This window comes from Lynx canadensis, chromosome A3, assembly GCF_007474595.2.
Source record: "Lynx canadensis isolate LIC74 chromosome A3, mLynCan4.pri.v2, whole genome shotgun sequence".
Lineage (NCBI taxonomy): Eukaryota > Metazoa > Chordata > Mammalia > Carnivora > Felidae > Lynx > Lynx canadensis.
Genome location: NC_044305.1, coordinates 52407889 through 52479977, shown reverse-complemented (window position 1 = coordinate 52479977; position 72089 = coordinate 52407889).

Sequence of the window (72089 nt, the reverse complement as noted above, 5' to 3'; positions counted from 1 at the left end):
CTACTGGGAAGGCCTAGATGCAATGATATTCTAATACAGCAAAAAAATATATCTATCACTCAAGTCTTAGTTTCTAACTATGATTCTCTGATCAAAGAAACCAGAGCTCCTTGTAGAAATGACTGGGTCTGGAACTGGGAAAAGTAAAATACAAAATGAGCCCAAACATTATGTGTACTTTAAAGTAAGGAAATGCTCAACAAAGATCAGAGCATATTGAAAGGATACAGAAACAACTTGAAGAAATTCTCATTGGCAAAATCTGGAATAATCTGAGCCACAAAATAAATAGTGAGAGTATTGTGTTATATCTATAGATAGAATAAATATCCTTGACTGTATTACTGATATAAGTCAACATTCAAATACATACTTAAGGAAGAAGGAGAGCTCTGCCTAACAGTAGAATGATAACACATAAATGTAAAAGGATTAAAAAAAAAACAGGAAAACCACCATTACACCAGTACACAGTAATAACTACTGTAGGCAAAAGTCATCAATGAATACTAACATAAGTAGGTAAATATATGATGAGAAAAAGACTATTTGACTAGCCTCAGAGTGTTACCTCCAGAGTATTGATTCATTGCAAAGGGAAAGATGGTAACTTTATAGTGGAGAAACCCTGAAAATATTACCTTAACCAAGTGATGAAAATTAATATCATCAGTAAAGGCACATATCTACATCCTGCCCCCTTGATGATGCGCTGAGAAGAGAACATCTTTTCTGATATATTCTTGCTAAAAATGTATAACTTGAACCTAATCATGAGAAAACATCAGACATAGTCAAATTGAGTGACATTCTACAAAATAGCTTATCAGTACACTACAAAAGTAGATTATCATAAAGAAAAACATGAAAACAAACACAGATTTTTGGAGATCAAGGAATTGTGGCAATTATATACAATGTGAAATCATCCTTAATTGGGTCCTAGCCCAGAAAAAAGGACACTACTGGAACAACTAGTAACTTATGAGGTTCTGTAGATTACTTAGTAGTATCAATGTTAATTCCTTCCTAGTTTCCATATTTGTGCTATGGTTATCCAAGATGTTAACATTAGGGGAAGCTGGAGGAAAGTTATATGGAAATTCTCCACTATTTCTGCAAGTCTAAAATTATTATTTTAAAGGAGTACATTAAAAACAAATAATTGAGGGGCAGCTGAGTGGCTCAGCCAGTTAAGCATCCAACTTTGGCTCAGGTCATGATCTCGCTTGTGAGACCATGTTTGTGACCTTGAGTCCCACGACAGGCTCTGTGTGCTGACAGCTCAGAGCCTGGAGCTTGCTTTGAATTCTGCGTCTCCCTCTTTCTCTGCCCCTCCACTCCTCATTCTCTGTCTCTGTCTCTCAAACTAAATAAACATTAAAATAAATTAAAAAAATAAAAATAAAAACAAATAATTTGAATGAAAATGGCTCATTAAACAATCCCAGCTAGATAAAATAACCCAGGGCAAGTATTAGATTAAGTTTGTGGCCTTCCCATTCAAGCCCTATTCTTAAAGGATTTAATAAGTAATTTAAATAATTTAATTTATAATTTAAAGTAAGGTAGGGGGAAACACACAAGTAATTATATATTTAAATATATATATGTTTATAAAATGAATAGAAATTATATTATAAATATAAATATAAAGATGTGATTGTTGACATATAGAACTGACAGGATGCAGGGGCTCCTGGGTGGCTCAGTCGGTTAAGCGTCTGACTTTGGCTCAGGTCATGATCTCATGGTTCATGGGTTTGAGCCCCATGTCGGATTCTGTGCTGACAGCTTGCTTAGAGCCTGGAGCTTGCTTTGCATTCTGTGTCTCCTTCTCTCTCTCTTCTGCCCCTCCCCCACTCACGCTGTGTTTCTCTCTGCTTCTCAAAAATAAATAAATGTAAAAAAAATTTTTAAAAAGAACTGACAGGATGCAATTACACTGTACACCTTCTAAATTTTTTAGGGAAATGTGTTGCCAGAGAAAGCATAAGTCTGAACTAAAAAAAGCCTATTATTACAGGTTACAGAAATCTATGTGAACTAACAGAGGGGCCGATAATGCTATGCAAGACCCAAGGAAACCATAGACCCACTTCAGATGTAGCCAAAGAAGGTGATAGAAAACAAAATCAAAGGCAGAGCCAAAACCTATGTGGAACATTCTTCCCAGAGAGAAGAATCAGGGCTTATCTGTCCTCCTTTGTGCCCACCCTTTCTCCAAATTGTTCATCAATGCCCTGAACATTCATGGTGGCTCCTTGAGAAGTGACTTAGAAACAGTTTTATAATAAACACACCGAACATGCCAGAAGAATCAATAATCATAAAATATCAGTGGCTTCACACAATAAAGGTTTGCTTCTTGCCCATCTCACACAACAGTGTGCATGTTACAGGTGCATGTTACAGGTGGGCTCCCCTCCACCACATATCCTAGGGCTGCAGAATCTTCTACTGGATCCTCTGCATCTGTCTAGGAGTGGGAGAGAATGTGTGGAGGGTCCCAAAAGAGGTTTGAATGAATCAAGTCAGAAAATGGTAAAGGAGACCTCTCCAGTATAACACTGAGCAGAACTCATGGATATACCTACCTGTAAGAAAAACTGAAAGGGCCATCTAAATGCCCTGGTTGGTGAGCTTCTACCTGTCTCTCTCTTACACACAGATGAAAGGGGTTTCCCATCCAGTCTTCCTTTCCTGATATTATTTACTTAAAAACTAAAATGCAACTTTTTTTCACTCAAAATTATATTTTTGAAATATATTTCTGGGGCGCCTGGGTGGCGCAGTCGGTTAAGCGTCCGACTTCAGCCAGGTCACGATCTCGCGGTCCGTGAGTTCGAGCCCCGCGTCGGGCTCTGGGCTGATGGCTCAGAGCCTGGAGCCTGTTTCCAATTCTGTGTCTCCCTCTCTCTCTCTGCCCCTCCCCCGTTCATGCTCTGTCTCTCTCTGTCCCAAAAATAAATAAATGTTGAAAAAAAAATTAAAAAAAAAAAAAGAAATATATTTCTATTAGTACACACATCTGGTTCATTCATGTAAACTATTAGAAAACATTTCATGGTATGAATACACTACAGTTTAAGTTACCAATGCTTTATAGGTGAGTATACTGGTTATTTTCAGTGTGTAGCTATTACAGCAAGGCTGTGATGAACATCTTCTCTATGTCTCTGTGCGCCCACATAGGAGCATTTCATTTATATAAGTGAATGTATACACAAGAACACACTACATAATGTGCATGATTGCATACATATATATTTCAAACATGCATGCTAATCTCATATATTTATTTCTTAATAGCACTTTGAGTAGAAAGAAAGTGATAAAGGACAGAAATAAGGTGGAAGCTTAAGCTAGAATTTTTTAATTGCATTTCTTTAAAAATACTAAACAAAAAATGCCATAATGTTAGCATACGTTCAATGAGTGGTGGGTAACTGAGTATCTATTATTGCCGTCATGTTAAAAACATTTGCTCATTAGAAACCAATGCTGCTATCTGAATTTTAATCATTGCTAACCCTTTGCAATCTCATGATTTCCTCTCAGCCCCAGCCACCATCCCTGTCTTCACCAAACTTCAAGGTGCATATTTCATATTTCATTTGCAAATTCACATTGCAGCCTCTTGCTTGACCTTCAAAGCCAGCAAGACAGGCCAGAAGGAGTTCAGAGAGCTATTAACCAGCCAGGTCTTTAAATCTTGTGCCAGAAAACAAGCTTATAGGAGACATTTCCTAGCTCCTTTTTGATGCACACAGCTGGAACACACAAATTGAAATGTGCCAGGATTTGGTTAATTGGGGGCACAACAGGTATAATTTAATTGTGTACTCAATTTTACAGCTTCTATTTTTAGAAGGCAAAAAAATAAATAAATATGAGCAAAGATGCAGAGTAAACGTCCTGTGATAATTTTATCCTATCATTTAATTATGAGCCTTTCAGTACAGCTTTCTCTTTGTCAGCCTTGAAACCCTGAATTTCATTATGGCAGCAACAAGAGTTTTCTTTTCTTTTTAATTAAGTTTACTTTTCGATTTGGAGCTGATCACACTGACAGATGCTTTAATTCACTTGGAGGTCCACATTTCACTTTGCATTTATCTCCTTGCTTCTGAGAACTCGTACATAAGAAAATTGTCAAGGGATAGATGGGCCCTACAAAAATGCTTAGGAGAATACCAATGAATTAGATTTGATTGGAAAATATTTGCCTGCAGGCCCCAGCCTCTCTTCCCCCATAGGCCAACAGTAGATTATCCTTAACAGGCTAACTCATCACTGTCACCGATTTTTTCTAGTGCCATATATTATATTAGGATACCTATATACATTTCCAGAAATCCTTATAACAACCCTGCCTAGTGGATATTAATGTTTCCATTTTACAGATGAGGACATGGAGGCTAATGAATACATAAGCTGCCCACCTAGTATGCAGCAGAAACAGTATGGAAACACAGGTCTGTCTGACTCTAAACCTGTCATGCCCACTCCACACATAATATAGCCTGTTTTAGAGGAAGTAGAAATAAACTTATTGTACAACTAAGACAAGATAACTAATGAATACAGCAAATACAGGATTAAATCTGTTCCAACCTATGTTGAGCTTCCCAAAATTAATATGTAATCACCTTCACGCTAGGTGATTTCAGCATACCAAGTTAACAAGCGATTTTTAAATATGTCCTGTGGCATATAAAAATTGGTTATTTCCTACAAAGTAGAATTTCAGGGGTACAAACCTTATCTTATCCCTCCTTATCTTTGCAGAACTGATTCATTATAACAAGGAAGAAAGCCCTTCTTTCTACAATGACAGACATGTGCAAACAATTTGGGGAGAAGTAATGCAAATCATCTAACAACTGATCTCACAACCAGGTTTTAGCACAGGTGGTTGCGAGAGCAAAATAGTGCCCTCTCTTTTTGGAAGGAAGAAAACAAAATGTAGCATCCTGACACTTCATCCTCCATCTAAGAAGACTTTCAGATTTTTCTTTTACATTAAGGTAAACATCTCAAAGATAAGCACAGATTTATCATTTAGTGTCTCCAAATTCCACCATAAAAGTCCGTACAAAGAGTTGAAAGAACTTTGATATCTGATGGAAGGACACAGAGAGAATGTGCATATGTGTGCATGTGTGTGCGTGTGTGTGCATCTGTATATATGTACAGTCTTTTTTTAATATTTATTTATTTTGAGAGAGAGAGAGAGAACATGAGCAGAGGAGGGGCAGAGAGAGATGGAGAGAGAGAATCCTAAGAAGGTCCGCTGCTGTCAGCACAGTACCTGATGCAGGGTTCAATTTCACGAATGGGGAGATCATGACCTGAGCCAAAATCAAGAGTCAGACACTTAACAATCTGAGCCACCCAAATTCTCCAAGTCTTTATTGAACCTTTGAAGTCAGTAAATGTCAACAATCTTACCTCTGTGGAGAGAAGTCTGCAGACTCCAGGTGTCTTTTCACTAGAATATGGCATCAACCCATCTGGTTCAATATCCATCTCCATTCTCCTTCTGTCTTTATCCACGTACATAGAGGCACGATAACACCAATCACTGAAATGCTCCACAGGTCACCAAATGAGGAAAAACTAGATCCCTCACACCTTCTTTGCTGAAAGAATATACAAATATACAGGGTGAGCCTCTATCTTACAGAGAAAACATGCAAAAAAACATGATGAAATGCTTCTATCTGGTCCAGTCCATGATAGGTAGCGTGAGAAATCTCTCCTTTCCATCCTACTACTAAGACCTGTTTTTCAAATAACAAAATGTATAAAATAACATGTCCTGAGGATCCTCCCACAGTGTATCTCAGATTCCTTTCTTGCCCCACGAACAACACCTCTGTCTGTCTATCTTCTTGTCATTGAACCACACAGGTGTAACCCTACAGCATCTCCCCTTGGGGTACTGTGCCTCTCCTGCTTTTTGCCCACAGAATTTTCTGCCTTTATGTGCATTTCCTCCAAGAACCCCCTCAGTTGTAATGACAAAGTTCAAACTGGAAGGCCCAGGGTGCTAACAACCCATGCACTTACCCTTCACCAAAGGAAGATGGAAGCTAGTACATGAGTGCTCCCCTCTTCTATCCCTGTTGTTTTCTGACAGATGCAGTATTCATAGCTCTCCAGAAAGACCCCAGAGAAATAAAACCCCCATTGCTGACAGACCACAGTGATCAGTTCCACAATGTGTACTTGCAGCAACTTTCTCTCTTCTCCTGTTTCACATCCCAGTACCCCATTCCTGTGCTTTCTGGATCAAGTTCAAGCATGGAAACAAAGCACCAGCATAGAAATTGTCATGTTGGGCTCTGCTTTTTCTGGAAAACTAATCAAAGACACCTCTGATATTGGACATTTCATGAGTTCTCATTGCTCATGTTTTTCAGTTTTGTTTTGTTTTGTTTTGAAAGTTGAAGTGAGTGTCTTTTACAATAAGATCCAGTGGTCATAACTGGCCAATTCTAATCTACTGAAAAGTTGGTGATTGCAACGACTTGAAGCTTCTTGCCTCCTAACCTGAAGGTAATTGTAAACATTTAACAATTCCCAGTTGAACTTTGCCATATGTTTAATGCCTTTGAACTGATGCCAGAAGAAAGCTTTTCAAGGTGAATTTTCTCCTCTATGTGCACCTACATTTGCAACTCTAGTATTGTGTTGCTGGGATTTTCTCTCCACTATAAATTCAAAAATGAAGTAACCATATGCCCACCCAGGCTCCAAATGCACAACTTCACATTAGAAACTCAGATGTTTGGGTTGCATGTGTACACATTTTTCCTTGTGCCAGGCCATAGAATGCCCACTGGCAAACCCATCCCCTGGTGGCACCAGAGAAGTGATTAATATGTGTTATTTCTACAATTAGGATTTAATGTTCCCTTAAGTAATTTACTCTGTTAGTTCTGGATGAGTTACTTTTGTTTTTATACTTTCTCATTACTGATTTGTATTTTTGCCAGCCTCCTTTAAAGGAATGTAAAACAGAGCTGCCATACAGAAAATTATTGGTAGACATTATTCAAATAATATCGTGGTGTGTATATGTTAATTTACAGATGGGAGGACAAAGATTCATGAGGTAATTTTCATTGCATCACCAAAATATCCTTGAATATTTGCAAAGCCAAATTCCTTTACTTAGCTAGAGAGCCCTCCTAAAGAAGAGGCTTCAACACTTGTGTGTATTCCCTTTGAGTTTTGTTGGGTACTTCTTGACTTTTTAAATGATCCATTATGGCGTATGCATAGGATACATTATTCCTAAAAGTAAAATGGGTACATTGTCACCTATCTCTTTAATGCTTCACCATAGAGATGAAAAGTTTGCCTAACTGAGTTCAACATGTTGCCTCTGTCCTTGGAATCATCATTTCTAACGCAAAACTTTGCACTTGCATCATTATACTTTATAAAAATGAAAGAAATGGATTTTAATACAACTACCTTCTATAATAGATAGATAAAGAGTTTTTGCCAGCCTTGAAATGTGTGCCTTATCTATATTTACAGATTAATTTAAGCAAGTCAATCCTTACTCTGCTTTGGAGGGTCACCAACTCTCTGCTCTTCAGAGTCTATAAAATAAAGGATAACTTGAGAAAAATATGCCAATCTGAAATTCAACACAAAATGATTCATAAATGTCATGGCTTTTCTTATCATCTGGAATTAGGTATTCCTGACTATACATGGCAGGGAATCCCAGGACTTGTTATCATATTCAAAAGTCCCAGGATAAGGTATGCCAAAATATTATTTATATAGAAATTCACTAATGGCTGTGATGTGAAGATGGATCTTCTAGTTATTGATCAATGTGCTTTATCTCAAGGCAATTGCCACCATATTGGACTAGTAGACAAGAATAAACAGTATGGATAAGATAGACTGTTACCTAGAAATACAATTTTAACAATAGGACTTGCTTCAAGCCAGAAGTTCCTATGACACTGTACAAAGAAGGCAAGGAGAACCTAAACTCTTAAACAGAACCAGCACCCATACCCAGAGGATTAAGATCTGGTATACAACAGCAGGAGACTTTAGGAAGAGCTTCTATAAAGTGGTCATGTTCAATGTCAGTGTCATGTCAGGCTAGTGTTTCCCATATAAAATGACAGGAAAAGAATCCAGTTTATACAAGAACTGTAGATGCAAAAGCCAAGTACAATGTCTACATCTTAGCCAATTGAGTCAAAAAAAGTTCCAAATCTAGAGATAGATAAGAGTTTAATCAGAAAACCAGGAGAGAAGTCAAGTAACAGCAAGAGTAGGGCCATCAGAAGACTGAAGCTTGCTGCATAGACACATCAGAACGCAACAAGAAGGTAAAACAATCAGGTTCAGAGCCCACATATACATTGGTCCAACATTTCTCAAACACTGTCACCCTTTGCAAGTAATATCAGGAAATCAACTTGGGACTGAGTTTGCTTGGGAGAATCTTTCCATGAGCTCTAGAGGTGAGTTTATAAAGAAGTCAATAAAATTTAAGCTTCAATTGCATGAGCTACTTCCAAGGCCCTATACATATTTTTTAATGTATATTTTTTTTCATAAAAAGTCCCTAAATAAGGGACTTATTCAGGCCTTGCAAAACCTTGATCCACCTCTGCTGAGACCTTATGTAAAGCTTGAGTCTGCAGTTTTCAGGATTATCAGACCATTCACGACCCTCCATGAGATCGATTTTGCACATAAGACTTTCATATGGAAGCCTTAACTTTTACAGCATACAGGGACTCTAAAGCCTGACAGGAGAAGAGATGGTTTATAGTACTCATAATCATAGCCCTAGATATTTATCTCAGTTGGTCAATCCAACATAAAGAAGTTATGAAGACATTTGCAAGGTATTTTCCAAATGAGAGACACTTTTTAAAAGGAAGACAGTGCAATGTTATATGTAAATCGGTGTTGAAATGTGTCACTCAAAGCCTAAAAAGTAACCAACTGCTATAACTTAAAACAAGGTAAATATTCCTTAACATCCCATCAAGTACACTGCCTTAGAACTGTTGCATATGCCTTAAAGATTTAGTTAAGTGTGTCAATCCTACTAAAGACTAATAGGCACATAATATGATGGAGTAAACATAGATTGACAAATTATCTGTCCTTAATATCCAATGGGGTGATCAGTAAAAAACAAGAAGAAAGCAAAACAGTAAAAGTATTAACAAAAGCAAAAAACTCATTAGCAGCAACAAGAAAGGAAGTTAGATATAACCCCATACTATCATTTTTAAAAGTTGTAACCAAAGCTGTGCCTGGGTGGCTCAGTTGGTTGAGTGTCCGACTTCAGCTCAGGTCATGATCTCACAGTTCCTGGGTTCAAGCCCTGTGTCAGGCTCTGGGCTGACAGCTCAGAGCCTGGAGCCTGCTTCGGATTCTGTGTCTCCCTCTCTCTCTGCCCCTCCCCCACTCATTCTCTCTCTCTCTCTCTCTCTCTCTCTCTGCCACTCAAAAATAAAGAAACATGATTTAAAAAGAATTAAATAAAAAGTTGTAATCAAAGAAGATTCCAGAATGACTCTGGGAAGACTGGAGATTCTCCCTTTCCCTCCCAAAACCTCCCAGAAGCAGAATAAGGAAAGAAACTGATATGACAAAAACACACTGGGAAGCTGCATTAATATCCCTCAATCCAGGAAAAAAAAATGGACTAAACTGGTAAGTAGAATTACAGGTAAATTATCAGTGAAACCCTTGAAAATAGACGTCTCTGTAATCTCAATCCTGTCAGAAAAACATTATCCCATCTCAGGGAAAGAAGAGCAAGAACATCCAAGAAAAAAGGTGCATACAGCCCAGTTGAGCTCTCCTGGGCTCCTACCCTATCACGTTATAGAGGAGCAAATAGAGCCCAAGGAAACAATCTCCAAGTTACAATGTGGAGTGGAAGGAAAACAAGCTTGGACAGAGTGTGAAGAGAAGTCACCAATCCTGTATGTATCAAAGTAAATATTGTCTGAAAGAACATTATTGTCTAAAAGTATGAGCTAAAGAACCAAAAAAAACACATACCAACTATGCAAAAGCACTATAGAGGAAGGAAGGAAGGGAGAGAGGAAGGAAGGAAGGAGAGAGGGTGGGAACAGAGGGAGGGAGGAAGGAAGGGAGGGGAGAAGAAAGGAAAAAAGAAGAAAGAACAGAACATAAGACACAAAAGACACAGGTAAAGAACCTCTGGAAGAGAAAATGTGTTGAAGAATACACGTAAAATTTACCATGAGTAAGTTACCACAGAAAATAACTTAGAATATAATTCAGTAAAATGTGATCTCAAAGACAAAAATGATAAAACCATCCCCCAAAAAAGAAAGATTTCAGAGATAAGGGTTCAAACTGAGGATGCAAGTGACATAAATATTGAGCTAACACATACATGAGAAATAACAAGATACAGAAAAGACATCTGAAAAATTGAATTTCTGATATAGGTGAAAGTCTTGAGATAATCATGGTAGATGCAGTGGGAAAAAGACAGCAATTACTGCAATTAGAGAGAAGATAATATAAACAGACAGTAAAGATGACCCAACTTGTATGTGGTAATTTTCCTGAAGGGAAGCCAACACATAAAACAAAAAAATTATTTAAATATGTAATAGCAGAAAATTTCCAGTCACTTAAATATCCGATTGAAGTGATTTAATGTCAAGAACAATGAAAGAAGTTTTATGTATATTAATGCAAAATAAGGAGATGACAGTAATTTTGAGTAAGTATAAGGAAAATGAATGCAAGAGGTGTAGAAAAAAATGAATACAGGCAAAATTTGTTTTGAAAGTAATGGTCCCATAAAATGTTGGAGAAATGCCAATAAAGTTCCAAAGAAAAGGAACTTTACTAAGGAGACAGGAGTAATGGTCTTAGGCCAGTAGTTCTCAAAGAGTGGTCCATGGTCTTCTTGAAGGATCCCCAAAACTATTTCAGGGCGTCCTCAAGGCCCAAATCCTTTGTGTAATAGTACTGAGACAGGATTTTTCTCCCTTTCTCTGATGGTGCAAATTATGACATTTGTTTCCAGATAGAAAATAATGAGGGGGGGTTCTACTTTAAAAAAGAAGAAGGAGGAGGCAGAAGAGGAGAAGAAGAAGGATAGGAAGAGGAAAAAGAGGAGGATGAAGTAGAAGGGAGGAGAAGGAGAATGATCTAGATAGAGTTTCTGGAGACAATTGCAACATTAAAGAAAATAAATAAAACAGAGATATGGGGGGAAGGGAGGGGGTGGTATGACTTCCATAAAGGGGATGAAATTCTCCTATCCTCCAATGGATATTCTGAATACTGGATGAGGAGATGATAAAAAAGAAGGAAAGAAGCAGAGACAGGAAGAGATGAAGGGAGTGGACTATAAGGTAACCTGCCCTCCATCTTATAGTTACTTGAATCCAGACCCCACTGTCCTCAGAGACCTCTTTTGATCACATTTGCACCAGTTTATAGCATATTACATTTTCTACCCATCAGCACTAAAGTTTCTAAATTTCACTTTTGGATCCAATACTTACGTGGTAAATTCATGGTATTTCTTTTATTCTGACAAGCCCACTGATGTTGTTCTACCTAACACTGAAACTCTAATTATCTTTATGTATAGTTGGGATGTCAGAAAATCAGGAATGCAAAGCAAATTTTTCAAGTCACACAGCTAGTATGTAAGGAAAACCTTTCGAACACAGATATGTATGGCTCCAAAAACTCGCACCCTACAAATTATCTTCTTTTAATAAAAGAGCTGAATGTTTTCACAATCACATCTATTTTCTTGATGTAATCATCCTTGGTCCTCACATGATTTGAAGATTTCCTTTATCTGAATAAGTCTATAACTTTAATTCCATTGACCTATGGATACAGCTGGACTCTTGTGTTCAGTGGCAAAATCAAAACCTCCCTGTGAATCTAGAGAAGAAATACAAAATGCTTATTCATGGTGCTATTTGCCTCTGCTAATTCTACACTGGACATTTTAATTTAGAACAACCTCTTGATTCGCTTCTTCAGATAATCAAATTAAGTTGTGTGAATTTTCATATATATATTTTCACACTTGCATATTTTGCATTGTTTGTGGAAGAGGTGCCTGACATTCAAACCATTCAGAAGTCAACAGTATCCATCCACAGACAATGTCTTATTTCATTTTCAAAATATTGTTATTTCAGAAAGTATTTATCATGCAAATTTTGTATTTTGTATATTGGTCCATCCTAGAATTATTTCCATGAATTCTCTAAATAATAAAAACTAATTTTTTCAATTGAAAATTAATTCTAGAATTGAAAATCATATCCACAATTGTACTATATACCCAGTTAACTGGCATAATCTGTCGTCATTTCTTTCAAGATAAATAATTACGAAAACTTAACTAAGATTCCATATTGATTTTTTCAGGATTCTTTAAGGGGAATTTTTTTTCTTTTTCCTTTTTGATAAACACAAACATGTTTATTAAATGAGATGCATCTTTTAAAAATACAAAAGTGAAGCCTATATGAAGTTGTACATTCAATTAGTCAGAATTTGTTCTGATTTCTACCAAACCACACAAAATCTATTGAAGTTAATTAGGGTAGTCTAAATGGACATTCCAGAATATTTATGATTCCATTGCAAGATCTCTACTTTCTACTTTCAGAAGGAAGTGGGGAGGGATCAGGATGAGGGTGTCACACAAGCTAATTTTCAATAGTCTCAAGTCTTGTTCAGTCTAGGAAAAACACTGCCAAGGGTTACTGTTTAAGTACCATTTAAGTACTGTTTAAGTTTATTTTTCCTCTATCTCTCACGTCACCTTGCCCAGGCATTCAGGTGGGGTAGGCTATTCATCCCTCAATTGATGATGCCTGGCTCCTCACCTCCCACTTGAATAGACATCTCCTCAAACAGTTACCAAGTCCATCTTGAAGTTCTGTGGCAAAGTCATAGTTTTGTAGGAGTTAATTAAAATAAAAGACTCACTAGGCTTCATTATTCCAAACAGTGGACCTTTATCTACTGTAGCTCATTCTAAGGAAACTGTGACTAAGTCTCATCACCATTCTGCCCCAATGTTTTCAAGAAAACAACCAAAATGAAAAGATCATGCAGACCTCTCAGAACTCCCTTCATCACATTGACAGAAGAGATGGGCCAGTTGGCTTTTATAGGTTTCTAATTATTCAAGATGTCACTCCATATTTGCCAACCAGATACTCCTATTGGCTTATTAATGGAGTAATTTCTAAAAACTTGTCTTTAGATTTATGAAGTAGCCAAAGACTTGAGGAAAATTGAATCATATTCTTAATGTTCATTTACCTGTATCTACTCACCTCACCTTTTCCAGCACACGATTTAGTAGTTTCTAAATATTGAATCACCACTGTCTTACCCTCAAATGTCTAGAGTATCAGTGGGCTATAGTGGTGTCTCCATAGTGGAGTTATTTCTCCACCAAGAGAACTAGAGAACAGAAAAAAAAATCACAAGTTCTTACCTAAAGCCATCCAGCATAAAGATTTTCTCAAAACGTTCCAGGAATTCATGAAAACTGAAAGATAAGAGAAACAATGACTTTTTGGGTGTGGGCTACAATAGTTTAAGAGAGGTGTGTTAGCCGTGTCCATAGTGAGAAACATGATGCACTCAGATTAGGATAATTTGAGGTAGGTTTAATAAGGCACTATTTACAATAGTGGGAGCAGAATTGGGCAGTGATGTTCACCAAAGGATTCAACAACCCAAAGCAACCCTACAGGAATGAGCCTAGGGGAATATGTATCCTAGCCTCACTCTCTTTTTTTCTCTGATCGGCTGACTCCATTGTTTGAGTAGACCAGAAACTGGAAGACAAGGGATCCCAGTGATGTATCCATCCAGTGAGGCTTCCAGAGAAAAATGGAGGGCTAGAAGTCTGGAGGATGGATATGGAGAGGCTAAAAAATGTGATTTCACTAGTAGAACCTACAGGCAACCTTACAAATGGACAGTTTTTGATTGAGCAAGAAGTGAAAAAGATGTGTGAGATTAATATCTGGTCTCAGTCCTTTGGAGTTCCTGCCATTACCTGTGTTTGGGGTAGAGTTATTCTCAGATAATAGTGTAATTATTATTGAAAAAATCCAGACAGGCATTTGGAAGTTAGCTTGGTGCTGTCTCCAGCCAAGAACAAAACGCAGGGGTCAGAATATGACTGATTATGTTCTTTTATTTTTAAAAATTTTTTAATGTTTATTTTTTAGAGAGAGACAGACAGACAGAATGTGAGCGGGGAGTGGCAAAAAGAGAGGGAGACACAGAATCCGAAGCAGGCTCCAGGCTCTGAGCTTCCAGCACAGAGCCCAATGCAGGGCTTGAACTCACAAACTGCAAGATCATGACCTGAGCCGAAGTCAGATGCTTAACCGACTGAGACACCCAGGTGCCCCCTGACAAGACAGGGTGAAATGCAGAGTGATTAGGGCCCAGGTCTAGGTCAAAACAGGGTCAAAAGGATGTCAGTGATGACAGGTCTATATGTAAATGTTTACTTACACATCTATAATATGTATACCTTAGATATATTAAATATTTTGTCATTGTGTTTCTTTAATATTTCCTTATGTAATTTAAATGGAAGAGCTTGGTTTTGTTAAGAAATAAGTTATCACACCTCACACATATTTAGTCACATCCATTACATTTTTAAGCCTGTATATGCATGTGCTTTTTTGTCCTTTTGGATATCAAATTGATGTAATTAACACTTGGGCTCTTTTTGGACTTTAAGCTCATGGAAGACAAAACCATAGAAAATGCATCATATCTAGCAGTTCTGTACTTTCTGCACTGAGCTACTGTCTCATAGCCGCACAATAAATTTCTACAGATTGACTCGTTTACTGAAACACAGATTGACTCGTTTACTGAAACTCTCAGCACACATTTAACGTATCCTGCCTATTCTGGTTCCTAAATCCATCACTTACTTGATCTCTGACTTCTATTTGAGATGGGTGAGACAAAGTGTAGAAACCTGTTTATTTTTACTCTAAATACAGTTCATAGGAAATGAAAAGATCAGAGTAAATCTTCTGAATACAAAACAAATTCCCAGAGATTTAATACCCAGATTTTGTGTTGTTGTTGTTTGTATTGTTAAAGGAATATATGCAGGTACAATAAATCAAACTCTGAAAGAAATGAAAAAATCCTACATTCGAAAGGTGTTTTTCTCTTGGAGAAAATCTTCTCTAGAGTAGGTTCCAGTTTTGTATTTTTCAATGATTAACTGTCTTACATTGGGAAAATATTCAACTAATGTGAGACTCAGTTTTTCTGATACTAATTCAGGGGAGTAAATGGATGGGTCAGTTGATGAGCTTTAATGATGTTTCAACTCTACAGTTGTACTTGTAACATAAAAAAAAAAACAAATTGAATGACAATAAGAGAAATGCATGCCTGCAAAAATAAAAGGGCGCCAAAAAAGCATTAAAGGATAGCAAAAATTACTTTGTCACCAAATGTTGATAATGATAGGATGCCATCTGGAGTCCTAGAATAAGAAGGCAGTAATGGTGAGAGCTTAGGAAATAACTGCCTGAGGGAGTGAATGAATAAGATCCTTCCTGATGGACGTCAAAAATCAAGCAATGAAAAAAAGCACTGAGTGATGGACGAGAGTGAAATTAAACCAAAGGTGATGCTGGAGGAGATGAATAATGATGTGAATTTCTTCAGTTTGTGTCAGCTAAATGTCAGGGCATCATTGCTAAATAGGTAGTGCAAGCATGGCATTTGGAGCCCATGGACTGCTCTGGAAAACAGGCCTGCTGTGGCACCACCCCATTAATTCAGAAAGGGTTACTATGAGGAAGTGTAAGTTTCTGTAATAGCAATCAAAGTATGCTCTTTTCTTGGGAGCAGGGAGATAAAGAATGGAATGGGGGGAGGGATTTAAGAAACCTAACTTTGTTGAGGAAAAAGCTTCACTTTTGAGAGAGAGAGAAAGATGCAATTCCATAAACACCTCCAAATCTGTTTGATTTACTCAGGGATCAGAGTTTTAGACAAAGAAACAGATCAACAGCCAAGATACGTAGAGATTTAGTATGGTTTTCTAAGAATCTGTGGAGGGTATCTAGCTTCAGAGTCTATAACAAGTCCCCCAAAATGTCCTTTCCTTTCCCACCCCCTCCTACCACATTACTATTTTGTCCTACAAATTAAAATCCAGGAAAACATTTCTCCTCTCTCCCTCTCTTTTCTTTAGCTACCTGGCTCAGAGTAACCTTTCTTAGGCATGAAAGGATATCTTCCATTTAGGAGGTGGGGAAGAAGGAACATTTCAGGGTTCTCTTTGATGGGTTGGTAGAGGATGGAGGATGAAGTCTGTGAACACTGGCCCTTTAACCATTAGATTATGAGTGGCGCCAGCAGGAAACATATGTTAACCTAAATGGTTCAAATGAAGAGATGCTAATGAAATGACTAGACACTAGATACGGAATTGTGAGTAGGTTCAAGGAAAAAATAATGGATGGGACATCCAGTGACCAGCAGTTACCATTCCTTATGCAGTAGCACAATGGGAGGAAATAGTTTGACTGGAGAGCAGGGGTGGTTGGAGTGGGGACTGCCCAGCAGGAGCTATAATCAAGAAAAGACCTAGCCACTGGTAGGCACCCAGAATCCATACACACAACAGTGTGGAGGAAAGAGCCTCAACTTCTTCCACTGCTCACTGCTCTGCCCATGCTTCTCAGTAGCCAACTGGCAACACAGCCTGGGTAACACAGTGGGCAGAGGTCAGCCTCCCAGGGCACAGAGCAGGGACAGAGGAGTAAGGAATGAGTGGAGGTGCAAACAAACAGAATTTTTCACACAAACGTTTCCCTTCTCACAGTAATATTTCTACTTGGCCAGAAATGGTTTCTTCAGTAATTACCAATGTTATTCTGTGTAGTAGAATCCCTTGTTGTTGCTGTTTTCTCTTTTATTGCCCTTCCTAGACTATACCTGGGCCCAGAGCTCCAACTGATCTTGAAAATGAACAGCACAAGAATTCTTCTGAAGGAAAATACAGAGGGCACTGGATATGCACTCTGGACTATGAACAACATCTCTGATGGTGACCACCCCCTTGCTCCCAGCAGCTGCTGGCTCCTGGTTAAGTGATAGAATTACTGCAGCCAGAGTCCTGATAAGCCCCCCTGGTATAGGATATATCTGCTTTTTTATAAGATTTCATCTTAGAACTCTACTTTGTTGCAGTGGGAGTTTTGTATGGCCCTGAATCAACTCCTTTGTCTTCTAGTATTTAGGGGGACAGAGCTTCGTGCTCAGACTGTGGAATTTCCATCAAGGATCAAGAGGAGCTCAAGGGTGTTCAGAGCTCCCAGGGACCCCCAGCTCTGGGCTATACTACATATTCTCACTTTCATCTTACTATATGTGTGCTAAGATTTGAGGGTGCTGGCCTGGGTACCCCAACAATTATTCATAGTAAGATTTCTGTAGAAAAAGATGAATTCTTAGCCCAAGCCAAATGGCATATAAATGATGTTTTTGTTTTGGTATCACCTCCAGCTGGATGTAATGTTGGCTATCACATGTTCTAAAATAAATAGGGTGAAATAGAAATAATCTGAAATAGAAAAGAAATGAGGGAAAACGTTTAGCCTTCTTTAACCTGTTTTACTTGCCGAACCTGATTTTAAAAACCTCAAAGTGGGCTCAAATTCACTAAAATCTTATTCCTGAAAAGCATGGATTTTACTTAAAGATTCAATTTGAATTTTAAAAATGCCTCTTGTTTTACTGTATCAAATATTCTGCTTATTTTATGGATAAAAAGAACCAACTATGTGCTATCACTTGCAAGATCCCTCTGAAATACCAGAGGCAACAGCAATTCTGTCCTAGTTCTTATGTTCCAACAGCAGATGTTCTCCTTAGCTTCAGCTACTTTGAATGGATATTGTGTGAATTCTCTCTAGGAATGCCCATCAGCTTTCCATGCAGCTACATCTTCCAAAAATTTTTAAAGATCTTTCCTCTTTGTTTTGGTTTTTCTTTAAACCTTGGTAATCTGATCCTTCATGAAACTCTCACCCACATTGGCTTTCTTCATCAGTCTTCAACATCTACTTCTAGTGTCCCTTGCTAGCCCCCTTCTCCTCCCACTGAGCCCTCATGTGGACACCTCCTAAAGCTTGCTTCTTTCCCCTTCTCCTCTCTTTCATTCCTGCACACATACCATTAACTCCCCAGACCTTTGCTTGTTTCCTAGACCCTAGTCTTTCCTCTGTGATCCAGCACTGCCTTTCCAACATTCTGAGAGTGTCTTCTAAGGCACCATAAACTAAGTGGCTTAAAAATACAAATTTATTTTGTTACAGTTTTGGAGGCCAGAAGTCTGGTATCAGTGTCACTGGGTAAAAATTATCCCCAGAGACACTATGGAAAAATCCACCATCTTGTCTTTCCCAGCATCTAGAGCTGCATGTCTTGTATCTAGGGACCCAGATTTGAGCTCATGGCCCCTTCTTCCATCTTCATGGCCCACAGAGAGCATGTTTAAATCTCTCTGTTAAGCTGGTCTCATTACCTTCTTTCCTGTGTGTGCTCCTTCTCCTGCCTCTGTCTTATAAGGACACATAAAAGCCCATCTCGATCATCCTCCCTATCTCAGTATTTTTAACTTAACAAACATCCATAAATAACTTTTTTTTTATTTTTTACCATACCAGGTAATATTTATAGGTTCTAGGAATTAGTATGTGGATATCTTTTTTAAAAAATGAAATATAGTTGATGTATAATATTATATCAGTTTCAGATGTACAGTTCTGTTCATCATCATAAGTTTACTTACCATCTGCCACCATGCAATATTATTTCAATAATATTGACTATATTCCCTAAGCAGTATTTTACTTTCTTATAACGTATTTGTTTTTATAAATTGAAGTCTGTATGTCTTAATCCCCCGCATTTATTTCACCCATCCCTTTTCCACCCTTCCTTCAGACAACCATCAGTTTGTCCTCTGTATTTATTCCTATTTTGCTTTGTTTTTTTATTTTTCTAGATTCCACATATAAGTAAATCATATTTGTCTTTCTAGACCTGACTCATTTTACTTAGCTTAATATCTTCTAGATCCATCCATGTTACATATGACAAAAATTTCATTCTTTTTCATGGCTCTGTAATATTCCACTATTCCAATATTCTGTAATATTACAATATTTTTTTTTATGAAATTTATTGACAAATTGGTTTCCATACAACACCCAGTGCTCATCCCAAAAGGTGCCCTCCTCAATACCCATCACCCACCCTCCCCTCCCTCCCACCCCCCATCAACCCTCAGTTTGTTCTCAGTTTTTAACAGTCTCTTATGCTTTGGCTCTCTCCCACTCTAACCTCTTTTTTTTTTTTTTTCCTTCCCCTCCCCCATGGGTTCCTGTTAAGTTTCTCAGGATCCACATAAGAGTGAAACCATATGGTATCTGTCTTTCTCTGTATGGCTTATTTCACTTAGCATTACACTCTCCAGTTCCATCCACGTTGCTACAAAGGGCCATATTTCATTTTTTCTCATTGCCACATAGTATTCCATTGTGTATATATACCACAATTTCTTTATCCATTCATCAGTTGATGGACATTTAGGCTCTTTCCATAATTTGGCTATTGTTGAGAGTGCTGCTATGAACATTGGGGTACAAGTGCCCCTATGCATCAGTACTCCTGTATCCCTTGGATAAATTCCTAGCAGTGCTATTGCTGGGTCATAGGGTAGGTCTATTTTTAATTTTCTGAGGAACCTCCACACTGCTTTCCAGAGCGGCTGCACCAATTTGCATTCCCACCAACAGTGCAAGAGGGTTCCCGTTTCTCCACATCCTCTCCAGCATCTAGAGTCTCCTGATTTGTTCATTTTGGCCACTCTGACTGGCGTGAGGTGATACCTGAGTGTGGTTTTGATTTGTAATTCCCTGATAAGGAGCGACGCTGAACATCTTTTCATGTGCCTGTTGGCCATCTGGATGTCTTCTTTAGAGAAGTGTCTATTCATGTTTTCTTCCCATTTCTTCACTGGGTTATTTGTTTTTCGGGTGTGGAGTTTGGTGAGCTCTTTGTAGATTTTAGATACTAGCCCTTTGTCCGATATGTCATTTGCAAATATCTTTTCCCATTCCGTTGGTTGCCTTTTAGTTTTGTTGGTTGTTTCCTTTGCCGTGCAGAAGCTTTTTATCTTCATAAGGTCCCAGTAATTCACTTTTGCTTTTAATTCCCTTGCCTTTGGGGATGTGTTGAGTAAGAGATTGCTACGGCTGAGGTCAGAGAGATCTTTTCCTGCTTTCTCCTCTAAGGTTTTGATGGTTTCCTGTCTCACATTTAGGTCCTTTATCCATTTTGAGTTTATTTTTGTAAATGGTGTGAGAAAGTGGTCTAGTTTCAACCTTCTGCATGTTGCTGTCCAGTTCTCCCAGCACCATTTGTTAAAGAGGCTGTCTTTTTTCCATTGGATGTTCTTTCCTGCTTTGTCAAAGATGAGTTGGCCATACGTTTGTGGGTCTAGTTCTGGGGTTTCTATTCTATTCCATTGGTCTGTGTGTCTGTTTTTGTGCCAATACCATGCTGTCTTGATGATGACAGCTTTGTAGTAGAGGCTAAAGTCTGGGATTGTGATGCCTCCTGCTTTGGTCTTCTTCTTCAAAATTCCTTTGGCTATTCGGGGCCTTTTGTGGTTCCATATGAATTTTAGGATTGCTTGTTCTAATTTCGAGAAGAATGCTGGTGCAATTTTGATTGGGATTGCATTGAATGTGTAGATAGCTTTGGGTAGTATTGACATTTTGACAATATTTATTTTTCCAATCCATGAGCAGGGAATGTCTTTCCATTTCTTTAAGTCTTCTTCAATTACCTTCATAAGCTTTCTATAGTTTTCAGCATACAGATCCTTTACATCTTTGGTTAGATTTATTCCTAGGTATTTTATGCTTCTTGGTGCAATTGTGAATGGGATCATTTTCTTTATTTGTCTTTCTGTTGCTTCATTGTTAGTGTATAAGAATGCAACTGATTTCTGTACATTGATTTTGTATCCTGCAACTTTGCTGAATTCATGTATCAGTTCTAGCAGACTTTTGGTGGAGTCTATCGGATTTTCCATGTATAATATCATGTCATCTGCAAAAAGCGAAAGCTTGACTTCATCTTTGCCAATTTTGGTGCCTTTGATTTCCTTTTGTTGTCTGATTGCTGATGCTAGAACTTCCAGCACTATGTTAAACAACAGCGGTGAGAGTGGGCATCCCTGTCGTGTTCCTGATCTCAGGGAAAAAGCTCTCAGTTTTTCCCCGTTGAGGATGATGTTAGCTGTGGGCTTTTCATAAATGGCTTTTATGATGTGTAAGTATGTTCCTTCTATCCCGACTTTCTCAAGGGTTTTTATTAAGAAAGGGTGCTGGATTTTGTCAAAGGCCTTTTCTGCATCGATTGACAGGATCATATGGTTCTTCTCTTTTTTTTTTGTTAATGTGATGTATCACGTTGATTGATTTGCGAATGTTGAACCAGCCCTGCATCCCAGGAATGAATCCCACTTGATCATGGTGAATAATTCTTTTTATATGCTGTTGAATTCGATTTGCTAGTATCTTATTGAGAATTTTTGCATCCATATTCATCAGGGATATTGGCCTGTAGTTCTCTTTTTTTACTGGGTCTCTGTCTGGTTTAGGAATCAAAGTAATACTGGCTTCATAGAATGAGTCTGGAAGTTTTCCTTCCCTTTCTATTTCTTGGAATAGCTTGAGAAGGATAGGTATTATCTCTGCTTTAAATGTCTGGTAGAACTCCCCTGGGAAGCCATCTGGTCCTGGACTCTTATTTGTTGGGAGATTTTTGATAACTGATTCAATTTCTTCGCTGGTTATGGGTCTGTTCAAGCTTTCTATTTCCTCCTGATTGAGTTTTGGAAGAGTGTGGGTGTTCAGGAATGTGTCCATTTCTTCCAGGTTGTCCAATTTGTTGGCATATAATTTTTCATAGTATTCCCTGATAATTGTTTGTATTTCTGAGGGATTGGTTGTAATAATTCCATTTTCATTCATGATTTTATCTATTTGGGTCATCTCCCTTTTCTTTTTGAGAAGCCTGGCTAGAGGTTTGTCAATTTTGTTTATTTTTTCAAAAAACCAACTCTTGGTTTCGTTGATCTGCTCTACAGTTTTTTTAGATTCTATATTGTTTATTTCTGCTCTGATCTTTATTATTTCTCTTCTTCTGCTGGGTTTAGGCTGCCTTTGCTGTTCTGCTTCTATTTCCTTTAGGTGTGCTGTTAGATTTTGTATTTGGGATTTTTCTTGTTTCTTGAGATAGGCCTGGATTGCAATGTATTTTCCTCTCAGGACTGCCTTCGCTGCGTCCCAAAGCGTTTGGATTGTTGTATTTTCATTTTCGTTTGTTTCCATATATTTTTTGATTTCTTCTCTAATTGCCTGGTTGACCCACTCATTCGTTAGTAGGGTGTTCTTTAACCTCCACGCTTTTGGAGGTTTTCCAGACTTTTTCCTGTGGTTGATTTCAAGCTTCATAGCATTGTGGTCTGAAAGTATGCATGGTATAATTTCAATTCTTGTAAACTTATGAAGGGCTGTTTTGTGACCCAGTATATGATCTATCTTGGAGAATGTTCCATGTGCACTCGAGAAGAAAGTATATTCTGTTGCTTTGGGATGCAGAGTTCTAAATATATCTGTCAAGTCCATCTGATCCAATGTCTCATTCAGGGCCCTTGTTTCTTTATTGACTGTGTGTCTAGATGATCTATCCATTTCTGTAAGTGGGGTGTTAAAGTCCCCTGCAATTACCACATTCTTATCAATAAGGTTGCTTCTGTTTATGAGTAATTGTTTTATATACTTGGGGGCTCCGGTATTCGGCGCATAGACATTTATAATTGTTAGCTCTTCCTGATGGATAGACCCTGTAACTATTATATAATGTCCTTCTTCATCTCTTGTTACAGCCTTTAATTTAAAGTCTAGTTTGTCTGATATAAGTATGGCTACTCCAGCTTTCTTTTGGCTTCCAGTAGCATGATAAATAGTTCTCCATCCCCTCACTCTGAATCTAAAGGTGTCCTCAGGTCTAAAATGAGTCTCTTGTAGACAGCAAATAGATGGGTCTTGTTTTTTTATCCATTCTGATACCCTATGTCTTTTGGTTGGCGCATTTAATCCATTTACATTCAGTGTTATTATAGAAAGATACGGGTTTAGAGTCATTGTGATGTCTGTATGTTTTATGCTTGTAGTGATGTCTCTGGTACTTTGTCTCACAGGGTCCCCCTTAGGATCTCTTGTAGGGCTGGTTTAGTGGTGACAAATTCCTTCAGTTTTTGTTTGTTTGGGAAGACCTTTATCTCTCCTTCTATTCTAAATGACAGACTTGCTGGATAAAGGATTCTCGGCTGCATATTTTTGCTGTCTAGCACACTGAAAATCTCGTGCCAATTCTTTCTGGCCTGCCAAGTTTCAAAAGAGAGATCAGTCACGAGTCTTATAGGTCTCCCTTTATATGTGAGGGCACGTTTACCCCTTGCTGCTTTCAGAATTTTCTCTTTATCCTTGTATTTTGCCAGTTTCGCTATGATATGTCGTGCAGAAGATCGATTCAAGTTACGTCTGAAGGGAGTTCTCTGTGCCTCTTGGATTTCAATGCCTTTTTCCTTCCCCAGTTCAGGGAAGTTCTCAGCTATTATTTCTTCAAGTACCCCTTCAGCACCTTTCCCTCTCTCTTCCTCCTCTGGAATACCAATTATGCGTATATTATTTCTTTTTAGTGTATCACTTAGTTGTCTAATTTTCCCCTCATACTCCTGGATTTTTTTATCTCTCTTTTTCTCAGCTTCCTCTTTTTCCATAACTTTATCTTCTAGTTCACCTATTCTCTCCTCTGCCTCTTCCATCCGAGCTGTGGTGGTTTGCATTTTGTTTTGCATTTCCTTTAAAGCGTTTTTCAGCTCCTCGTGACTGTTCCTTAGTCCCTTGATCTCTGTAGCAAGAGATTCTCTGCTGTCCTGTATACTGTTTTCCAGCCCAGCGATTAATTTTATGACTATTATTCTAAATTCACTTTCTGTTATATTATTTAAATCCTTTTTGATCAGCTCATTAGCTGTTGTTATTTCCTGGAGATTCTTCTGAGGGGAATTCTTCCGCTTGGTCATTTTGGATATTCCCTGGTGTGGTGAGGACCTGCAGGGCACTTCCCCTGTGCTGTGGTGTATAACTGGAGTTGGTGGGCGGGGCCGCAGTCAGTCCTGATGTCTGCCCCCAGCCCACCGCTGGGGCCACAGTCAGACTGGTGTGTGCCTTCTCTTCCCCTCTCCTAGGGGCGGGATTCACTGTGGGGTGGCGTGGCCCGTCTGGGCTACTTGCACACTGCCAGGCTTGTGATGCTGGGGATCTGGCGTATTAGCTGGGGTGGGAAGGCAAGGTGCCCGGCGGGAGGGGGGGCAGGCTTAGCTCGCTTCTCCTTAGGTGATCCACTTCAGGAGGGGCCCTGTGGCAGCCGGAGGGAGTCAGATCCGCTGCCGGAGGTTTGGCTCCGCAGAAGCACCGAGTTGGGTGTTTGCGCGGAGCGAGCAATTTCCCTGGCCGGAACCGGTTCCCTTTGGGATTTTGGCTGGGGGATGGGCAGGGGAGATGGCGCTGGCGAGCGCCTTTGTTCCCCACCAAACTGAGCTCTGTCGTCCGGGGGCTCCGCAGCTCACCCTCCCTTTGTCCTCCAGCCTTCCCGCTTTCCGAGCAGAGCTGTTAACTTATGACCTCCCAGACGCTAAGTCGCGCTTGCTGTTGGAACACAGTCCGTCAGGCCCCTCCGCTTTTGCAAGCCGGACTCGAGGGCTCTGCTTGGCTGGCGAGCCGCCCCTCCGTCCCGGCTCCCTCCCGCCAGTCCGTGGAGCGCGCACCGCCTCGCCGCCCTTCCTACCCTCTTCCGTGGGCCTCTCGTCTGCACTTGGGTCCGGTGACTCCGTTCTGCTAATCCTCTGGCGGTTTTCTGGGTTATTTAGGCAGGTGTAGGTGGAATCTAAGTGATCAGCAGGACGTGCGGTGAGCCCAGCGTCCTCCTACGCCGCCATCTTCCTGCGCCTCCCCTGTAATATTACAATATTACAGAACCATGAAAAAAGAATGAAATATATATATGCCACACCTTTTTTTAAATTTTTTGTAACGTTTATTTATTTTTGAGACAGAGGGAGACAGAGCATGAATGGGGGAGGGACAGAGAGAGAGGGAGACACAGAATCGGAAGCAGGCTCCAGGCTCTGAGCCATCAGCCCAGAGCCCAACGCGGGGCTCGAACTCACGGACCCGCAAGATCGTGACCTGAGCTGAAGTCGGACACCCAACCGACTGAGCCACCCAGGCGCCCCTATATGCCACATCTTTATCCATTTCTCTATCAATGGACACTTAGGTTGCTTCCAAATTGTCACTACTGTAAATAATGCTGCAGTGAACATGGGGGTGCATGTATCTTTCAAATTAGTGCTTATGTTTTCTTTGGATAAACACCCAGAAGTGGAATTGTTGGATTTTATGGTAGTTTTATTCCTAATTTTTTGAGGAAACTCCATACTTGCTGCAACAATCTACATCCCACCAACGCTATGCATGGGTTTACTTTTCTCAATATCCTCACCAACACTTACTATTTTTTTCTTTTTGGTATTAGCTATTCTGACAGGTGGTACCTCATTGTAGTTCTGATTTGCACTTCCTTGGTGATTGGTAATGTTGAGAAACCTTTCATTTGCCTATTGACCTTCTGTGTTCTTTAGAGAAATGCCTGTTGATATGCTTTGCCCATTTTAAAATTAGGTTGTTTGTTGTTGTTGTTGTTGTTGTTGTTTTTTTGTCATTGAGTTGTATGAGTTCTTTCTATATTTTGGATATTAACCCTATATCAGATATATGATTTTTTTCATTCTTTTTTTAAAGTTTATTTATTTATTTGGGGGTAGAGGAGCAGAGAGAGAGAGAATCCCAAGCAGGCTCTGCACTGTCAGAACAGAGCCTGATGTGGGGCTTGATTTCACAACCCATGAGAATATGACCTGAGCCAAGATCAAGAGTCAGATGCTTAACTGACCAAGCAAACCAGATGCCCCATAAAATATATGATTTGCAAAAATTTTCTGTCATTCTGTAGATTCCCTTTTCATTTTGTTGATGTTTTCCCTTGCTGTGCAAAAGCTTTTGGTTTAATGTTGTCTCACTTATTTATTTTTGCTTTTCTTTACCTTGCCTGAGGAGACAGATCCAAAGAAAAAATATATTGCTCAGACCAATGTCAAAGAGTTTACCGCCTTCTTCATTGTGGATGCCACTACTAGAAAAAAAAAAAAAATGCTCCTAAATCACCATGTCAGTCATGGCACAAAACAAACCTTCCAGAGCAACCTAACTGCTTTTAGCCTTAGTTTCCCTTAGTCTGCCAAATAAGGCTCAACTTTCCTTGTCTAGTATGCAACCATCCCATCCTGTCCTTTTAGTTTGTTATAAACCTACCTTTCTAGTTAAACCCTATAATCCAACCAAAGTGAAATTATATTTTCCAATTCTCTCCCATCTGAAATAACCCACTTCTCATGCTCTCTTTCTTGAAATCTCCCCTGGTTAAGCAAAGAATGTGTTCTCCTCCTTCTGAACAACCTAGTTCTTATTGACACATTTCTCATACTGCTTTGCACTACAGTTATTTGTGTTGATTTCTTTTCTTCTCTTATGTGATCTCAAGTTCTGTGGAAAATTATATAATATTCTTCTAACTTCCACTGACTGTTTGTAGAATGTTGGCTTACATGTAGTAAATGTTTATTGAAACACTTATTAACTAAACCAGTGAATTAAAAAATGACTGGTTTCCCCTTTTGCCTCTTTCTAGCTAAATCTTAGGATTGTGTTTACTACTTTGGCTACCTTGGTCCCAAGTAATATCAATAAGGTTAAGTAATGCTATACTTAGAATTTCTTTGAATATGGTCTTGAGCTTTTTAAGAAAGCTCAAAAACAAGAGTGAGGACATTTAGAGCTACGTACCTTCACTTATTAAGATTTGGGGAAGTTCACTTTATTGAGATTTTCTGCATTGTTTTAATATTACATCATTCCCAAGAAACAGTTCCTTGCTAAATTGGGACATGCAAAAATTGCTTTTCAATTCGATTAACTTCAGCACACCTATCAATGGTGATTATAGTCACTTATGTGTGATGACACAGATATTGCATAGCTGTTCTTTATAAATGAAAGCATATGACCAGAAAAAGGGCCATTACACAAGAATTATATTCTATGCTTCATGTTAAAACCCAAAATCAAATTAGAGTTTAATTGACTATTTTATAGTAATTACAGCATTTTTAAAAAGGAGTGACATGAAAATTTAGAGAAAAAAGTGATATGGAGGATTGATAAACCTAATATGTAATGTAGGGGAAGAAAGAGAGGGAGAAAAATGTCTCTCTCTTCCCTTCAAACTCAGAAATGACAAAAGCAACAGTAATATTTGAGTATGATTCCCCTAGTCCCCTGCTGCCTCTCATGGTAAGACAATTAGTGATTTTTACATGGAATTTGGAACAAGTTATGTCTGTTCTGCATAAATTTAGATGGGTATAGTGCTTTGTGCAGAGTAAAGAACAATGAGATTTGCTTTGTGGAATAGCCTAGACTTGGGCTAATGCAATAGCTATTAGCTACATGTGACTGTGGGACACCTGAAATGTGACCAGTACAAGTTGGGATCTGCTGTAAATATAAAATTCACACTGGATTTTGCAGATATTGTATGGAAAACAAAATAAAAAATATCTCATTAATTTGTTTTTATTATTACTTTTGAAGTTATATTTTAGATATATTGGGTCAAATAAAATATATTATTAAATTAATTTTACCTGCTTTGCTTCTAATATGGGTCACATTATATTTCTGTTGGACACTTGGCATGGACCATGCTCTCTTCATTTAAATAATTCACAACTTACAATTCTTGGTCTTGTTAAATTATGAATTCATGAAGTGCCTCAAAAACTTATTGGAATGGCCCCAAATAAACATCACAATATGAGAATTAGATATCAGTACTCGAGTAAAGTAAAACAGATAATTTTTTGCATATAACTGCACTCATTAAGAGCATTTCTCAGGTTACATAACTTAACCTTAACATCATATCCACACAATGTCACTAGTCAGGTATTTTCATCCCCAATAAGCAGATGAGAACACTGAGGCTTAGTGAGGAATACTGACAGAGGGTCATGCAATAAATGGCAAAGCTGGGATCCAAATCCAATCTTTGTCTTCTAATTTTCTGTTTCTGATTTCTTGCAACTAAACCAAATTTAATCACATGTTGTATTAGTCAAGAATCTCCAGAAAAACAGAACCAGTGGAATCAGAGAAGAGTCACAGAGCTCTGTAAGGATGCAGAGTCCACTTCACAATGTATTTCTCATGGTTTTAGTGAAAGGTGTGTCTTCTGGATTCTCTCAGGGCAAGTGAATGATTTTCACATGGTAAATTCTTTTTAAAAATTCAGCCTCCCTAAGACTTTGGCTATATTCTGCTATAACATATTAAGGCAGGTTTTTTATTTCAACTTAATTTAGTATAGAATACCTTTTGGTCCATATTTCAGCCAACTAAACAAACAAACCTTAGAGCCCTTTCCAGCCCTCTAAGCTGCAATATTAAATCTAGAATCTTTGCTTAGTAGTCCTTATCTAACTTTGTGTTTCTTCCACCATTAGACCACAATCTTACTATCCATTCTCACTCCTGTTCTTTGGCTATCTGTCTATATAAATGGGAAAAATAAGATAGTTCTTTAGGGAGTGTGGTGCATTTCTTCATGGGTCACACTTTATACCTCACCTTTCAGAGCCTTTTGGGACTTCAGCCCAGTTATAGATCTAGAAGCAAAGAAGGATGGTAGAGGTGGGTCCTGAAGAGAATCAGCAGTGTCTTACAAGGAAACTACCTCAAGCGAGACCATTGCATATTCCTCATGCAAAGCAGCCTTAACCTACTCAAACAGGAATGGAAGACTATTTCTACTGGCAAAAATGATTCAGCAGAATTTAACAGATTCCTCAGTGTCATCAGGATCTTCCCATGTATCCTCATTCCCATTATCATGATTCTATTTCATCCCAAACAATGCTCTCACTTTAGTAGTAGATACCCTGACAAGTTGTGGAATTCATTTTGTTGCAAGTCAGTCACTTGTAGGATAAAATTCTACGTCTGATTTCAGCTCTGTGGTGACAGGATATAGAGATTCCTTTCCAGGAGACATAGAAACTTTCAAATCATTTATACTTTGGGGCTGGGTATTTAAATCCCTGAGCTCATCCCTTTAGTTTCCCATTTTCTTCAGTTAAATCAGGAGTAACTAGTCAATCTCATTATGCTTGTTAGCTTGATAAAAATCATCTAGGGTATCAAATTCCTGGTCACTCAGAACCTTGTTTCTTGTAAATATCTGATTAAGAGTACCCCATGGTGATAGCTTGTATATCTCTACTGCCACATCATTCCATGGACTATCAGTGTTCTCTTTACTACTGAAAATAAAATCATTAATATCAGCGAATGTAATCAGATTAAGGAACCAGTTCCAGAAACACTGGAACCAATTCAGAGAACTCATCTTTAAGATTCTTTACTTTTAGAATAATTATTAGCAAAATCTATATTAGTCACGGTTCTTTAGAAAAAAACAAAACAAGGGGCGCCTGGGTGGCGCAGTCGGTTAAGCGTCCGACTTCAGCCAGGTCACGATCTCGCGGTCCGTGAGTTCGAGCCCCGCGTCGGGCTCTGGGCTGATGGCTCAGAGCCTGGAGCCTGTTTCCGATTCTGTGTCTCCCTCTCTCTCTGCCCCTCGCCCGTTCATGCTCTGTCTCTCTCTGTCCCAAAAATAAATAAACGTTGAAAAAAAAAATTAAAAAAAAAAAAAAAAGAAAAAAACAAAACAAAAAAACATGAATCTCCGTATAGAGAGACCTGGCAAATGAGATAAAATTTTGGTCTCTTTCATGAATTACAAATACTTGCTTTAATTAAACCAGAAAATTTGGGGGGCTTTTGCCCCAAAGTTTGTCACAACACTTTTGCCCACCTTAACATTCAAATCAACATAATATAATTTTCTAGGGATGGTGTCTGTATTTTAGTATTGTTTAAAAATACAAGCCCAGTTAATCTAATGTATAGTGAATATTGGGAACTCCTGAAATATTGTTTTCCAACATACACTGAAGTGACTCAAGAGTAAGAATTTGTCTTCTTCAGCTCTGTATTTACCAGTGCCTAACACAGGGCTCTACAGGAGAGGTGATGGCACATTTTAAGAATATGATGATGGTGGCTATAATGAGTAATAGAGGATTTTTTTGTGTTTACCATATAGTTACCTGCATCCCTTCATGAGACATTGCAGTTCTAGGAGGTATTCCAGTTTTTTCTGCTGCTTTCTCTACTATATAACCAGGATAAACAGAATAACACAGGGCTGCTCTCTTGGGTTTCATCCCATTACAGTTTATTTTTATTTACTTGACATCTCCTCACATATAAAAATTCCTCTGAAGATTTTATAATAAAAATACATTCTTTTTATAATCATAAAACACATTATTAATAAATCATCTTTCCATGGCAAACTTATCCTGCAAACATAAATGGATTCCATTAATATGGAGACTGCATGTAATCCAAAATATGGAGAGGTGATGTCAGCAAATTGACCAAGTAGGTAGCTCCAAGCTCCTGCCTCCACAAAACATGAGAGAAAGAAAGAAAAAAAGAAAAGAAAAGAAAAGAAAAGAAAAGAAAAGAAAAGAAAGAGAAAAAAATAAAGAAAGGAAAAGGAGGGTCCAAGATGGCGGAACAACATGAAAGGTGTTTTTGCATCTCTCATTCCTGGAATGCATCCAGATCAACACTAAACATCTTGCACACCTAGAAAACTAATTTGAGGATTGACACAACACTCTGCACAACCTGAACCACAGTACTAAGCAGGTACATGGCATGGAGAGGTGAACGGGGGAAGAGAGAAGCCACAGAGGGCAAGAAGCTGTTTTTGCTCCTGGAGAGAGAACAGAGATGGGAGGAGAGTATGGGAAAACATACCCCCAACCCAAAACAGCTGGAGAGGAAGGAAAGAGTATGCAAGGAAATGAATAAAAAAGGGAGAAAGAAGAAAGGAGAGAGTATAAATTCCATTAAGAGTCTATAAACAGGGGGAGTGCAGAGTCTGAACTTCCACAGCTCGATATCTGGTGGACCTCTGGTGGGAAGGGTGAATCCCCAGGAGCAGAGAGCAAGGTCCAAGTGGTTTGACGGCTACAAAGGGAGAGGCAGTTCCCCTGCTGGGATGACATTTGTAGACTCCGTGCAACCAGCCCACAGGCAAAGATCCCAGTGGACACTGGAGAACAACCACACTTGCTGGTGCTGGAACAAGGATGTTAAGAGAGAAGCCTGATGCCAGATGTGTGTTGTGATTTACCATAATCCCTGAAACACTGCTGATACACAATTGCATGAACTTTCTCTGGGGTGGGCTGGCACCCACCTGAAGCTTCTGGGCATAGATTGGCAGCAGCATGGTCTTGCAAACATTCCTGGGGTCAGGCCGGCCACTGGACATTGTTCAATGAGACTCTCCCCAAGAGAGTCAGGACAGGTCAAAACCACAGTTCCTCACAAGTGAGGGGTTGGGAAACACAGCCGAACCAAGATAAAACTCAGGAGAGAGGTGCCACCTGGAAGCCTGATGGCTTGGTCACAGACAGTGTAAAAGTGGGGAGTGGAGAGAAGCCAGAGACAAGGGAGGGGTGCTCAACTGCCTGTCCAGGAGAGCAGAGTTCTAAAACTAGAGACTGGGTAGCTGGGTGATGCCATTTTCATCCCTCCCATGCCTGGGCATGCATGCCTAGACATGCCACAGCAATCCACCAAAGTAAACTAAGCAGTGCCATCTAGTGGAGAATAGAGTCGTTACACTAAACCCTGCCCAACTGGGCCAACCTTGCTTTTCAGGAATACAAGTCTGTCCACCTGCTTAGACTATGGACTATAAAGTGCTTCATAGTTTGATTTCTAGGAGAAACTGATGTAATTTCAATCATATTTCAGTCTGATCACTGCTCCATCTATTTTTTTTTCCTTTTCTTATTCTTGAATTCTTATTCTTGAATACAGGAAGAGAAACATTTTTTTTTATTTTCCATTTTTACTAAAAATATTTTTCTTTATTTATTTTCTGCTATATTTTTTGGTAAATTCTTTAAATTCTTTTTACTTCAATAATTTAACTTTATTCTATTTTATTGTGTTCATTTTTTCAAATTCTCAAACGTGTTCCCTTTTTTCTTTTATCTTTTTTTTCTTTTATTACCTTTCCCTTTATTCTCTAATCTATCAAGCTTTTTTCAACAAACCTAAACACACCTAAAGACCAAAGCACACCTAATATCCAGCATCCTTTATTTGATTTTTTATGTCTTGTCTTTAATTTTTAAATTTTATTTTTTTACCTTATTAATCCCTTTTCTTCCTTCAAAATAACAAAACGAATTCACCCCAAAAGAGAGAACAGAAAGAAGTAACAGCCAGGAACTTAATAATAACACGGATATGATTAAGATGTCTGAACCAGAATTTAGAATCATGATAATAAGAATACTAGCTGGAGTTGAAAATAGATTAGAATCCCTTTCTACAGAGATCAAAGAAGTACAAGCTAGTGAGGATGAAATAAAAAAAAAATGCTATAACTGAGCTGCAATCTCGAATGGATGCCACAGTGGCAAGAATGGATGAAATAGAACAGTGTATCAGCAATAAAGAGGACAAATTTATGAAGAACAATGAAGCAGAAAAAAAAAAGAGGAAAACTAAGGCAAAAGACCACGATTTAAGACTTAGAGAACTCGGTAACTCATTAAAAAGGAACAACATCAGAATCATAAGGGTCCTAGAGATGAAGAGAGAGAAAAAGGGGTAGAAGGTCTATGTGAGCAAATCATAGTGGAAAACTTTCCTTACCTGGGGTAAGACACAGACATAAAAATCTAGGAAGCACAGAGGAGAAATCCCATAAGATTCAACAAAAACCAACCATCAACAAGGCATATCACGGTCAAATTCACAAAATATTCAGGCAAGGAAAGAATCATGAAAGCAACAAGAGAAAAACAGTGCTTAACCTACAAGGGAAGACAAATCAGGTTCACAGCAGACCTATCCATAGAAACTTGGCAAACCAGAAAGGAGTGGCAAGATATGATTCAATATTCTATATCCAGCAAGGTTATCATTCAAAATAAAGGGAGAGATAAAAAGTTTCCCAAACAAAAATTAAAGGAGTTCATGACCACGAAACCAGCCCTGCAAGAAATTTTAAGGGGGACTCTAAGGGGAGTAAATACAAGGGGGAAAAAAGCAACAAATCTACTAAAAAGGACGAGAGAATTCCACCAGAAACTCCAACTCTGCAGGCAACATAATGGCAATAAATTCATATCTTTTAGTACTCATGCTAAACATCACTGGACTAAAAGCTCCAGTCAAAAGACATAGGGTAACAGAATTGATAAGAAAACAAGGTTCATCTGTAAGCTATTTATGAGACCCACCTTAGACCTAAAGACACCTTCAGATTAAAAGGGGATGGAGAACCATCTATCATGCTAATGGTTGCCAAAAGAAAGCTGGAGTAACCATACTTATATCAGACAATCTAGACTTTAAAATAAAGACTGCAACAAGAGATGAAGAATGGCATTATATCATAATTAAGGAGTCTGTCCACCAAGAAGACCTAACAAATGTAAACATTTATGCTCCAAATGTGAGAGCACCCAAATATACAAGTCAATTAACCACAAACATAAAGAAACTCATTGATAATAACACCATAATAGTAGGGGGCTTCAACACCCCACTTATAATAATGGACAGATCATCTAAACAGAAAATCAACAGGGAAACAATGACTTTGAATGACACCCTGGACCAGATGGACTTTTCACCTTAAAGCAGCAGAATAGACATTCTTCTCCAACGCACATGGCACGTTCTCCAGAATAGATTACATAGTGGGACACAAATCAGCCCTCAACAAGTACAAAAAATATCGAGAACACAACGTGCATATTTTCAGACCACAATGCTATGAAACTCAAAATTAACCACAAGAAAAAATGTGGAAAGATAACAAGTACTAGGACACTAAAGACCATCCTACTAAAGAATGAATGGTCTAACCATGAAGTTAAAGAGGAAATTAAAAAGTACATGGACACCAATGAAAATTATAACGCCACAGCCCAAAACCTCTGACAGACAGCAAAGGCAGTCATAGGAGGGAAGTATATAGCAATCCATGCCTTCCTAAAGAAGGAAGACAGATATCAGATATACAACATAACCTTACACCTTAAAGAGCTGGAAAAAGAACAGCAAATAAGACCCAAAACCAGCAGAAGACAGGAAATAATAAAAATTAGAGAAGAAGTCAATGTTATCGAAACAAAAAAAAAAAAAAAACAAAAAACAAAAAAACAGTAGAACAGATCAATGAAACCAGAAGCTGGTTCTTTGAAAGAACTAAAAAAAAATTGATAAAACCCCTAGACAGTTTGATCAAAAAGAAAAAAAAGGAAATGATGCAAATAAATAAAATCAAGATGAAAGAGGATAGATCACAATCAACAAAACAGGAATGCAAATAATAAGAGAATATTACAAGCAATTATACACCCATAAAATGGGCAATTGGGAAGAGATGAACAAATTACTAGAAACATATACACTACCAAAAGTGAAACAGGAAGAAATAGAAAATTTGAACAGACCCATAACCAGTAAAGAAACTTAATTAGTAATAAAAAATGTTCCAAAAAACAAGAGTCCAGGGCCGAATGGCTTTTCAGGGTAATTCTACCAAACATTTAAAAAAGAGTTAACCCTTATTCTCTTGAAACTGTTCCAAAAAATAGAAATGGAAGGCAAACTTCCAAACTCTTTCTATGAAGCCAGCATTACCTTGATTCCAAAACCCGACAGAGACACCAATAAAAAGGAGAACTATAGACCAATATCCCTGATGAACATGGATGCCAAAATCCTCAACACGACACTAGCCAACTGGATCCAACAGTACATAAAAAAATTATTCACCACAACCAAGTGGGAGTTATACCTGGGATACAGGGCTGGTTCAAAATCCACAAAATAATCGATGTGGTACATCACATCAATAACAGAAAGGACAAGAACCACAAGATCCTCTCAAAAGATGCAGAAAAAGCATTTGACAAAATATAGCATCCTTTCTGGATAAAAATCCTCAAGAAAGTAAGGATAGAAGGATCATACCTCAAGATCATAAAAGGCATATATTAAACACCCACAGCTAATATCATCCCCAATGGGGAAAAACTAAGACCTTTCCCCCTAAGGTCAGGAACAACACAGGGCTGTCTAGTCTCGCCACTGTTATTCAACATAACATTGGAAGTTTTGGCCTCAGCAATCAGACAACATAAAGAAATAAAAGGTATCCAAGTCGGCCAGGAGGAGGTCAAACTTTCACCCTTCATAGATGACATGATACTCTATATGGAAAACCCAAAAGATTCCACCAAAAACTGCTAGAACTGATCCATGAATTCAGCAAAATGGCAGGATATAAATCAATGCACAGAAATCTGTTGCAATCCTATACACAAAAATGAAGCAACAGAAAGAGAAATCAAGGAATCAATCCCAATTACAATGCACCAAAAACCATAAAATACTTAACAATAAATCTAACCAAAGAGGTGAAAAATGTATACACTGAAAATTATAGAAAGCTTATGAAAGAAATTGAAGAAGACACAAAAATGGAAAAGTATTCCATGCTCCTGGATAGGAAGAACAAATATTGTTAAAATGTAGATACCACCCAAAGCAATCTACATATTCAATGCAATCCCTATTAAAATAACAGTAGCATTGTTCACAGAGCTACAACAAACCTAAAATTTTTGTGGAACCAGAAAAGATCCTGAATAGCCAAAGCAATGTTGAAAAAGAAAACCAAAGCTGGAGGCATCACAGTCCTGGACTTCAAGCTGTATTACAAAGCTGCAATCATTAAGACAGTATGGTACTGGCACAAAAACAGACAATCAGAGCAATGTAACAGAGTAGAGTACCCAGAAATGGACCCACAAATGTATGGCCAACTAATCTTTGACAAAGCAGGAAAGAATATCCAATGGAATAAAGACAGTCTCTTCAGCAAGTGGTACTGGGAAAACTGGACAGCAACATGCAGAAAAATGGAACACTTTCTTAACACCATACATAACTTTCTTAACACCATACACAAAAATAAACTCAAAGTAGATGAAAGACCTAAACGTAAGACAGGAAGCCATCAAAATCCTTGAGGAGAAAGCAGGCAAAAATTTCTTTGATGTTGGCCACAGCAACATCTTACTCAACAAGTCTCTGGAGGCAAGGGAAACAAAGCCAAAATGAACTATTGGGACCTCATCAAAATAAAAACCTTCTGCACAGCGAAGGAAACAATCAGCAAAACTGAAAGGTAACCAAGAGAATGGGAAAAGATATCTGCAAACGACATATCAGATAAAGGGTTAGTATCCAAAATCTATAAAGAACTTATCAAACTCAATGCCCAAAAAGCAAAAAATCCAGTGAAGAAATGGGCAAAAGACATGAATAAACACTTCTCCAAAGAAGACATCCAGATGCCCAAGTGACACATGAAAAAATTGTCAACATCACTCATCATCAGGGAAATACAAATCAAAACCACAATGAGATACCATATCTCACACCTGTCAGAATAGCTAACATTAACAACTCAGACAACATCAGATGTTGGTGAGAATACACAGAAAGAGGATCTCTTTTGCACTGCTGGTGGGAATGCAAACTGGTTCAGCCACTCTGGAAAACAGTAGGAAGTTTCCTCAAAAAATTCAAAATAGAACTACCCTACGACCCAGCAATTGCACTACTAGGTATTTATCCAAGGGATATAGGTGTGCTGTTTCGAAGGGGCACATGCATCCCAATATTTATAGAAGTGTTATTGACAATAGGCAAAGTATATAAAGAACCCAAATGTTGATGAACAGATATATATATATATATATATACACACACACACACACACACACACACAATGGAGTATCAGTCAGCAATCCAAAAGAATGAAATCTTGCAATTTGCAATTGTGTGGATGGAACTAGATGGTATTGTGCTAAGTGAAATTAGTCAGTCAGAGAAAGACAAATACCATATGACTTCACTCATATGAGAAATTTAAGATAATTTACAGATGAACATAAGGGAAGGGAAGCAAAAATGATATAAAAACAAGGAGAGGGACAAAATGTAAGAGACCGTTAAATATAGAGAGCAAACAGAGGGTTGCTGGAGGGGTTGTGGGAGGGCAGATGCACTAAATGTGTAATGGGCATTAAGGAATCTATTTCTGAAATCATTGTTGCACTATATGCTAACTAACTTGGATGTAAATTTAAAAAATAAATTATTATATAAAGCACTTTCATTAAATATATTGTCAATTTTGTGCAAGTATTTTTGTTTCTTCATTTGCCCCATGTAAGAAATAATACTTATCTCTTAAAATGTCATAACAGTTAAATAAAATATTATGGAGTGTGTTACCAATGTGTCTAACTAAATTGTATATTCAGAAGAAAGAAAGAAAGAAAGAAAGAAAGAAAGAAAGAAGAAAGAAAGAAGAAAAAGAAAAGAAAGAAAGAAAGAAAGAAAGAAGAAAGAAGCAAGAAAAAGAAGGAAGGAAGGAAGAAATGGAAAGAAATTTTCAGAACCAACTTTTTTCAGAACTCTAGAAACTAGTCAGTGGTTTGCAACAACCATGAAAATGACAACTTAAAATGATAAGACAGTTTAGTGTAATTTTTTTCTTTTCTTTTTTCTTTTTGAGAAAGAGAAGGGTAGGGAGGAGGAGCAGAGAGAGAGAGAGAGAGAGAGAGAGAGAGAGAGAGAAACCCAAGCAGGGTCCATATTGTCTGCACAGAGCCTGATGCAAGGCTCAGTCTCACAATTCATGAGAGCATAACCTGAGCTGAAACCAAGAGTCAGATGCTTAATCAACTGAGCCACCCAGGTACCCCAGTTTAGTGACATTTCTACTTGCCTTTGTCCTGCTCCCTTCCTTGGCTTGGTGGCAGTCATGAAGATGGCACCCACATTCCCAGTGTATGTAGGACTTGGTCTCTGGTTCTGGAAAAAGTAGAGCATATCTTATTAACAAACTATTACATATCTGTTCTAACCTATCTACGAACTACTTGAAGGATGTACACAAGGTACTCATCTCAGTGTCATCAAACCTGGAATTCACTCAGCCTGGAGAAGTTATGGGCATTGCTCAAAAATACTGAAGGCTAATAATCCACAGATGCCTGGAACAAAAGATTATGATTAAGACGTGGAATAACCACTTAAAGCCCTGAGGAAGAGCTGGGGGAAAGTTTCTTTGGTAAATTGGGGCACTCAAAAGACCCCTGTGTATAAGAAGATTTAGAAAGACATGCACATGCTCAGTGAAGCCCTGAGAAGACCCTAAACTTTCAGATTGGGCTGATCTCTATGCTCTGCAAAACTACTAAGTAATTGAAGAAACATTCCAGAACAGACTCTGAAAAGATTGGGAGATATTTGTTTTATTATTATTATTATTATTATTATTATTATTATTATTTTCTTGTGTAGGCACTTTTTTAGTAGTTTGTTCTCTCTCTCTCTCTCTCTCTCTCTCTCTCTCTCTCTCTTTCTCTCTATTTCTCTCCTTCACTCCCTCCCTCCGCCTCAACCTCCTGGTGTTTAAGGAAGTCTTTGTCAAATCACTAGCTGAACACAAGCTAAAAAACAGAGACTTCAGATAGCACACATGACAAGGAACACAGTCTTTGCAAAAACAGTTTGGAAAAGTCACTAAACAAAGGGGCCACTACAGTTGTCAAGAATAAAAAATACAGCAAAACCAAAGGAAGGAGGAATTCTGATTTACAGAGTTAGCATGTTATAATGTTCCAAAGTCCAATTTTTAATAAAAAGATCACAAGGAAGACAAAGAAACAAGAAAGTATGAACCATTCAAAGGAACAAATCAAGTTGTGCCAATGTAGTGTTTCAGTAAATTGACATAAACTGCCTCTGAGGAAGCCCAGATATCAGACTTAGAGAAGTTTTTTTAACCAGCTATACTTTTTAAATATAATTTATTGTCAAGCTAGCTAACATACAGTATATACAGTATGCTCTTGACTTCAGGGATAGATTCCTGTGATTCATCGCTTACATACAACACCCACTGCTCATCCCAACAAATGCCGTCTTCAATGCCCATCACCCATTTTCCCCTCTCCCCTACCAACCCCATCAACCTTCAGATTGTTCTCTGTATTTAAGAGTCTCTTATGGTTTGCCTCCCTCTCTATTTGAAACTATTTTTCCCCTTCCTTCCCTCCGTGGTTTTCTGTTAAATTTCTCAAGTTCCATATATGAGTGAAAACATGAAATCTGTCTTTCTCTGACTGACTTAGTTCACTTAGCATAATACGCTCCAGTTCCATCCACATTGTTGCAAATGGCAGGATTTCATTCTTTCTCATTGCCAAGTAGTATTCCATTGTATATATAAATCACATCTTTTTTATCCGTTCATCAGTTGGTGGACATTTGGACTCTTTCCATAATTTGACTATTGTTGAAAGTGCTGCTATAAACATTGTTGGTGAGGATGTGGAGAAACAGGAATGCTCTTGCACTGGTGGTGGGAATGTAAACTGGTGTGGCCACTCTGGAAAATAGTGTGGAGTTTCCTCAAAAACTTAAAAATAGAATTACCCTACAACCCAGCAATAGCACTACTAGGGATTTATCCAAATTGTACAGGAGTGCTGATTCATAGGGGCACATGTTAATCAGCTATCTTAAATATATTGAAAGAGCTAATGGAAAACATGGACAAAGAGTTATGGGAAGTCAGGTGAAGAAAATAGATTATCATTTAAAAAAATATAAATTAGTTAATGTGGGGGTTTCTTGCTGGCTTGGTTGGTGGAGCATGTAACTCTTGAGTATTGTGGGTTCAAAGCCCACATTGGGTGTGGGGTTAACTTAAAAATAAAATCTTTAAAAAAAGGAAAAAAAAGGAAATTGCTTAATGTATATGACACTTTTGTCTGAGGTGATGAAAAATTTGGAAATATATATTGGTATATATTGGTGATAGATACATATATTGTGAATGTAGTTAGGGCTTTTGAATTTTACACTGAAAATGGTTAAAATGGTAAATTGTGTGATATATAAATTTCCTGAAGAAATTTTTGTTATTATTATGAAGAATTTTATTTTTACAGAATTTTTAGGTTCACGGCAAAAGTAATTAAAATGTAAGAGATTCCCCGTATATCCCCTGATCCCCACATATCCATGCCCTCCCCCACTACCATCATCCTCCACCATAATGGTACCTTTGTTACACTTTATGAACCTACATAGATATAGTAATTACCTAAAATCCATAGTTTACATTACTGTTCACTTTCAGTGTTGTACAATCGATGGGTTTGGACAATTGTATAATGGCATGTGTCCATCCTTATAATATCATACAAGGTAGCTTCACTGCCCTAAAGATCCTCTGTGTTCTGCCTACTCATCCCTCTCCCTCAGCTCCAGGCAACCACTGGTCTTTTCATTGTTTCCACAGTTTTGACTTTATCAAAATGTCATATAGTTGGAATCATGCGGTGTTAAGACTTTTCAGATTGATGTTTTTCACTTAGTAATATGCATTTCAGTTTCCTTCATGTTTTTTCATGGCTTGATAGCTTGTCAGAAACTTCTTTTTCACATGGATGAAGTTGGTCCCTATTACTACATATGTTCATTGTAGGGGGTGCCTAATACAATTCCTAACATATAACATGCTCTTAATAAATAATTGTTGAATTACATAATGCATAAGTGCAAAAATATTGACCAAAATACAAATATGCACACCTTGAGTATAAAAGGAATAGCTACTACTGGCCAGCTCAGCTTATGCTGCCACTTAGTTTCCTTTCTCCCCAATTCTCCCTCCTTTCCCCATCTCTATTCTGTCTCTCAGACACACAAATGTGCAATTTATTTCTTGCCTAATTCTTCCAACTACATTTCAAGTATGACAGCAGTAAAATAACAGGCAAAATTAGAAGAGTGTAATTGGACATGGAATAAAATTCTAAATATTGTCAGAAGAGAGTGTTTTAGAAGTTCAAGATGGATACTGACCAATGCCCCAAGATCAAAGTTCACATTTAGGTAGTGTTAGGGTGGCTGGTGATGCAGACAGCAAAGAATTGCACCAAGAGTAGAGCAAAAAGCAAGACAGAGTTGATTCACTCTCCCAGGAAGGAGAAAGACCAGACATCACAAGAAATGTGCACCCTGAGTTTCTGTGGGGTTGGGCCTTTTAAGGGTTTTTCTGGGTTTTTTTCCCTCTTAAGAGTGTGAGAAGGTCGCAGCTGTGCCCATGGTACAGGGTTGACTCTTGGCCAGGTAGAGCAGGAGGTGGCAGCTTTCTCAAGGGGCTCTGTCAAGAGCTTGTCTGGGATGTGGTTTGTAGTCTGGCTAGAGAAGAATATGTTTTGTAGCTGGGATATATTTTCTGAGAACAAGGGACAGCATGACCTAGAAAAACAAAGAGTTAAGGCCAGGTAAAGACACCTGCAGTGTTGTCTTTAGCTTGCCTGGGAGAGGGCTTTGATAGAACCCTTTCATTCCCTTCTCTCTTTATTTAAAATTATTCTTAATTGGGAAAATAGGTGAAGGTCATTTTTCTGTAACTACTTCCTGATGAGTAGGGATGTAGAGCTGCCCTATCCAGCTGCAAGAAAGATGAGAGTGGAGGGAGATGCTGGTAAGGAACTGCCCTGAAAGGAAAGGCTTGAGTTATGACCTTGCTGAGACCTTAGAGAACTACCAAGAGCTGAGATTTGGTCCTAGATGAAAGAGATTTAAATATTTTAAGATACTGGGCCCCAAAATAAGGGCTAGTCCAATAATTGTCAAAGGTTCTAGGAAAGGAGTGAGCCATGACAACCAAGACCAGATATCTAGTTTCCAGGAAAACCAATCAGCTCCCTAGTTTTTACATTGTTCCATATTGTTTCTGTTTTGATGATTTTATCAAGCTTATGACCTGGCCAGACTCATTTACGTAGAAGCAACATTCTTCCTTTAGTAAAGCATAAGTCTTCCCCCACCCCATTAGCAGTCAACAGGTCTAAAGCCTGATGATTTTGAAGAACTACTCCCTCCAGGGAATCAATCTCTCTCTATACTGTTTGGAGTGTGGAAAGCAAGTCAACTACTTGTTGACTCAAGGAAACAGAGTTCCCATGTATGGATGGAATAAGCTGTTCTTCCTGTGCTTAACCCAATTTCTGTAAGGATGCTGAGGAAGATGAGCTCTGTGGGGGTGGGATAAAAAAAAAAGACTGAGTTTTCCTTGAGTGCCTGTTACAGTCTGCATTAGGGGTATGAGGACTAGTGAGTTGGGAAAGTGTAGGTCAGTAATTAGGTATATGAGGGTGCAGTATCATTTCTAGGTGGAGGATAAGCAGAGAAAGGCCAGTATTCCGCAGAGAAAATAGGTGTGAGAGTTGGGTTATATGCAGGGCGATCAGTTTTTCTGAGATAAGAAAAACTCCTAGGTATGTGACAGATTGCTGATTAAGTTGGGCTTCAGAGGGGGAGAGTCTATAACCTTTGTTATTTAGGCAAGTGAGGAGAGTGATGGTATCAGAAATAGAAGTGGACAAAGAAGGGCTATGGAGGAGAAGGTCATCTACATGTTGCAGAAGGGCACTATTTGTAAAGAATAGATTAGAGAGATATGATGTCTCATCCAAAGAGGTTGGAGCTATCCCTAAAACCCTGTGGGAGAACTGTCCAAGAAAACTGTTAGGGGTGTCTGGTGTTGGGGTCAGTTCAGGTGAAGGTGAAAAGCTCTTGGGATTTGAGGAAGATGGGAAGAGTGAAAAACACATCCTTAAGATCTAAGAAAGGAAAATACATTGTGTGTGTGTGTGTGTGAGTGGGGTAGAATGGTGGAGAGAAGACATGGCACCCACATTCCCAGTGTATGTAGGACTTGGTCTCTGGTTCTGGAAAAAGTAGAGCAGATCTTATTAGCAAATTATTACATATCTGTTCTAACTTACCTACGAACTACTTGAAGGACATACACAAGTTACTCATCTCAGTGTCACCAAACCCGGAATTCACTCAGGCTGGAGAAGTTATGGGCATTGCTCAAAAATACTGAAGGCTAATAATCCACAGATGCCTGGAGCAAAAGATTATGATTAAGACATGAAATAACCACTTAAAGCCCTGAGGAAGAGCTGGGGGAAAGTTTCTTTGGTAAATTGGGGCATTGATAATTCTGAGATCTTTAACTAGTCTATAAGAACCATCTGGCTTTCTGACTAGAAAAATTGGAGTATTGTAAGTAGAGTTAGTAGGTTTTAATATACTTGAGGAAAGGAATTTCAAAATTAAGGTTTGTAAGTCTTGCAACTCCTCAGGTTTGAGAGGATATTGGGGTTTTGAAAGGAAAGATGTAGGATCCTTGAGGCATCTGGTAATGGGGATGAAGTGAGTAGCCTTAACTGGTTTGGAGATGTCTTATACAGATGAGGAAACCCAAGTCATTACTGGAAAGAGTGAAGTGGAAGCAGGGTATGTAGGTTAAGTAAAGATTCCCAAGAACTTGGATTAAGGGAAGTATGGGGTCCAGAGGGAGGTGAATCCCTAGTTTGGTCATAATGTCTCATCCTAGGAGAGGGACAGGACAGTGTGGCAGAACAAGAAAGGAATGGCTAAACATTTTATCTCCCAAAACACATCACAAGAGCAGGGTAGCAGAAGGGTGAGAAACAACACCATCAACCCTGAAAACAGAGATGGGGGAGGGAAAAGAGGGTCCTAAAAATTTGAGGAGAACATTGTAGGTAGCTCCTGTGTCTATAAGAAATGATATATTTTTACCTTCAATGGAGAGAGTTACCCTGGGTTCAGCCATAGAGATGACATGGACAGGAGCCTTTGCCAATCCTGGGGTGTGTCAGTCTGTGTCCTGAAGATGTCCCAAGAGATCTTCCATTGCGATATGTCTGATACCCCCTGTTTGGGCTCCAAAGGCAGGTTTTGGGAGTTGAGCCCCCCCCCTACTTTGAGGGTGGAGCAGTCATTTTTCTAGGGGCCAGCCTCCTTACATGGGGTTTTGGGTGGCAGGTTTTTATTGGGACATTGTTTAGACCATTGGTCAGGCTTACTGAAAGGGTAACAAGCTCCTGGAGGGGGTTTGTAGAATGTATGGGTCGAGCCAGCAGGGTAAGACTTCTCTAGAACAACTCCAGTAAGGGCAATAGCCAAGAGCTGATAAGCCTGAGATCATTTTTGATCTCTTGGTCTCCTTTCCTCTTTGATTTCCTCTTCTCTGTTGTTAAAGGCCTTGAAGGCCAGGTCCAATAGCTCAGACTGAGGGGTTTGAGAAACTTTATCCAGGTTTTGAACTTTCTTTCTAGTCAGGGGCTGACTAGGAGCTGAAATGCATAGACAGGATCAATTTTGCTTCGTAAGAGTGAGGATCAAGGTTCGTGAATTTTTGAAGAGCCTCACAGATGTGAGTGAGGAAAAGGGCAGGGTTTTAATCTGATCTCTAGGTGATTTCCTTTAACCTTTCATAACTGGCTTGTTTAGAAGCTGCGTTTTATAAGACAGGTGACCATGTGGTCATATTTGACCTTTTCTCCAGAGAAGTGTTGGTAATTCCAAGTGGGTTCAGCTAAGGAAACTGCTTCATTGCCAGGGGCATATTGTGTAGACTATTTGTAGTTCTAATCATCAGCATATTCAATAGCCTTGGACAGAATTCTGGTCTTTTCTTCTGGGGTGGTACAGGTGAAGAGAATAAGATATAGGTGTTCCATGATAAATCATAGGAAAGAGTGACATCTTCAAATTCTTTAGTGAACCTAAAGAGATCAGTTGGGAAAGAGCCAAGCTTAGATTCTATGTGAGAAAGATCTGGCATGGAGAAGGGAATGTGGACCTGAACAATGCCCTCTGCTCCAATCACCTCACAAAGAGGGAATTGGGTACAATGAGCATCTGTTGATAAAGGTGACCAGAATGGGTGTGGGTGGGAGAAGGATCGGGATGTGGAGGCAACAGCTGCAAGGGAAAGGGATGCTGAAGGCTCTTGAGGGGAAGGAGGGGGACTATGTGGAAGTGCCAAGGGAAGATCCAATGTGGGCAGGTGGAAAGTCAGAGGTTGGTCGACAGGGGGAAGTCCAAGTCAGGAGAACTGGGAGAGAGCAGGGTCTCTTGGGGAGATGGAAGGAGAATAAGGCAAGTAGCAGGAAGGTCAGAATGATAAGCAGGTTCAAAGAAATCTTGGACGTGAGGAACCTCACACTATTTACCCAGGTGACAAAAATATAAACTCAATTGGAAAAGAGTATTGTGGTTAAGAGAGCCATTCTCTGGCCAGACCCCCTGGTCACTAATTAAAACTGGGGCTAGGCTGTATTATAATAGAAAATAAGACATTTGGGCCAAATACCTTGTTTTAATTAGTCTTTTGAGATTTTAAGGAGACATCCCAGAGGGGAGCCCTTGGGAAGGGTGGACAAGATTTTTACCACTTGGAAATCTAGGAAAATAAGAAGGGAGGTTTTGAGGACTGGAAACAAAGGGAAAAACCATGAAGAGAGACATTTTGACTCAGCATTCTAAGAAAAGATGAAACCCTGACCAATGTGGAGCCTGAGAGAAAGGGGCATAACCCAATCTCAAGGGTCCATGTGAGGGGGAAGAATCAAGGATCCCAAGAGTGCAGAAAGACCCAGAGGAGGCGTCCTTCTAGTGATTGATCAGTTGATTGTTGACCGAGCCCAGTACTAGGGCTTGAACTGTGTCATGGGGAATTGGCCAACACATGTTGATTGTTCTCAGTGCTCAAGATCTCAAAGAGCCCTCCTAAAAATGAAAATTTGACTAATCACCCAAGATTAGTCAACAAAAAAATCTAGTTGAGTTGGATTCTAGTCAGCAGGTAATGGCCAGTCCCCATACATAAGGATCACCAAAATGTTAGGGTGGTAGATGACACAAGCAGCAAGTAATTGCACCAAGAATAGAGCAGCAAGCAGGACAGAGTTGATTCACTCTCCCAGGGAGGAGAGGGGCCAGACATCAGGAGAAATGTGGGCCCTGAGCTTCTGTGGGGCTGGGCCTTTTAAGGGTTTGGTTGTTTTATTTTTTGCTTTTTTGGGTTTTTTTTTTCCTCTTAAGAGTGTTAGAGGGTTGCAGTTGCACACATGGGAGTATGGGGAAGGGGTTGACTCTTGGGGAGGGGGTTGACTCTTGGCCAGGGAGAGTAGGAGGTGCAGGTTTCTCAAGGGGCTCTGTCCGGAGCTCATCTGGGATGTGGATTGTGGTCTGGCTAGAGAAGAATATGTTTTGCAGTGAGGGTCTATTTTCTGAGGATGAGGGGCACCATGACCTAGAAAAACAAAGAGTTTGGGCCACACTTGTGAGTTTTGTCTGTAACTTGGCTGGGGGGGTGGGGAGGCTTTGAATAGAGCCCTTTCAGGTAGAAATAAAAAAGCATGATCCCTTGCATTTGGCCAGAAAACAAAAGAAAAAGAGGGATGGATGTTAATGTAGTGAGTGACTGCATACATAGAAAGAAAAACTAAGAAGATTTAGAAAGCGATAAAGTTTAGAGCTGAGGGTAAAGTCTATACCACTATATTTTAGTACTCAATCTATAAAATGTAGGCACTTATCATATCATACCATACAAAAATAACAAATGGCTCCCTAAGATATAAAAGTAAATAGAAGGTATAAGATGAAATATTATTATATACTTGTAAAGTTCAAGCAAAGCGCTGAGCTCATAATAAAATTTAATAAATATTTGATGATTGATTGATGTGTTAGTTCAAGAATCCTTAAAAGTGATAAAGCCATTCATTCAGGGTTAAAGTAAAGGAAAAGAAAAACGATCATGGAGAGAGATCATGATTTACACTGTCACTGGGTTCAGTAACACATGGGGCATGGAAACTGAGTGAGAAAAAATGCACAGGGGCCAAGAGAGAGAAGAAAAAAACCACCTCAGGATTCCCTAGGAGCCTGAAGAATTAAGGCGGAGACAGGAAGACAGTCCCAAAGAATGAGGATAGAACTTAATGGTAAGAAAGCAAATTGAATAAAGTTAAGGCTGGGCTGGCTAAATCGATGAAACACAAAATTATATTATATGTAATTGCCAGCAGCCTACACTTTCCTAGAAGGAAGTTTGGGAATAAGACTAATGTACACTGACAAATGATATTGTCATGACATTCATAGTATTATATTTTACCACATATTTAATTCTGAAGAGCTTGAAACATAGGAATTAATATTCCAGAAAGTGAGGAATATGCAAATTTAGTGTAAAATAGGCATAAATTTTACTTGTTTTGTTAAGTAAATAATTCATAATAATATCTGTGTGCAGATTCATAAACAGCATTGAACATAGATTATAATGGAATGGCAAAAAACACAAATGTATCAGTATAACCAATAGCAGTAGTCAATAATATTGAAATAGAGTCTTTTTCAAAAAAATACAATAAACAGGTTTTTCCAATAATTCCTATGATTCCTCTTTCTCTCTTTTCTTTTGATGAGTTTTTAAAGAAATATTACAGCTTATGGGGAAAAACACATAAAATTGAAAGAAGGTTAAATCTCTGGGAATAACAATATGCTTCTGTAAAATTACACAGGGCAGAATCAGGATGTTTTGAAATTGGATCCGAAAATGATCTTTCTTGTAAAAACACATTTTATATGTCCCGATGGAAAATGCTCTAAATACAAAGTCAGTCTACAGTTATTAATGTTACCATTACTGTCGTTTTTGTTTTTCTGCAGGTCCCTAGGAAACTGTGTTATCAAAATTAGTTAAGGAGTCAGGTATTTACATTTTATTTGGCAGAGCAAATGCAGAAAACCTGACCTAATCTGAGGTTTGGATTTAACAGTAAAATTAATTTACTTGCACATAAACTATGTAGAAGTTTTCATTATGAACTGAGTTCTGAAAGAATGTCAGTCAGCCTAAGAAACTGGACAAAAGTGTTGGGGCTTTTGAATGTATGTGACATAATAATTTAGGCAACAAATAAAAAAACACAAGCTAAGCCAAATCCAAGGAACCCAAAATCTACCTCTATGGTAGTCAGCTGGTTGTTCATTAATACTCACAACACTTTGGGAATGTTAAGTAAATAGTATTTTGTGGAAGCACGATGATTAAGTATCAATGAACTGCTTGATAGCAAAATTGAGGATGACATGGAGCCTTGTGCAGATCATTTCTAAAGCCATGATCTGCATTTACACACTCAAATCTTTTTTAAATAAGGGCATCCAAAAGACTGCAAGCCACCTTGGAAGAATGCAAACGATTTTAGTCAACCCAGACTGTTCCCTTATGAAATCCTTTGTATCTTGTTACATGATTTCTCTCTCTTACAGGAACTAGTAAAATCCACACTCTTCTCTGAATCTCTGTGTAGCCTCTTGTCTTAAAACCACTTAAAACTACATCTCTACTTTGCCAAAAAGCAAAATCAGATATTAGTGAGGGTTTAAGACTATATTTTCTGGAGAGAGAAGACAGTAGCAATTCAAGGTCAGGCCTCCAGTTCCTGCTACTCTCACCCACAGGCCTAGCAGACATCTCTCCTGAAGGTTCTTTAATGTGTCATCTAGATTCATTAAGAAAGGTTTTCCATTTTTCAACTTATGATAAAGGAGCTACAGTTGTCTCTTTGCTAATAAATCCCAAGTAATTTTTTTCATGCTATAGCTGTTGAATTCACCCATAAAACAGCAGACTATGTCCAAGAACTGACTGCATATCTTATAACATAATAAAATGAATGTAGTCATTACTATAAGCCATCTTTATGAATTCAGAATGTAGATGAAAAAAACAAAAAGTTGAAAGCCAAAGAAACCAAAAAAGGAAAGAAAATTACAGGCAGTTAATGACACAGCCTGTGCATGGGAACAACCTTGCCCATCATCTTTGTAAAAAGATATGTGCTGATCACAGAGCATAGAGACATACTGGTATAAAAAGTCTACGGGATTAGCAAAGACTCATTCCAAAATAACTTGTAAAATATTTCCTTTGAAAATTATTTTGCTATATGAGTTGAAATCCATTTTTTCATAATGGTTAGACTTTGAGGTTCTTAGACCAGCTGCAGCACCCACCATGGCCTTCTTATTTTAACTAGCCTTTGGGACTTCCAAGACTATGACTGGCCACATTTGGCCCCTGTCTGTTTTAAGAGATACAGAACAAGAACCACAGTTCACCAACAAAGGCATCTGTCTTTAGTCAGGCTCCTCAGTGGGGGCAGTCCTCACAACTGTTGACCTAACCATCTGGGATCTGCTTCATCTTGCTGTCCAGGTGATGACTTATATGCAACTCCTAGAGGAAAACATAACATATGTAGTTTCCCTTACACATTCTATGGCACATTGTATGCCACTAATCTCCAGAATATCTCACATTATTCATGTAGCAAAAACAAGCAAGAATCCACTGCCTGGTGCCATTTTACTAAAATTAGTGCATGTTACATTGCAACTGAAAATTTTAGTATTATTCAGGATTTTTAAATAAAAAAGATTTCTTTGATTCTTCTATGTGAACACAGGTCATATCACTGATACTTCTTTTAGACTTTTCTTGGATTCAAGTCTCTATCTTGATTTCAATTCTGCATTAAAAAAAAATGGGAATCCAAATGAGTCAATCAGGAGGGCAATAGAACTGAAATAAATCATTTTGGTTTACATTTTGGTTTTAACCACATGAGATTGCGCTTAGAGAGTGCAATTTAATACACATTAAATTAGAGTGACTGGTGGGGACCCAGGGCAATTTAAAACTCTGTAAGATAGAAAATCTAAATTAGAGGAGGTGAACAATTCTGTACATCTCAGAACACAAGATCGTGACAATAAATGCAACCCAGTTAGGCCCAAGTTCCAGAAGCAATATCTTGCTGAATTCCATAAAATTGTGCTTAGTGTCTTCTCAGTAATTTTGTACATACTGTTCTTAATGCCCATTTTTAAACTTGGCTTGTTTGTTCTTTATTTTTTACTTTTTAAATTTTTTTAATGTTTATTCTTGAGAGAGAAAGAGTGAGAGACAGACAGCACGAGCAGGAGAGGGGCAGAGAGACACACACAGAATCTGAAGCAAGCTCCAGGCTCTGAGCCTGACACAGGGCTTGAACTCATGAACCAGGAGATCATGAGCTGAGCTGAAGTCAGAGGCTTAACCGACTGAGCCACCCATGCACCCCATTGGCTTATTTGTTTTTTAAACCAGATAAACCCATAAGGATATATGCAAGAGGACATGAATTTGAAAAAAATGAATCTCCATGTATAAATGATGCTATGGAATTGAAGATGTCTTCAACTCTCCACAAACACCCCCTCAATAGGAATCCAATTAACAAATACACAGAACAGAGAAGACTTCTCCCCGTAGCCTATTAAATTGAATATCTGATTCCAGGGAAGTTAGTACTGATGCTGCTCTTACACATGATCACATGAGCTCTGAAGAAGAACACCATAAAGGGCAGTGTTGGAGAAAACGACAGGTTCCCTCTCATCTGATGGGCCAATACAAAAGCAGAGTTTATGGCTACATATTTCAAACCTTGATCAGTGGGAAATCCTGAGTCTTGGCACAAATATAAACATGGGCCATAAATTAGCCATAAAAAGGGCACTGCACTGTTCAGGATTTGGGGCCCTGTCTAAATTTACAAGCTGTTTGCAGAGCCTCTGAAACTAATGGATGGATAAAATATTCCAGCCAACTAGGAAAGTAAGTATTATGCATGACTGAAAAGAGCTGTAGCTGACTGCTCTGATTAATGAAGGGTAAATTACTGTTAATGCTTGTAATAAATGCCACGGGCAGTATTTCATTGAGCAGAAGCCAGGGCACTATACGGGCTTCACTGGTTTAAGAGCTGTGGATGAAACAATGACTAATTAATCATTGGGAATTTTTTAGAGTTCTGCAACATTGTCTGGCTAAAAGCAGAACAGCCTTTTATGGGCTGCCAAGGGAGGGAGCCATTCCCCTCACCCAAGCCCCCTGGGACTCCTCCTCCTCACCATCTCCAGTCTGATTTTGTTCTGAGGTCACTTATAATATGACCATGGTTAAGGAAATCTAAGTCTCTGAGAAAGTGATGAAACTGAGTAAAAGTTCACCCTAATTCATTACAAGTTCAGAAGTCATCCCTGACACCTGCTGCCTGCAAAGACAGAATAAATCTGCCTTGATGAAGCCTGAATCATGGACCCATATATGACTGGGGCCTCTGAACAGGGGGGCTCAGCATAAATGGAGGAGGTATAAGCAGAATGCCAAGAAATCAGGTTCCAGGATCCAGTGGTGAGAGCCTCATCTCTACTTCTTCCCCAGGAGAGCCAGGCTGGTTTATGAAAGGTCGGAGATTGGTACTGGGGAGTGTGTGTATAGGGGTGATAGTGGTCAGTGCAGACAGCTGGGTGGGTAGAGGCCTGTTCAACAAGCCAAACTCAGGGCCAGGACAGGGGGTAGGGGTGCAGGGTCAAAAACCCCATCCGATCCAGATAATGATGCAGAGTCTTACAGTATCTTACGGAGAATCTTGACAGCCCTAACCCGGGTCTGTGTGTAACCAAGCCTGTTGTCACAGTGGGACAGAAAGTGACTGGGGCTGAATTCACTGGGTAGCCAAGGAGGGTCCCTCCGAGGAAGTTACCTTGAGCTGAGACCTGATCCATGGGAAATGGGCACAGCCAGGACAGGGGTTGGGAATGGGGGATTTCAAGTTGAAAGAAGAACAACTATATAAGAGCAAAAACACTAATAGGGCAATATGATTAATGAGTTCAAGAGAAGGTGAAGGACAAAAAGGAATTGAAAAGAAAATAGATTGAAAAGAGGGGCAGGAATGACCAGGGAGACCTACTACAGAGGAAAAGAAGGTGGGGAGGATTTATGTCTTTGCTTCTCATTGTTTCTAAGATGCGAAATAAGAGATATTACGAACAGAAGAGAGAGAAAACAGGATAAAATGGAGGGACATTCAGCACCTTTTGTTTCCAGTCACAAATTCTGTGGCAAATTAAGAAATACCATTTTCATTTTTATATCCTTTCTCCTATAAATAATGAACAGTAATTTGATATAGTTGGAGATCGTATCATGCCACTGAGATAAATACTACTACAAGAATAAGACATTGGTTTCTGGAAACTCATTCACTTCCTCCTTCCCTTTCCCACCCCCATCTCTTTAGAAGACATGACATTAACATTTTTCAAGCCCCTGTATTGGCATTTTCTGCCAAATATTCCAACCAGTAGTTTTTCATCATCCCTAGAATATATTTTTGCCCACTGATCAATTGAATTCCTTATTCCTTCAAATTTGTCCTGGGCACCTTTCAGGTTGACTCTCTGATATTACAGAATATGCCAACGTTGAAATGGAAATGCAACTAGAGTTGCCAGAAACATTTATTCAGCCTTTCCTTTTGAGAGAGAGGCTATTCTTTTCTGTGTTTACATTGTTTGTTTCCATTCAATTTCTAAAGCCACTAAATCTCAACTCCTCCAGTTCTCTGTCTTTATACTAATGAAGCCCACCTTTTTCCTCAGCCATTCACCACAGCTCTGGCTGCCCACTCTTGTTTGTAGAGGTTTTTAAGGCTACAGTGTCAGTAACTAGAGAGGAAATCATGTAAAGTTGTGCATGAAAGCGATTTTGTATGTTAATTTCAACCCATGCACTAATTCTGCAAAAGAGACAAGTAGAGTCCCAGAAGCAATTGGTTCCCTCGATGTTTAACTGTGAGGTGGTGGCAGAACATGATCTAGACCACCACAGACCCCAAATCTAAACATTTCTCCTCTTCAGATAGGATGAATGACAGGTGGTCATCCAAGAGACAGCCTGCCAGGCTGCAGTGGAGTGGGAGACACCGGGAGCTGCTGGCAAGGTATGACACAGTGCATGCTCCAAAGACAGGGACTTCTTGATGGTCTGGTCCTGGGAGAGATCAGGAGGTAAGCTGTGTAGAAAAGAAGAATAATGTTTTGCATTCTACAAAACATGGTCTTTATACTAGTCTGCTATTCTGTCTCCTTTCTGCTGGGTATTCTGAAGTATGCATACTTCTTGTCCTGCTCAGCTATGGGCTAGGAGCAGAGGGTGCAGAACATGAGACCACTGGAGAATCCTGAATTATTTTTAAGGTCCTACTTTTACTTGATTTAAAGCAATTTAAAACATTACTATTAAAATAAGCAGTATATTAGGGAAAATCATATATCCAACTGAATTTTTAAGACAAAAAAATGAAACTTCAGAATAATTACTGACTTGAAAAGGGTCCCTATGAACTACTTCCTTTGTACCCTAGAGTATATGAATTCATTCTTCTATTTAAGGGTTTGGAAGCAAAGGAGCAATAAAGAGAATGTTAAACAAAAAATAATGATAATAAATTTAAAAAACAAACAGCAGCTTGTATGAAATTATCTGGCTAAACAAATAATATTCTAAGTCACATTTCATAATGAACCATTTGGATCTTAATGTATAAGATTTATCTTATAAATGTATAAATTCAAGGTGTTTTTAAGCCTTATAATTGAAAAATAGCTTTTTTGCATTTACTTCAAAATCTCCTCTGGAGATGTGTCAGTTCTGACATTTTATAACAGCCTGCAGGGAAACCTTCCAACCTCCAGTCTGACAGCATATCTGCCAGCCCACCAACAGCCTTTTGACCACAAAAATGTCACACATATGACGAAGGGGGTCCTTGAGGATTCAGAGAATGAGTAATAGGACACTTCTCAGTTATGATTTTATGTTTCTATTTTTAAAGACACATTTATTCGTGCAGAGAATGAGCAGCTAAATTTTGAGAGAGCTGTTCCGATTCAAGTTAAGTGATTGTACCTTCAAACTATCCATACGATTCTAAAATAATATTGAATACCTACTATGTACCAGGCACTGTGCTGAAAGCATTGTATCTGTTCCTGAGGTTTTGAAGTCTTTCAACTGCAGAGAATTTTTCTTATGAAAGGCTTTGAATCCATGTAGCAATTCAGCTTATTGGAATGTACCCTATTATAACTAACCTGCTCTCTCCTGAGAAAACTAAAATAATTTGACCATAGAACAGAAGAATGAAGAAGCACATCCTTACAAGACAATTGTCACTAAGAAAATACGACAAAAGTCTTCCATTCTGGGGTCCTCTTGGAAGAATAATACGCCGACTATGTATAGTAAAAAATGCACAAGTAAAATACCAGTGGAAGGAAAAAAAACATACAATCAAGCTTTCTCTAATAGGTCAGTATACTTATGGCTTTATTTCGGTAGATGTCTGTCAGTTTAGCTCAGCTCCTCCATGGTGTTGCTGCCTCAGCGTCAATTCTGTGTGGCTAAGTAGCTTACAGGGACCTTACACTGACACTAGGCCCTTGTGAAAGTTCATGTTCTAGACAACAGCCACAGAGTCACAAGTAAATGTGAGCTCCTGATATGATTTCCCCAACAGCCCTGGTATAAAGTGTCCCCTGCTCCCCAGAGCCTTCCTCTTCTTTGCATCCTAGATAAAACCCCCTCAGTCTTACCAAAACCCTGCTGTTTTGGTTTGTATTGACCAACCTGACTATAGCCCAGGAGCCTCAGAGCATTTAACCCACAGACCTAACAAAGGCATGCACCCCAGATCCTGCCTCTCTCTGTCTACACTCTGCCTTGACCTCCCCATGTGGCCCATAGAGGTATGTTATGCACTTTCTCCAGGACCTGTGAGTAATAAACTACTCTATTTCAATTTCTCTTGTCCTTTGTTGAACCAAGACTCACCATCTGGCACCCTGTGCTCCGCTTAACATTTATTTAACAAATAACAGCATGGATTTCAGACATTTTCCTAAAGCTATTAGAAGGAAATACAGAGAGCAGGACAGAAGCAGATATGAAATGCCTCACTCCTTTAAAGGGGTACTTTAGAGAAAGCGGATACCATGAGAGCAGAGCTATGTATATGATGAGCAAATCCAGGCAGGGCTCTAATGACTCAGGACCAGGTAACTAACTGAAAGATCTTCTACAGACCATGAAAAGTTCAAAAGCAAAATCTATATAACTTCTTTAACCTCTAACTACTAGCACTCTGAGGAAGCTAAAAAAATGTCAAATGCAACCATCCCTCCCTCCATTACTGAATTTAGTAGGTTTCCTCATCATCATCATGAAGTATGAGAAAAATATTGTTAATTAAGTAATAATAGAAAAACTATGAGGTTACTGGTTTTGATACATGGGGTAGGTCAAATGATCTCATCTTCATAAACACAACCATGTGACTTATCTGACAATGTAATGCTCTATAGCAATGCACAGTTCAGTAAATGTTATTTATGGATGAGGACTAATTTTCTTAATCATAACAAACCTAACCTAACCCAGGCAAAGGATCAAATTCATTCATTACCTGAAATGTTTACAGAAAAAATTTTGGCATTCTCATTTGCTCATTATTTGGTAATTTTTCAGCTAATTTTTATTGAGCATTCACTAGGTACCTGGACATTTGTACTAGGTGCTAGAACTACAAAAATGATCAGAGCCAGTCTCTGCCCACAAGAAACTCACAAACTTTTGTGGGAGAAAGCATATGAGAATATATCTGTAGTAATATGACACATTATGATTAATGAACAGGGAGGGCATGCAGGGTCACCCAATCCTAAATGAGGGGAGGAAATCAATGGTTAGCAAGAACCTCACTGACAGGATAATCCTAACTAGACCTGGGACTTAAAATATAACTTGGAATTCTCCAGAAAAAAAAATATATTTATTATATATTATATTATATTATATTATTGATTACATTGATTACATTGATTACATTGATTATATTGATTATATTATATTTTACCATAGAAGAGAAGAATGACAAAGCACATCCTTACAAGAAAATTGTCTATATATATTATATAGACATAATATATATATAATGTACATATGTATTATATATATGTGTGTGTGTATATATATATATATATGTATATATATGTAAATGTGGGCAAAGATATGTGAAAGTATATGTTTTGTTTCTGGGACCCAGAGAATAAGTAAGCCTAACACAACAATAGTGGTTTCATAGAGGAAAGTGCCAAATAATGACAACAATAGTAATAATAAAGTTGGATAAGCGTCCAAATCCTAGATGATGAAGTCTCTGTGTGGAACACACAAGTACTTTTGTGTGACTGGAAGGGGGCCATGATGCCTTTTAGGCAGAAGGTTCATATGATCAAATTTGCATTTTTAAAATGGTCCCCACAGCAGGTGCATGGATGATGACATGGAGGAGAGGAAACTCAAGGTCAGGGGGACATTAGGAGGGTGGTGTGGTCCTGCAGAGGAAGACGAGAAGGCAGTGGCCAGAGGGAGGCAGTGCAGAGCCAGAGACCAGAGGGCCAAGGAGTGGAGACAACCAGGCCTAGTGTACAATGGACTCATACAGTGGAGAAAAGAAGATGAGAAGAAACGGTAAAGGTGCTGCAAACCTTCCAGACCCCAAAACACTAAGGTCGTCATACACAGAGTTTCACCATATGGCAAAGTGATCCTTTGAGGAAAATACAGAGCCTTAAAGCAGGTATTAGGAAGTAAACAAGCTTGAAAGGAATTGAACAAAAGTTTAAACTTAAAAATTTGGAAGGAGAGAAAAAACCCCTCCAAATCAAGTAGAAAAAAAAAATTAAAGATGAAAACAGATGCTTAAAGAAATAGAAATCTTTTAAAAAGAGAAATAGTAGGGGAGGGAGCCTGGCTGGCTCAGTTGGTGGAGTATATGACCCTTGATCTCAGGTTGTGAGTTTGAGCCCCATGTTGGGTGTAGAGATTACTTAAAAATAAAATATTTTTTTAACTTAAAAAATTAAAAGAAGAAATCATTACTCAGCAAAGATGAGTCCTTAAATAACATTTTTTTTTACCATTTATATGGTGCTTACTACTTCCCAGTTACTATTCTGAGCATTATATATATTAACTGGATTAATCTTTTAACAGCCCTACAAATAGATTCCATTATTATACTGTATTTTTTAAATAAGGAAACCAAGAATTTAAGTGAATTGCCCAAGATTATACAGCTAGCAGAAAGATTAATAAATTAAAAACTACTTAGCAAGTCTGATAAAGAAAATAAAAAATAAGGAAGCTATAAATAAAAAAAATCAGGGATAGAGGCAACAGCTACGGTTATAATAGAGATTTAAGAATTAAAAAGAAATCTATGTTCAACTTAATACCAATAAATTTAAAATATTAAATTGAAAAATTTTAGATAATGGGGACCTAAGTAGATCAGTAACAACAGGCAAAATTAAAATGTTAATCAGAATTTATCATTGTCATCCAAAAGGCACTGTTCTGGAGAATTCTTGGGATATTTCTTCCAAATTCTCAAGGAATTGATTGTTCCCAGTTACACAAATTGTTTCAGAAGATGACAAGGCACAAACTTATTTTACAGGGTAGGTATAGATAGGCACAATCTGGTGAACTAATAAAGTTCAAGGAAAAGAAAAAAAAACTATTGGTGAATAGAACTCATGAACATAGAAAAAAGAAAAAGGAAGGAAGGAAGAAATATTATAATAGTAAAGTAAATCAATCTGTATTTTAAAATAATAATACATCACATATTATACAACCCCTAACTGTATTAGGGTGTGGTATTACAAATACCAGACTTACTTTAGTTTGTTAAGGCATTTATTATTTATTTAGAAATTTATTAAAGGATATTCTTTAATTCCCAGAATCAAGCTTTGAGTCTACACCATTAGGAACAACTCCCAAGTTATAACCCCAGACTGCTCCACTGGAAAATGTAATGCAGTCTTGGGCATGCATGCTTGGAGCTGGCACAAGCCAGGGAGTGGGCCCCCACACCCTGGGAACCCACCCACTACTTCGCTTGAAAGTCCTCTCTGACATACTCCATAGCCTCTTCTTCTCCTCTTGGTGACTGTATTCTTCCCCTGGGTTTATGATTGGCTGAGGAAGTCATGCACCTGTGTCCTAGCTGCAAGGAAGTTATAAGGGTGACTTTCTGAACTCCATCTAGAACAGGCAGGAGCCACAGGGTAAGAAATTCCCCAAACATAGAAATGGTGGTTGGAAGGTTTTGGAAAGCCAAAAAAGCCTATTTTAATTTATGAAATCTGTTAACATAATTCACTGTACTATGAGATTAAAGATAAATCATGTTTCTAAACAGATGAAAAATTAAAAGATTTACAGATTGATAGAACACATCTGTATAATATATATAACAAATGAGTAGATCCACAATTTAAACAAGTCTTAAAAATTGACAGGAAGGCAAAAATCCCATTGGAGGAGTGAACAAAACAGAAACATGCAAGTCACAAACAAGAAGATTAGATGGCCTCTTTATAAGTATGTGAAAGAGATTAGATTAATGATCAAGAAAACCAATTTTAAAACCAATAAGATAAAAAATTTTCCCTCATTAGACTGACAAAATTCAAAACTAGTAAGTAGTGGTATGTGCAAAACTAGGTTCTGTCTTCTACTGCTATGGGTATAAATTAGGAGCAGCAGCATGGCAATCCCACCTAAAAATCTCTTCAAGTGAACAGAGTACAATTCAGGAGTTTCTTTTCTTGGTATCTGCTCTAGAGAACCATTTTGATATACGCACAATGAGGTGTATACAAGAATAATCACTACAGAACTACAGAGAAAATTAATGCCTTAACACCCAGCCCTAGAGAAACAGTTAAATAAATGGTCATTTATCTAGACTATGGAATAGGACTAAATAAGGGAGATAGATCCATATGTGCTAATTTTTTTTAATTTTTTTTTCAACGTTTATTTATTTTTGGGACAGAGAGAGACAGAGCATGAACGGGGGAGGGGCAGAGAGAGAGGGAGACACAGAATCGGAAACAGGCTCCAGGCTCTGAGCCATCAGCCCAGAGCCTGACGCGGGGCTCGAACTCACGGACCGTGAGATCATGACCTGGCTGAAGTCGGAGGCTTAACCGACTGCGCCACCCAGGCGCCCCGATTTTTTAAGTGCAGTATGATTCAATTCATAATATGAATCATGTAAAACATAGATTCTTAGCTACAGACACACACAAAACACATATTTATTCCATGGGCCCCTGCATATGTTATGTGTAAATGTGAAGAAAGAGGGCAGAAACAATTCACCAGACTGATTACATTACTCACCCCTGGGGGTCCTGGAATGAGAACAAAGTTGGGAGTTGTAGTCGAAGGAAAACAATATGAAAATTAATTTTGAAATGGTGCTAGGAAGGCCAGTAGGCAGGAAAAATGTAAAGGTACAGGCAAGTGGAGGGATCAGTAGCTTGAGAGGTTGTAGAAGTCAGGGATGGGTAGGGTCCAGTAGTCCACTTTTCACAGGTAAAATAATAGCTTTACTCTCATACCTGAAGGGAAAGAAGAGAAGGTGATTATTAGTTGTGGTTTGTCCATTTGTAGTTGGGTTTCCAGTCAATGCTGCCATTTTCTCTGTGATGTAAGAGGCCCTCTGAATGGGAAAGAAAGAAGGCTAAAGAAAGCCTATAAGATATGTAAAATTAGCTGCAGAGAGTGGGAGAAGCATAAGTGTTGCTGGACAATGCTGAGGGACACCAAGAATTTTATGGCTCCAATTTGAGCAATGACTTGATGTTCTCTAGCAGCAATCAGAAATCCAGGGGTGGGCAAAGTGATCTTGAACTTATGAATTCATCCAAACTTGGGGATTCTCAAGATAAATAAGATAATAACAACCAGGCAAGGGGATTGCAACATTGACATGTCAGTGGTTGGAGTGAGGGGCCATAAAATACTGCAGAGTTAGAGCAAAAAAGCAAAAGGCAAGCTATAAACAGGAAATGATAGATATTCATTAGTTCAGAGGCATCACTGGAGCAAAATTAGCCAAAGAACTAAAAAGCAAACACATATATAAAATAGTGGGTTGGGGTCAGGAATTAAGACCTAAATTGAACAGAACAGCTCCAGAAGTGGGGCAGGTCCAGATGATGTTAAGGTCCAAACTATGACAGTGGGAGTGGATGAATGAGGAGGGGCAAAGGTAAAGGTCACTGGGGATGGGGTGCCAAGGGAATGGAGAGTCTGGAGTCTCGGGTGGGTCATTCACATGGGACAGTGTGATACAGGTGGATGTTATCACCGAGGAGAAGTCCCTCAATGCCAGGAGACAAATACAGAAAGAGGCAGAGGTTAGGAGTACAGGCTCTGGAGTAGGCAGATGAGTGTTCAGACATCTGCTCTCACTTACCAGCCAGGTATCTCCCCAAGCTTCAATATAACCATTTGCAAAAGGAGGTAAACATCACTTCACTGACATAAAATGAAATAGTGTATATAAGGTGGCAGCTACAATGCTGGCAGATACTAAATATGCCATCACTGGAAAAGATGTTTTTCCTAAGTTAAGACCTGACAGTTATTAATTCCCTTTTCTGTGACATTCTTGCGTTCTTCAGCCTATCTTCAGTGTTTTCTCTTCTGTGTTCTACCAGCTCCCTAACCATCAGGATTAACAATCTTTCTGGAACTTACACATTAATTTAACCTTCCAAAATTTCCCCAGTATTCACAATTATTTGTTTGTTTGAGTCTTTAGGTTAAATTGTTAATAACCCTTTTTAATTTTTTAAATGTTTTTATTTACTTTTGATAGAGAGGGAGACAGAGTGTGAGTAGGGGAGGGGCAGAGAGAGAAGGAGACAAGGAATCTGAAGCAGGCTCACGGTCTGAGCTGTCAGCACGCAGCCCAACACGTGGCTCAAACTCATGAACCACGAGATCATGACCTGAGCTGACACTGGATGCTTAACTGACTGAGCCACCCAAACACCCCAATAACCTTCTGTAGAAAAATAAGTGAACCCAATTATTCCACATGGCTATCCAGAAAGAAGTTTGGCCACTATTGATCACTGATGTTAGTTACTATTATCACTAAAGTGATAATGACTATCCAGAATTCATTGGAACTGACCTTCATTGTAGGATTGTTTTAAATTCAAAATGAATTTAAAGTTTATTGTGTATTTTACATTAATCACCTACATGTCCCTGCCTCTTTCCTCAAATTGGTCTAAATCCAGTCAGAATTGTCCTGATTAGAATCACAGTCTCTTCACTGAGGGGCTAATGTACCCAGACAAGGCTCTATGCTAATACAACTTTGATTTTTTTTTAAATAAACCCAACATGGGGCTCAAACTCATCACCTGGGGATCAAGAATCACATGCTTTACTGACTGAGCCAGCCAGGAACCTCTGCCTGCAGAGTGAATGGTACAAAAAATTATTGGGAAAATGTATTAGTGGTGTTGATGAGGTATTTCCTCCATAAAAGAGTTAAGAAATTAACTGTCCCCTGAAAAAGTGAGAAAGAAGAAATAAGGGCAGAAAGAAATGTTTGTCTAGTCAATCTACCACTTCCAGATCCTTCATAAGAGTTCCATCAAACTTCCAGCACAAAGCAGAAGACAAACTGAAGGGGGATGAGCAATGGTTCTACTACTAACCAGTTGCACATCCCGTCCAAGTTTTGATTCACCTCTTTAGACTAGAGTCACCTTTTCAGTCCCCTAACCACAACACAAAAGTCCATCAAAGTGATTGCCTATAATATGGCTCCTCCAGCCATATGATTCTGATTACAAATTATTTCATTTCAGGAGGCATCTATTTTTTTTGGTAAAAATTGTGAAGAGCGTGTGCTATTTTGTGTGTGCATGGGGGGGTGCCTATTTCAGTGCCTTTAAGTCAACATTAATAGCTATAAAGATTAAATTTTAAGATACAATACATAAGAAAGCATCTTCAAAATGCAAAGCTTATATAACTATCAAGGGATTTTTTTTTGCCTAAATTTAACCTGTTTCCAAATGAATCAATTTCTTAATGAACCATAAAGTAGACAAGAGTCCCAAAAGTCCACATTCTGAAAATATTTTTTCATCTAATTCATAAATATTTTATGTTTATAGATCTGACTATCAAGTGCCCTGATATCTAAAGATAGTGTTGTGAGATTTTCAATTGGAAGAATTATACATACACCTCATAATATTACAATTATGTAAATATATCAATTACTCATTAATTGGTATAAAGTTAACAGATTAAGTATACATTGAATCTAAAAACTAAAGAATCCCACTGCTTCTCAACTTTTACTTTTTTGGGGTATTATTGCTTTACCACAAATTAAACCAAGGGAAGTTGAAAAACCAACAAGGAAAGTCACAGGATGGAATCCAGAAACATGAAGTGCTAACACCAAAATTGTTGGGACAAGAAGGACAGTGACCTCTAGTACTCAAACTTTTTGATGCTTCATTTTATAGTCTGTATGAAAGAGAATTTTTTTTAATGTTTATTTGTTTTGAGAGAGAGAGTGTTTGAGGCAGGGAGGGGAAGGGAGAGAGGGAGACAGGATTTGAAGTGGGCTCTGCGCTGGTAACAAAGATACTGATGTGGGGCTCAAACTCATGAACCATGAGATCATGACCTGAGCTGAAGACAGATGCTTAACCAACTGAGCCACCTATGTGCCCAAAAGAAAAATTTTAAATTCCACCCTCCATCCCCAGATTGTTCTGTTTAGTCACCTTCTTTTGACCTGTCATCGGTATGGAATAACATGGGGTCACCATTAATTGCTGTTCATGTGCTGGGATACAGGTTCTGCCATCTTACATGTATGAGATTTCCCTTGGGAACTGAGCCAGCAGGAAGTTGGCAGTTAGATAATTTCCACCCAAAGGCTCGGGAAATCACAGTGTTAAAGTCAGAAACAATACAGGCAACACTATAGCTGGCCATAAAAAAAAGTGAGTCTCATCTTTAAAGAAAATAGTTATCTCATTTTCGATTTACTTATATAATGATTAACTTGTATAATGCACAACTGAAGCCCTAAATCGCTACCGGAATTCCTTTTGTTTGAGCATCTATAATTAGTACCTAAAGGCATCTCTCGGAGTACCACAATAAAGGTCTAGAGGTTAAACACCTTGGAAGATAAGCAAAAAATTTTAAGTGTTTATGGAACAAAGTGAAAAGGAATCTTTTGGGCATCACTATATCCCAGATTTTTCGAACTATATGTGTGCTTTTGCTAAACAAAATTAGAAGTATCTCTGATGCAGAGGAGTCTCTCATTTACTTACTATCCAGCCCTTTTTGCTGATTTATACTAAGAAAGTCTTGAATATACAGCTTAAGCGAAGGCAGTCCTGAGAGGAAAATGCATTGCAATCCAGGCCTATCTCAAGAAACAAGAAAAATCCCAAATACAAAATCTAACAGCACACCTAAAGGAAACAGAAGCAGAACAGCAAAGACACCCAAAACCCAGCAGAAGAAGAGAAATAATAAAGATCAGAGCAGAAATAAACAATATAGAATCTAAAAAAACTGTAGAGCAGATCAACGAAACCAAGAGTTGGTTTTTTGAAAAAATAAACAAAATTGATAAACCTCTAACCAGGCTTCTCAAAAAGAAAAGGGGGATGACCCAAATATATAAAATCATGAATGAAAATGGAATGATTACAACCAATCCCTCAGAGATACAAGCAATTATCAGGGAATACTATGAAAAATTATATGCCAACAAACTGGACAACCTGGAAGAAATGGACAAATTCCTAAACACCCACACTCTTCCAAAACTCAATCAGGAGGAAATAGAAAGCTTGAACAGACCCATAACCAGTGAAGAAATTGAATCGGTCATCAAAAATATCCCAACAAATAAGAGTCCACGACCAGATGGCTTCCCAGGGGAGTTCTACCAGACGTTTAAAGCAGAGATAATACCTATCATTCTCAAGCTATTCCAAGAAATAGAAAGGGAAGGAAAACTTCCACACTCATTCTATGAAGCCAGCATTACTTTGATTCCTAAACCAGACAGAGACCCAGTAAAAAAAGAGAACTACAGGCCAATATCCCTGATGAATATGGTTGCAAAAATTCTCAATAAGATACTAGCAAATCGAATTCAACAGCATATAAAAAGAATCATTCACCATGATCAAGTGGGATTCAATCCTGGGATGCAGGGCTGGTTCAACATTCGCAAATCAATCAATGTGATACATCGCATTAATAAAAGAAAAGAACCATATGATCCTGTCAATCGATGCAGAAAAGGCCTTTGACAAAATCCAGCAACTTTTCTTAATAAAAACCCTTGAGAAAGTCGGGATAGAAGGAACATACTTACACATCATAAAAGCCATTTATGAAAAGCCCACAGCTAACATCATCCTCAATGGGGAAAAACTGAGAGCTTTTTCCCTGAGATCAGGAACACGACAGGGATGCCCACTCTCACTGCTGTTGTTTAACATAATGTTGGGAGTGCTAGCATCAGCAATCAGACAACAAAAGGAAATCAAAGGCATCAAAATTGGCAAAGATGAAGTCAAGCTTTCGCTTTTTGCAGATGACAGGATATTATACATGGAAAATCCGATAGACTCCACCAAAAGTCTGCTAGAACTGATACATGAATTCAGCAAAGTTGCAGGATACAAAATCAATGTACAGAAATCAGTTGCATTCTTATACACTAACAATGAAGCAACAGAAAGACAAATAAAGAAACTGATCCCATTCACAATTGCACCAAGAAGCATAAAATACCTAGGAATAAATCTAACCAAAGATGTAAAAGATCTGTATGCTGAAAGCTATAGAAAGCTTATGAAGGAAATTGAAGAAGATATAAAGACATGGAAAGACATTCCCTGCTCATGGATTGGAAGAATAAATATTGTCAACATGTCAATACTACCCAAAGCTATCTACACATTCAATGCAATCCCAATCAAAATTGCACCAGCATTCTTCTCGAAACTAGAACAAGCAATCCTAAAATTCATATGGAACCACAAAAGGCCCCGAATAGCCAAAGGAATTTTGAAGAAGAAGACCAAAGCAGGAGGCATCACAATCCCAGACTTTAGCCTCTACTACAAACCTGTCATCATCAAGACAGCATGGTATTGGCACAAAAACAGACACACAGACCAATGGAATAGAATAGAAACCCCAGAACTAGACCCACAAACGTATGGCCAACTCATCTTTGACAAAGCAGGAAAGAACATCCAATGGAAAAAAGACAGCCTCTTTAACAAATGGTGCTGGGAGAACTGGACAGCAACATGCAGAAGGTTGAAACTAGACCACTTTCTCACACCATTCACAAAAATAAACTCAAAATGGATCAAGGACCTGAATGTGAGACAGAAAACCATCAAAACCCTAGAGGAGAAAGCAGGAAAAAACCTCTCTGACCTCAGCCTCAGCAATTTCTTACTTGACACATCCCCAAAGGCACGGGAATTAAAAGCAAAAATGAACTATTGGGACCTCATGAAGATAAAAATCTTCTGCACAGGGAAACAACCAACAAAACTAAAAGGCAACCAACGGAATGGGAAAAGATATTTGCAAATGACTTATCGGACAAAGGGCTAGTATCCAAACTCTATAAAGAGCTCACCAAACTCCACACCCGAAAAACAAATAACCCAGTGAAGAAATGGGCAGAAAACATGAATAGACACTTCTCTAAAGAAGACATCCGGATGGCCAACAGGCACATGAAAAGATGCTCAACGTCGCTCCTCATCAGGGAAATACAAATCAAAGCCACACTCAGATATCACCTCACGCCAGTCAGAGTGGCCAAAATAAACAAATCAGGATACTATAGATACTGACGAGGATGTGGAGAAACGGGAACCCTCTTGCACTGTTGGTGGGAATGCAAATTGGTGCAGCCACTCTGGAAAACCGTGTGGAGGTTCCTCAAAAAATTTAAAATAGACCTACCCTATGACCCAGCAATAGCACTGCTAGGAATTTACCCAAGGGATAGAGGAGTACTGATGCATAGGGGCACTTGTACCCCAATGTTTATAGCAGCACTCTCAACAATAGCCAAATTATGGAAAGAGCCTAAATGTCCATCAACTGATGAATGGGTAAAGCAATTGTGGTTTATATACACAATGGAGTACTACATGGCAATGAGAAAGAACGAAATATGGCCCTTTGTAGCAACGTGGATGGAACTGGAGAGTGTTATGCTAAGTGAAATAAGCCCTACAGAGAAAGATAGATGCCATATGTTTTCACTCTTATGTGGATCCTGAGAAACTTAACAGAAACCCATGGGGGAGGTGAAGGGGAAAAAAAAGAGGTTAGAGTGGGAGAGAGCCAAAGCATAAGAGACTCTTAAAAACTGAGAACAAACTGAGGGTTGATGGGAGGTGGGAGGAAGGGGAGGGTGGGTGATGGGTATTGAGGAGGGCACCTTTTGGGGTGAGCACTGGGTGTTGTATGGAAACCAATTTGACAATAACTTCATATATTGGAAAAAAAAAGAAAAAGAAAAAAATTCCATTTTATTTACAGGTATAATGATTTACAAATTGGTCATGAAGAAGCAGCAATACAGTGCTTTATGGTCACCTAATGTAGTTCATACAATTGCTTCATGGTTCCCTAGCCTATACACTAATAAATGAATGATTACAAGATTTTTATGGCATACAGTATTACAGTAATATTCATAACACAGCATTGCAAACACTGTTACATTAAAAAAAACCTAACCTGTGGGTATAATAGGCTGATCCACGGTTTCTTTAATTATGAAAGAGTAAGGCATATGGTAAAGTAATTCTTTGAAAGCAAAGTTATAAAACTAATAAAAAACTAACACATTATTAATTTTGTATTAGGCATCATTCACCTTCATCCCTATGTAAGGATAGTCTATTCTCTTCCACAAGACTCTTGCATATGATGTTCTGCATGATGAATATTTAGGCAATGATAATGATGTATGACACAAAGTGTCCTGTACAGTTATTCCCATAGAGTCTTACTAGGTTTCCACACAGACACTCACATACACACCAGATAAGTTTATTAACTACAAAGAATGTTGATTATTTGCTATTCATTAAATGGAATTGGATCATCATAGAGGTCTTCCTTGTTTTTTTCACGTTGAGTAAGAAGAGGCGGGGTGGGTCTTGCTGTCTCAGGGGGTGGCAGAGGTGGAGGAGGTAGAGAGGGGCAGAAGATGCATGCACACCTGATGTAACTTTACAGAAATATGCTATAATTTGTCTGACGTTTTTGCTTTTTCATTTCTCCAAAAGTGGTTCTATACGGTACTAACTCTTCTTCCACAGTTTGCTTTGGTTCCAGTACCCATATTATAAAAATCCAGGTCACAAACATGGTTAAAAGCAGTCTGGAATAATTGAAAGATTTCTGCCAGATTGTTTAATGTCAATTTGATTTCTGGTATTGCTTCTTGTACATCTTATTCCTCATCATCAGGCACCGGTTTGGATGCACTCATCACCATCAAGTTTGTTAATTCTTCTGGTGTTGTGTCTATTAGCTCTTGAATTTCTCTGAGATCCATACCTTGAGTGCTTTCTCCCTGCCACCTTTTTGGCCATATCTACAATCTTTTTTTCATTATTTCTTTGATCGTCCCTGTCATAAATCCTGTGAAGTTATTTGCAACATCTGGACACAGTTTTCTCCAGCAGGAATTTATTGTTTGAGGTTTGATGGCTTTCACGGCTTTTTCTATAATTACAGCTTCTTTAATGGTGTCATCCTTCCAGACTTTGATGATGTTCTCTCTGTTGGGATTTTCTTCCATATCTTTGACAATCCTTTCCACAGAGTACCATGTGTAATGAGCCTTTACCCCCAGATCTGGAGGCTGAGATAGAAATATTGCATTTGGGGGCACGTAGACCACTTTGACACCTTCAGTGTTGAGTTCATGGGGTTCTGGGTGGCAAGGAACATTGTCTAATATCAAAAGAACTTAAAAAGGAAGTTCTTACTGTCAAGACACTTCCTGACTTCAGAGACAAAGCATTAATGGAATCAACCTGGAAAAAGTGTTCTCATTGTCCAAACTTTCTCTTTGTGCAGTCAAAAGATGAGCAACTGGTATTTATCTGTTCCCTTCAAGGCTCAAGGGTTAACAACTTTATAGTAAGGGCAATCCTGATCATAAACCTGACTACATTTGCACAAAACAGTAGAGTTAGCCTATCCCTTCCTGCCTTAAATTCTGGTACTTGTTTCCTTCCTACTAATAAATGTCTTTTGTGACGTTTTTCCCCCAGAATAGGGCACTTTTCATCTGCACTAAAAACCTGTTCAGGCAGACATCCTTTCTCCTCAGTGATTTTCTTAATGGTGTCTGGGAACTCATCTGCTGCCTCTTGGCTGGCAGAGATGCTTCTCCTGTTATCTTGACATTTTTTTAAGCTCAACCTCTTTCTAAAATTATCAAACCATCCTTTACTGGTATTAAATTCCCCAGATTTAGATTATTCACCTGCCTTTTGCTTTAAGTTCTCATTTGACTTTTCTTTCTCTCAAATTATATTTGAGTCGACAGGTATGCCTTTTCTGTAACAATTCTGCATCCATGTGAAAGCTGAATTTTGTATTTGAGATATAAAGTTATGTTGCAAAAAGTGCAAGGTTTTATACCTGCTGGTATAGCTGCAGCAACAGCTTGACAAATTTCCTTTTCCTTTTTTTACAGTGGTCCTTACTTTGGACTCATGTAGTTTGAAATGGTGGGCAACCTCAGCCACAGACTCAATCTATGATACATATCAAGCAATTCAACTTTTTTTTGTAATGTCATGACTTTTCTATGTTTCTTGGGACTACTTACAGCATCACTAATGGCACTTCATATGGGTCCCATAATGTTATTCAAAGCTTACAATATTGCACTAAACACTCTAAAAAAATACAGGAGAATCACAAGAGATCACTTTTTACTGTGCTATGCAATTTACTGGAAAGATGAACTGCTCACATGGAGATGATGAATGTCACAGGGCATTTTAAGCATTTACTCACAATACTTGAGCTCACCACAATAATGACAGGAGGTGGCTGCAAAATTATCACAGTAGGATACTATGAACTACAGTTAATTTTATGTAGTTATGATTTAATATGGCACCTTTGTGTTTGTTTACATTTTTCTCAACTGAAAATGATGCCATATATAAGATCTGTAAGTGTTTGTGTGCATAAGTTTAGATAAACTAATTTTTGAAATAGACTTGTGTATATTTTATGGCAATAAATTATTAGTCTAGAATACACACATATTTTGTGCATTCGTGACATACCTAACTTTTCTTAAGTTTTTTTGATATCCTAAGCTATGCAATTTGTGTATTTTTTTTAACTTGTTTCAAATGACAAAAAATTTTTTCCGGTTTGTTTATTGAAAAAATTTGCATATAAATGGAACCAAATAGTTCAAACTCATGTTGCTGAAGGGCTAACTGTATATTCTTTTTTATAAATTAAAAATATGTATAATGTTTATTTATTTTTGAGAGAGAGACAAAGAGACAGAGAATGCGTGGGGGAGGGGTGGAGGAAGAGGGAGACACAGGCTCCAGGCACTGAGTAGTCAGCACAAAGCCTGACCTGGGTCTTGAACTCGTGAGCTGTGAGATCATGACCTCAGACAAAGTTGGACGCTTAACCGACTGAGTGAGCCACCCAGGCACCACTAAATTTTTTTAATGTTTATTTATTTTGAAAGAGAGAGAGAGAGACTAAGCTTGGGAGGGACAGAGAGAGAGGGAGACACAGAATCGAAGTAGGCTCCAGGTTCTGAGCTATCAACACAGAGCCCATCAGGAGGCTCGAACTCACTAACTGTGAGATCATGACCTGAGCTGAAGGTGGACTTTCAACCAACTGAGCCACACAGGCACCCCAAGGGCTAACTGTATATTCTTAAATATGGTATGCTGAGAGACACCGAAGAATTACTGTCACATGTCAGTTGGATATCTATTGTACAGTGTGTAAGCTCCATTCAAACACTAACACACTAGATTCTCCTCAATAGAAAGGCACAGTTAATGTGCAAGGAATTATAGGTTATTTGAGCCCTCAAAGAATTTGTAATCTAGGACATTGAAAAAATAAGATATTTTCCCTTGTCATGGAAGCAAGTGTTTCCTTGTCCTTTATGAAAAGATAATTAGAAAGAGGATATTAAGAGTATAAATATAATAAGCTCAAATATGTTCAAAGACATATCCCCTACATATTGAATCTTCTGTACAATATGGAACATGTGGACATGACCATCATACAAATTTCTTGGTGAAACTGGGGGTGGAAACCACATGGTTAAATTTATGTATGGGGAAATTATTTCTAGCTGCTTTATGGAGAATTGATTGGGAGTTGGGCATGGTTTGCAGGTAAACAACGACAACAAAAAAGCCACCACCACCACCAACAACAACAACAAAACACCTACTAGAACACAGTCATACCTGACTGGTAAATGTAGTCGATGCCTTGGGTAAAGGGAGTGGCCATGGAGATGAAGAAGATTGATAGAATTAAGAAACATTTTGGAAGTAGAATTGCTATAACTTGTGTATGTAATAGACGTGCGAAATGAGAGAAAGAAGGGGATTCCTATGTTTGGGTTTGAAACACTGGGAAGATGGTGATACATTTTATTGTCAGTGAGACAACTGAAAGGTGAGCAGGTTTGTGGAAAGAAGCCATGAACCTGAAAGCCTTACATGAAGCCCACAAATAATAATTTCAAGTAAAAGGTTTGTTACCCCATTTAGTTCTAAGACGAGAGGTCTGGATGAAGACGTATACCAGGGAATTTCCAGCATACATGAATGGACTTTTGAGTCTAGGAATAAGTGAGTCTAAAGAAAGAGTACATATAGAAATAAGAAAGAGTCCGGAAATGAGCCATGAGGACTCCAGGATGTAAATGCTATGTAGAGGAAGAGAAACCAGTTAAAGGCGTGGTCTGTACGCTAAAAGGAAACCAGAAATATACTGAAAAGAAGTGGCCAACCATATTGAAGGGATTATTCAATGGAGAAATTGGGGGTGGCAAATTATCTATAATTAATTCACTTTGCTGGGACAGTTTGCATCACATACTTCAATGAACAAGAAAGAATAAATAGAAGCAAAATTGCAGCACTCCTGACCCCGAGCAACACATTCCATTAGGGTTCATTGCTGTAAGGCCACTTTGGCCATGGGGACAAATAAAAGGAACTTATTAACATTTTGTATGAACACAACTTGTTTTTTAATGTGTTAGTACTTTTAAAAGTTAGTAGTAATTTTATATTAAAAATTATTTTATTAGTATTTTTGTTTTTTTTAACTGAAGCATAATTGAAAAACAACATCATTTTAGTTTTGGATGTACAACATAATGATTTAATATTTGTATATACTGCAAACTGATCACCCTTAAATCTAGTTAACATCCATCACCATATATAATTATGGAACTGCTTTATCTTATGATGAGAAATTTTAAGGTATGTTCTCTTAACAACTCTTAAATATGCAGTACAGTATTACTAACTATAGTCACCATGCTGTACATGACATCCCCAGGAGTTATTTCTTTTATTACTGGAAGTTTATACCTTTTGACCCCTTTATCTATTTCATTCAACCCCCAT